General features: G+C 43.1%; 1 protein-coding gene and 1 pseudogene across 3 annotated transcripts; both read right to left on the reverse strand.

Annotated features, from left to right (window-relative positions):
- Positions 1-2,794: 2,794 nt before the first annotated feature.
- Positions 2,795-31,690, reverse strand: LOC147903858 (Tetratricopeptide repeat (TPR)-like superfamily protein). 3 transcript variants are annotated; one of them, XM_087401679.1, is made up of 7 exons: positions 31,312-31,690; positions 30,723-30,816; positions 25,569-25,630; positions 25,243-25,431; positions 25,053-25,139; positions 24,871-24,942; positions 2,795-5,073 (listed from the first exon to the last, which is right to left on the reverse strand). In XM_087401679.1, exons 1-7 carry the CDS (start codon positions 31,642-31,644, stop codon positions 3,031-3,033), a joined length of 2,880 nt encoding a protein of 959 aa, XP_087257805.1. In that variant the 5' UTR covers positions 31,645-31,690; the 3' UTR covers positions 2,795-3,030. The 3 variants fall into 3 exon arrangements, with proteins under 3 accessions (XP_087257805.1, XP_087257813.1, XP_087257820.1); XM_087401687.1 differs by lacking the exon at positions 30,723-30,816 and having other exon boundaries at positions 25,569-25,655; XM_087401694.1 differs by lacking the exon at positions 30,723-30,816 and having other exon boundaries at positions 25,243-25,450; positions 25,569-25,655; positions 31,312-31,581.
- A 6,214-nt stretch (positions 31,691-37,904) lies between these two features.
- On the reverse strand, positions 37,905-38,486 carry LOC147903859 (large ribosomal subunit protein uL11z pseudogene; annotated as a pseudogene).
- Between the last annotated feature and the right edge of the window lie 33,603 nt (positions 38,487-72,089).

Here is a 72,089-nt window from a genome sequence, read left to right on the forward strand (position 1 = left end):
TGCCCCCCCCCTCCATCCCAACCTCCCCCCCATAGCAGCCTCCCCCCCTCCCACCCCCCTATCAACCTTGCCTCGGCTCCCTTGCCAGTAGGCAAGGGCACAACCACATCCCCCCCTGCCTCCTCATCTCAACGGCATGTCCCCCTCCCTTCTCAGCCACCCTATTCCGAGGGGATTTAGAGGGAAGGGGCCGGCCCTCCTGATCAGCAGCTCCCAAACTTCAACGTGGGCGCCCTCGAGAGAGAGACTTTTGGAGATTGGGACCCTGGAACTACCTAGAGATTCCGGACTCCTACCCGAGGTGATGCTCATGATCTTGCAGGCCTAAAAAGGGAGCTCCCAGACTCATCCAGTTTGGCGATTCGAGTTCGCCTCCACAGGGTTGGAGAAGTGGACCCTAGGGGTATTTGATGCTATGATGGGGGATCAGATCTCACGCATGATGGACAAATGGATGGGTCCACTGGGACTTGATCTTGGGCACGCTCATGGTGCTAAAGTGAACTTCCAGTTGAGCTTCACATGGGAGAAGCCGATCTATGGTTTTGACCATAGGGGTTATCAGATTGCCTGAGACAAGGATTGATCTGGCACATTACTGGCCACTCCATAAGTGTGCCAAGATATTCGAAGTGGACATCTCCTTCATGTTGCAATGGGCATGGAAGATTGGCATAGAGCCGATATCCACCCTAGTACGCCGTCGCGCGGACATGAACTCCTTGCCCTCCAAACCCCTCTCAAACTCACAAAAGGCAATTTTTCTAGAACAGGCACCCACTCATGGGCATCCTCATGAGTTGGACCATAGTGAGTTGGAACACGCACGGGCGAGCTATTTTAGATCCCTCTAATAACTTGACTTTGTGCATGAGGAAATGTATAAGATTGCACATCCAAATATGATATGATGGGAGCCATGAACTTGTTATTCTGTATCTCCACCATTTGGAATATATATGAGCTAAATGGCCAATTTCCTTAAGAGTTGAACTTTCCCAACAAACGATGACACCAACCTGCTCTTGGATATTTCCATTACGATGTGGACAATGTACAACATTTCATTTCCAATATGAAATGATGGGACCCATCTAGCTTGTTGGGAACGTCTCCAATATTCACCAATATTCAAACTATATGGGGCCACTTAACTCTTAGTAACATATTGGTGTAAACCTCTAGCAACATAATGACAAGTCCACCTTTAATAGCATATTGATTAGTACGCAAGTCATGAAGTAGCTACAACATTGCATGCACAATATCACAAGATAAAGCCATTTAGCTTGCTCATATGCTTACCCTAAGCATGAGCTAAGTTGTCAATATACTCGAGCATTACCTAACCAAGCTTTTCGACCTTCATATACCATATAACCTCTTTTTCATTCTCTTACACCCCTTGGAATTTGCCAAACAATTTCTTATTTGCTTGGCTAAAAGTCCAAGCTAAAGGAACTACGGACACATTTGAATAAGGCGCGAACAATAGCACAATAGAAGAGCCTAAGCATGCCAAAAGATGAGCTTGAAGGTGAGGCAAAATGAGAGCTACGCAAGGGGCAAGAGATAGGACCACGTGAAGAGATAGAAGCTAAATTGCCAAACATTTATAAAACCGAGACAAGTACTTGAGCACACAAGGTTTTAAATTGGAGGAAAAGTAAGGAAGACATGCCCCACACGCCGTCGTCTTGGCACCTAAAGTGGAGTACAAATGTCTGAATATCGTTGAACGATAAAGAAGCCAAAAGGACATGCTAGCGGCTTTGAAGATGTGAATTAACGATTCCCAACCCCTCGGACATGTGTATGGTCCCTACTCAATAATAAAAACTAGAATTTATTAAATTCCAAATTTATTTTGATCATGAGTATAGATCAGCATGAAGAGAATCCTCTATTTGGCACATCAGAAATTGCATTTGGTGCATGCATGTTAGGCCTTAGCCTAGAACAGCATAACTCCACGCCCATGCATATACATAAACAACTATACATAGTGCCACGTGTGCATGCATGCACACACATTGGCACTCCTTTACAAGTTAAATTGAAGAGCACAGTAAGCCCAAGTACACAGATTAGAAATTTACAGGACAAAATGGCATTCACCAATCAAGTGTGCCTTAGTCTTCGCAAATCCTGCATCCACTTTGTTCGTTTGATCTTATTTAAACCTCCAATGTGCTCCACCACGTTTATTCCATATGATTCTTTTCCAAGATACACAGTAAGCATTCTGCAAGTCTGTTTTGAAATGCACATTTTAGGTCAATGTTAAAGATTGAGCATCCAGAATTTATGTTCCGCTCGTAGCCATACCAGGCTTTCAACATATTCTCCAGCCCAACTACATATCGCTTTCCCATGGCAAGAAAAAGATCTGTAGTCATATGCGCGAGTCAAAATATATATAGTGGCAATCAGGTATAACTAACCTCATTGAATTCCTGAGACCCATTAGGCTCAACTATACAGTGATTCAGAAAGATTCATTGTTCAGCAAGGTGGCCATCTATGCCCGTTCTATGTCAAAAACAAGGGAGACCAATGAGGGATCCAACGAGTTCACAGCCAATAACCACAATTGAACAGTCATCATAGATAAAAGAACCCTTAACAAGGAAACTAAGTCTCCCTCATCATTACTACAGCTCTGGATGCAAATCAGCTGGAGACAGACATATCAACTTAACATTTAATTCACTTAAGGTATGAGGCGTATATGAAGAAATGTAAGATAAGCACACAGACATTCAAAGATGATACAGAACACAAATCACGCTGTTGTCACCTCCCATTTTTATTCAAAACATTCACCTTCTTTCAGTTCATGCTCTAACATTTGTAATTGATAACTCGATCATACTAATGTGGTCAGTAATTTCACCAATTATGTTACAAGACGTAAGGCCCCTGTACCACTAAGAAATACAAGCACACAGGGCTTCATGCTCCATGCCCTAATTTCCAGCAGGGCAGGAGTCATTTCCACCAATACAACAATGCAAGGTCAAAAAGCTATCAACCAAGTTTTGAGCTCACAATGCAAAGGTGACGACAGTGCTTCAACAAAGCTATAGCCTCTTGTGTTCTTCCTTGTACTAACTCCACATATACCACAGACAAGACAGCCACCGGATTTGCAGGGTTAATGGAAAGTGCCTGCATGGCCAACTGATGTGCTTGAGAAGGATCGCCTTGCATGACATACACCATGGCAAGATTGACGTAAAGTGAAGCCCGAGCTCGAGTACCTGTCAAACTAGATATGCTTAAAGCCTCAGGTAGTGTACCACCAAGCAAGGAATTGCCTGCAATATTACTACCCGCATCATCACCATCCCCGCTTGCCTCACTATTCTCACCACTTTTCCATTTTTGTCCATCTTCATCAACCCCATTTACAGGTGTTTCCAGACTGCTGCTTTCCGTCATACATATTGAAAGGTGATCGACAGCTTCTCTCGGTCTATTCAACAGGCATAAGGCTTCAGCTGCATACATATGGCCTAGGAACTTGAAAGCCTTAGTGCACTCAGACTGCTGTAGCAGCTTCTCAGCAGTTTTCAAAGCTTTCACTGCATTTTCCAGACAAAGCTCTACAAAAGCTAAATCAGCCAGCACATAATTCAAGATTGATGAATTCTCCTTCTTTTTCTCCTCTTCATATGCAGAAAGTGAAGTTACAATAGCATTAGTACCACCGCTGCCCTTGCTCTCTTTGTTATTACCATTTGAACTACTTTGCAGTCCTGCCAACACTGGTGTCGCACCCCCTTTAGAGTTCCCAGTCATGCTACCTTTCTGAATGGAAAGGTTCTTCACATCTTGAGGACTCTCCTCCTCATTGTCTGCAGTATCTGCTTCAGCTGCAGCCTTAGCAGATCTAACATCTAGTCGTTTTAATAGATGAGCAGCATTATGGAGACACTGCCGAGCAAACACTAAACTGAGCTTGTGAGGCTTACCAGGGACAAAAAAATCAGTACCATTAGTCAATGGAGAGCTACTGATAGTCAGTATGTCACCATCAGTATCGTCGACCTTCAAACTAGAATCAATATTTGCCACTGTGGGATTCAAACTGCCAGCAGGAAGAATAACCTTGCGCCACTTACCCTCTCCGATGGAACGAACTCTCAATTCATCTTTTTTTATTGAGGTATCATAACAGCTAGCTTCAAGTAGACCCTTTTCAAGTGCTGAAATGCAACATTCTGCAAGGCGGAGCCACAGCAATGGTTGATTATAGTATGAAGGACTAGCTTCTTGAAAACAGCGAGCAGCCAAAATTGGATTGCCGCTCCTCAACTGCTGTAAACCACAGTTGTAAAGGATGGAAAGAGACTTGTCCTGTGAAAAAGTAGACAATTTAAGGGGCTTTTCCTTGGCCATAGATTCACAACTATGGAGAGCCTTTAAAAAATACATATAAGCAGAATGATCCTTCCTAAGCTGGTGATGAATACAACCCAGATTATTCAAAAATATGCATCTCATTCCTGGCTCTCTGCTGCTGCCTGTCATTAAAAGTTTCACAGCCTTGCGGTGATTACCCCGGGAATATTCCAGCTGGGCCTTCAGTATTAAAGCTGTCAAATAATCGCGTCCCCGAGCCAAGTTCATTGCCAGTTTGACTTCCCTCTTGGCTGCTTTTATGTTCCGAGTGCATAATAGAAGACGGACCTTGTATAAATGCAGTAATATCTTGATATTTGAATCCCTTGGAGGAGCAGAGGGTGGTCTCTCTGCTGAAACGCGAGTTGCATTCGATAGTATTGATAGTGGAGCACATGACTTCCCTGAGTTTGACCCTTCTATATCCAAACCTAGACTCAAAACTTCTTCGTCCAGAACTTCTTCTGAGGATGACCTTGTAAGGCTGGCCTCAGGAATAGTGCTGCTAAGAGGAGAGCTCACCGAAATACCTGGGTTTCCAATACTTGAAGCCAAGTCTGATGTATTCGAGAGCAAAAGAGACTGAGAAGTCACACTACTCCCCGTTTCTGAAGGTGAGACTAAAAAGCCTAAACCAAATGCCTTCTCCATGTACTGAAATGCATCCTGCAAAAGGAGGCGTCCCGTATATCAGTAACTAGTCTGCTCGCAAGAACACACACATGCAGCACCAGTAACAAAGAAAGGGGAGAAAAGAGCCAGAAGGGAGGAGAATCCAATGTTGTGGAGGAGTATTTTTTATTCTTGTAGATGGAGCCTTACAAAAAGGCATTTTCACAGCAAATGACAATTTACCCATGTACTTGACAGCAGTATATATTCTAAGACAGCCTCACAAAATGATTTGTTAGTAGAACAGTAGAACTCCGCAATTCAGGCTACCTACTTCAGATTAAAACCACCTAATGTTGAGAAGTATCTGCACATGTCACCTACAGATAGATCCAAAGCCACATAAAACCTTAACTGTAGTTGAATCGCACTTCAGAAATCCCCACAACAGGTGGCCGGAATCCAAATCGCACCATCAAATAGCAGCACTGTAGAACAAATCACAATCTGAAATCCTCTTTGTCTGGTAGCTGGAATCTGCATGACAGCTTGGGAAAACTTCAACAAAGCACTGGGCTGAAATCGCAATAGAGAGAGAGGAGGAAGATGGAGGGGGAGAGAGAAAATACAGCACTAGGGGCCAGAAATAAGATCTGGCCCCCCGAATAGAATATTAACAGCCTCATCGAGAGTTTCTCAGAAGAAGTGTATGTGAACGCCCCCCACCATGTAACCGATTCGACAATAAAGCATATACAGTTAATTTAATCTGCAGCGTCTCCCAGCCCTTTTGCTTTGCATTGCATTGGTTAAAGAACATTGTGGCGACTCTAATGGATTGTGTAGGACTTTGGAGAGTGCTTAATTCCCCCTTTAAGGGACAAAGCACAAGACTGTTAGAAATGAGAGAGTGAGAGAGCAGGAAGCAAGACAGCTGAACGTAGTGCTTGCAATAGAAGAAGTGACTAATACAAGGAGTGGGATGGGTTTTGTCTAAGTGACAAAACCTTATCCTTCACTAACCGTAGTTAGTGAACTAACTGTGGTTAAGGGGAAAAACCTCTAAATGAGGGAAAAGTGCCCCTAACCTACTTATTACATTACATTGGTCACTGTTGAATTGAATTATAATAATAATTCTAACACCCCCCTACACTGCCAATGTCATGTACAAGGAAATGATCAATCACCAAAAGGATATAAGTTCAGGGCACTTCGAAATGCCTCAAACTTTTCACGTGGAAGTGGTTTGGTGAAGATGTTTGCAACATTGTCATGTGTTGACACATAGATCATGCTGATCTCTCCTGCATGCAACTTCTCTCTGACATAGTGATAGTGAACCTCAATGTGCTTCGTGCGAGCATGAAACACAGGATTCTTTGCCACTGCTATAGCACTCTGGCTATCAGTGAGAATCGGAGAAGGACCCTCCAATGAAAGATGAAGATCAGTAAATAAACGACGCAGCCAAACACATTCAACTGTCACTGTGAAAGCTGCCCTGTACTCAGCTTCACATGAGAAGGTAGCCACTGTAGACTGTTTCTTCCTCAACCAAGAAATGCAAGCATGTCCTAGAAAGAAACAATTCCCACTGGACTGCCTAGTATCATAGTCTCCAGCCCAATCTAAGTCACTGTAAGCATGTATCTGCAAGTCACCCCCCCGGGAAACATCAAGCCAAAAGACTTTGTACCTTGCAAGTAACGGAAGATGCGTTTTACAGCCTGCCAATGCATAATCTTTGGGCTGTGCATATACCTGCTCACCTGAGAAACTGAAAACTGAATATCAGATCGTGTATTGCAGAGATAAATGAGGCATCCAACAGCCTGACTATAGAGTGTGACATCAATTGATTCACCCGCATCATGCATTGTAAGCTTCAGCCCCGGCTCCATGGGAGTGGACATAGGCTTACAATCATGCATGTTGAATCTGTCCAAGAGCTTTTGAACATACTTGGACTGAGACATAACAATGCCACGTTTCTCTTGAATAAACTGGATCCCCAAAAAGAAATGTAACAAGCCCAAGTCTAACATATCAAATATAGCTTTCAATTGGGCCTTGAAATCTGCAATTACTTCCTCATTTGATCCGGTGAGCAGCATGTCATCTACATAAAGAATGATGACCAAAATATCCCCCCCATCCTTCTTGATGTAGAGGGTGCTCTCAGTTGGACTATTGTGCAGCCCCTTGCTGGTCAGAAAGGCATCAATTTTGGCATACCATGCACGTGGGGCTTGTTTAAGCCCATACAAAGCTTTATTCAGCTTGCATACCTGAAGTGCATTTCCTGAAATTTCAAAGCCCGGAGATTGTTTGACATAAACCTCTTCCAACAAGTCTCCGGAAAGCTGTTTTAATGTCCAACTGATGAAAATTCCATTCAAAATTTGCAGCCATGGCTATAACTGACCTGATGGTTGTCATCCTGGATGTAGAAGCAAAAGTCTCCTCATAATCTATGCCCTTTTTCTGAGCATATCCTTTTGCAATCAGCCTTGCCTTGTACCGATCAACGGACCCATCTGGCTTTCTTTTGACTTTGAAAACCCACCGTGTACCTATGGCATTTTTACCTGGTAGCAAATCCACAACATCCCAAGTCTGATTTTTATGAATGGACTGCAATTCATCGTGCATGGCATTCATCCAATGCACATTATCTTTTGCTTCTTCAAATGTCTCAAGCTCCTCATCAAGAAGAGTACCTGCATAAGCTGATTCAACTGAATGAGCTCCCTCCATGTGCATTATTGCACTACGAGTTCTGCCAGGCCATGGAGCTTCAAGCCTACTCTCCCTGAGGGTCTGAAGCAACCAATGCGGGACTGCTTTGGCTGCGTGTATCTCTTGAATTTCTTGCCTGACAACTTCATCCACACCCTGAGGTTGTACCAATTCAGCTGGGAGCTGAATCTATACTTGTGGAGCTGGGGGAGGTTGCTCTAAATTCTGATTTTCAGCGGGGGAACCAAATGCTATAGGAAGCATCCCCTCAAACACATCATCTGAAGAGGCCGGAATCTGAAATTCAGCATTTGTATATGCAGAATTCTCAGAGAATATGACATCTCTACTAACAAAAATCTTACGTGTAGCAAGATTGTAGAGACGATAGCCTTTGCTTTGTGAGCTATATCCCACAAAAATGCATTTTAGTGCCTTATCTGACAACTTGTGTCTGAACTCTACAGGCACGTGGGCATATGCAACACAACCAAAAACTCTGAAGTGGTCCATTGAAGGCTTTCTCCCATGCCATGCCTCATAGGGAGTGATTGTCTTCAAAGCCTTTGTAGGAGCCCGGTTTAAAATATAGTTGGCACACATTAGGCCTTCCAACCAAAACCTAATATATTTCCAACTCAATCGCCAAAGGGCTTACCTCCCGAAAGGGCAATAGATCGTCACATTGACTTAGTCCCTGGCACTAAACCTATCAGTAACCATATAGGATGAACCAGTTTGATGAGGATAAATTAGCTTGTTAACTTTAGAATTACCTAAAAAATGGGTATATACGCCTGAGTAAGTCCCTTAGGACTATGCACCTCTCCTTTTGAGAAACAAAACAAAAAAGATAGTTCATGGACAATGTGTGTTGATTACGAATGTTTGGACAATTAAGAACAAACATCCTCTTCCCCACTCAGATGATATGGCCATTACGAGTTTCTCGTACTTACCTTTAGGTTTGGCCAATGCTCCCGTAACTTTCTAGCAAATGATGAACGACTTGTTTCGAGACTATTTGGGTTAAGTTTGTTATTGTGTTCTTAGATGACATCTTGATATATAGCAAGACGTTAGAGGACCATATAGGCCACCTCCGGATTGTCTTGACTCTGTTGAGACAACATAAGCTATATGCCAAGATGAGTAAATGTGACTTCCTTATGAAGGAGAAAATTTACTTAAACACAAGATTTCTAGGAACGGTGTTAGCATTGATCTCAATTAGATCGTATTCAAAAGGTTTTGGATTAGCTAATACCTCTGACTGTGAAACAACTTCATTCTTTCCAAGGGTTTATTGTCTTTCTCAAGAAGTCCATATGAGATTACTCCAAAATCACAGTTTCTCTGACCAACGGATTGAAAGGTGTTGGATGTAAGTCCTATCAGCCTATCATCCGAACGACAATTTAAACAAGGCTTTAGACAAATTGAAACTCTCTATCAAGGAAGCACCCATTCTTGCACTACATGATCCAACCCGACCTTATGTTTAGAGGCTGATGCTAGTGATTATGCAATTGAGGCAGCATTGTTCCAAGATGGTAGACCTGTAGCTTTTGAGAGTAAAAACCTGGATGACACTCAATACTGTTGGCCAACAATGGAAACATAACTTTATGCTGTAGTGCATGCTCTCAAGGTTAGAAGACACTACCTCTATGGCTCTAAGTTTGTAATATTGGCTGATCATCAGTCAATTAAGTAAGTGTGTGACGGTTCGGAGGAAAGAAAGGCTAGATGGGTTGAGATAAAGCAAGACCTTGATTTTGAAATACGTTATCATAAGTGTGGCTGATGCTTTAAGTCGGATCGAGTTTGAAAATGCTATGTCATTTACTGAGATATCCTCTAACCTATTTCAATCTCTGAGAGGGCTTTGCGTGACAAATAGACGTTTTAGTCAATAGGATGGGAGCTCAATGATTGACTAAGACTCAGGGATTATGCCACATACTGTACAGGCGGCAAGAGGTCAGTGGATGATTTGGAATGGGTTGCTGCTTCGAAATGACAAAAGACCGAATGTATCGGATCTTTGATCCAAGATTCTCAAGGAGTGTCATGATGCACCTAGTGCGGGACATCCTAGAGTACACATGACACTGTCTCTTGTGAAGCATACTTTCTATTGGCCTAAGATGAGAGAATTCATTCAGAATTATGTAGTAGGTTGCCGAACTTGTCAAGTGACCAAGGCTGAATGCCTTCGAAGAGCGGTTTTATTACAGTCATTGGAAATCCTTGGTAATAAATGGGAACGTATTATGTGGACTTTATCATGGCTTTGCCACCAACACGAAAGGGTCATGATTCCATATGGGTTATAGTGGATCGACCGACAAAAACGGGTAGATTTTTACCTACTAGATCAACCGTTACAACAAGTCAATTGGCTCAACAATTTATTGACCAATTATTTCGGCTATATGGATTGCCAGCTGACATTGTCAGTGATAGGGATTCTAAGTTTGAGTGAATTCTAGATGCTTGTCTTTGACAAGTTAGATACCATTCTCAAACTTTCCCAGTCTGATGACCAAACAGAAGTAGTAAAACAACTTCTTGAGAATATGCTTCGTGCGTATGTTTCCAATCTTCATTGGAAGCACATTTACCCATGATTGAATGTGCAAAGCATTCAAGTACATGTTTCAGTCCTTTTTATGCTTATGTACCTAAATCACCAGTCATGGTTGGATTCAGGGGATGCTGCTAGGACATTCTTTGCAAGACATGCAAGAGATGTTGTAGTTTGCCAAGGAGTCTATTAGAAGGGCACAAGGTAACACATTTTATTCTAATAGACATCGTTCACCTAGGGAATTTTCTACCGGAAGGATGGTATATTTACGGATTGACAGGGCAGGTTACGAAATTATCCCCCACATTCTGTGGTCCATTCAAGATTATAGGATCAATTGGTTACTCCTCAAGAACTTATAGAGGTTGAAGACTTACCCTTGGTACCGCATGAGATTCTTGGATTTTGTGAATGTCCAATCAGCAATAGGACAATCACGGAATACAAGATAAAGGAGAACGGGAGACATTGTGTAATGAAGGGAAAAGGGCCAAGTTAGAGGCCCTTTAGGTGGAAAATGTGGAGGGACTATATAAGTCCCCATCCACCCCCTACTATGTACCTTTTGATGTGACATCTAATCCAATCTCTCTCTACACTTGCTATAGAGAAGGGAGCTTGGATGCATCAGCCCAAACACGCCAAAGTTTGTACTCTCTGCGACTTGCAGTCAGTTGAGACGGAGGCACATGTAGCTTTACAGTGCCCCCGATATGCACATATCAAGAAGGACTACTAGCAGATATTGGAGGACTCCGCTCAGTTGACATCACTTCTCTCTACTGCCTCTCCGGCAGCATTGGGATCTTTTGTCAACCGTCTTTTTACATGTCGTCAGATTCCTAACCCCTCTTTTTTAGGAGACTTTCTTTACATTGTATTGAGATGGTCCCAAGGGTCATTTTTGGGCCCCCGTGGACGTTAATAAATTCTACTTATACCTCTCTCTCTCTCTCTCTCTCTCTCTCTCTCTCTCTCTCTCTCTCTCTCTCTCTCTCTCCTCCCCTCTCCTCTTCCCCCTCTCCTAGTCCTTTCACTAGTCCTTTCACCTTTGAAGACATTGAAGTTGGACTAAAGAAGATGGCTAATGGCAAAGCATCAAATCACATGAAGATACAGGCGGAATTTGTGAAATGGACAGGAGACCGAGCAAGAACATGGCTCTCACACATCCTAACACATGCTCTACACCATGGTTTCCCTCAAGAATGGCAAGAAAATTGGGTCCAGCCTTTACACAAAGGTGGAGACAAAAATTCAGTCACAAATTACAGAACTATAATGGTCAGCTCTACATTGGCCAAGCTCTTCAGTACAGTGCTAGAAATGAAAATCAGCTCATGGGCAGAAGAGGCACAAAAAAGAGCCACCGGACAGGCAGGCTTTCGCAAGGAGCACAGGACAGCCGACCACTTATTACCTTAAGGGTCCTCATGGATGAATGCACACTGAGAGGACGCACTCTATTTTGTTGTTTTGTGGATTTCAAGAAAGCATTTGACACAATTCCAAGAGGAGGATTATGGAAGAGAATGCAAGAAATAGGAGTCCCTTTGGCCTTAAGGGTAGGCATCTCTCGCATCTATGAAAAGGTATTATGCCGACTCAAACAAACACAAGGTATGTCTGATAAATTTGAGAGCAATATGGGAGTGAAGCAAGGCTGCCCTCTATCGCCTACCTTGTTCGGAATATGCATTAACCAACTGGAGGAACTCATCAATGAATTTGCAGTAGAGAAAGGGTTGCAAGGACCGCAATTGGGGCTTTGGACATTGCTATTGTTGTTATACGCAGATGATGTCGTTCTTTTTGCATACGATCCGGAATCTATGCACAAACTTTCACAAGTGCTTAAGACTTTTTATAGGGAAAGCGGGCTGCAAGTAAATGTCGGAAAAACAAAGATGATGGCAGTCTGTACCAATCAGCCAAAACATCCCCCTGAGATCACCTTTGATGGACAGATCATTGAGTATTGTCAGCACCTTCAAATACTTAGGGGTTGATATCCCGGCAGATCACAAATGGTGGCAATGTATACATAGAAGGATGGACACTGGTTGGGGGAAGTACTACCATCTTGAGAATGATTGCACGCACGCCGACACTAGGAACTGGAAAATTCGAAATGTATTGTTTGATGCATATGTAGTGCAGACAGTATTATATGGAGTGGAAGTATGGGGAGGTAGCATTTCAGCCTCTACATGGAATGATATTGAGAAAATGCAAAAGGCTTTCTTAAGGAGACACCTTGGTGTCAAACCCACTACTCCATACTCAATACTTCTGTTGGAAACGGGAAGGAGACCGATTGAATTTCATGCATTGATCAGAGTTATGCAATACCTAATAGAGGTGCAGCAAATGCAACCTGATAGGCTGCCTCATAAAGCATGGAATGCCAGCACAAAAGAACTACAAAAGTAAGGTCATCTGCACAGGATGGGCAACCGACATAAGAAAATGGTTCAACAGATGGAAAGTGGAAGCATATTTGACCATGCCGCCTGAAAAGGTCAACATGCAAGAGTTTCAACTGTCTTTACAGAGCACTTTGCGGAATCACTGGTTGACAAGTGAAAAGAGGGTAAAGCTGGAATATTAGCAAGACAACATAAATCCCACATGTTGGTCTACATACATGTCCATAGAGACTCATGCTCAGTCTTATATTAGCACACCTATCCCCCTTCTATATCGCAGAAACATCGCCAGGTTCCGTACCAGATCTCATACATTTGCCATTGAGCAAGGAGCTTGGATACACCAACCTAGACATGCTAGAGTCTGTACCCTTTGTGACATGCAGACAGTTGAGACGGAGGCACATGTAGCTCTACAGTGCCCCCAATATGCACATATTAGGGAGGACTACCAGCAAATACAGGGGGACTCCGCTCAATTGACATCAGTTCTCTTCACTGCCTCTCCGGCAACATTGGGATCTTTTGTCACTCGTCTTTTTACCCGTCGTCAAGAACTCATAGACTCCTGACCCCTCTCCTTGAGGGGACTCTTTTTACATTGTATCGAGACGGGCCCCATAGGTCATTTTTGGCCCCCCGAGGACGCTAATAAATTCTACTTCTACTTCTACTTCCTACCATCTTTGGCCTTCACCAATTCAGCCCCTATCCCCTTCATTGCATTGGTATCAGAGCTCCTTCCAAGGACCCTGTGCTTCTCATTCTCAATGCTGTCTGCCGAACAAACTCCATGCAAGCAAAAGCATTTCAGCATCAAGCAAGTATAACGAAGACCAACTACAAGATGAAGCAATACAATGTCGACGACTAGCTTCGAAATCAACTGCAAATCCCATGAGGATTGCGGGCTACAACGCATTGCTGCCCAGCGCCAACTCCTACGAATCCATCAACAGCTCAATTGCTCCATCAATGGAAGCAGCTCTTACAGTCACTCGACTGGCAAACTGCGCTCTTATCCCTGCGGCTTGCAAAGCAACAAGCAACCAACACAAACAGCCGCTCCCATACGTCCCACGACTCACAACAAACACCAAGCTTTGCAAGCCCACACGGACAGAGCCGCCTAAAACAACCAAGAGCCCGTCAGAGCCTATCAACGCCCATCGTCAGCGTGCCCTGTTGATTTCCACCACCACCCTAATGATCGCCTGTCCCGCTAATTCCACCGCCGCCTTGTCACTTGAGGGCTGCTGCCCACTGATTTCCGCCAGCCATCCTCCATCACCTTGATGCCACCTTCTGTCCCTTTTCCAAACCTTAGTTATCCTAGTTCTAAGGTTGGCCTGATTAGGTTAGTCGTCTAGTTAGTTAAGTTAGGTTTAGTTAGTTGGGTCTAGTTTGGGACTAGGTTAAGTTAGTGCTAACTAGGATTAAGCAATCTAGTTGGGTTAGCCTAAGACAATGCCCTAACTGTTCTAGAGGTCTTTAGGTCAGTGGACTAACTGGTCTTAGGTGACTTAGCCCCCCCCCCTAATTTGAGAAAAAGTCAACTTTTCCAACCTCTTTTCAAGGCCTCTCACAGCCCCATTTGCAGTCATTTTGACCCTATTTCGAAGCCTCCTCAACGACTTCCTTCCTGAGCTTTTCCATCGGCTTTCTTTTGTGGTTCTACACACTATATCAAGTTCTCATTACAACAAGGTTTTGTTGTCTCCTTCTCTAAGTACACTTCATCTCCTTGCCTGCATTTGGGCTTCTCCGTCCCGAACAACCACCATGCCACCCAAGCGTGCCCCATGGGATACATTGCATGATAGTGATGAGGTTGCTCAACATGAGCAATTGCCCTCCACAATGGGTACATCCACTAGTTGTACAGGATTCCTACAACTCAGCCTCTCTCTCCTGCATCTCGCGAAGCACTAGCAGCGCAGTCTCAGTTTTTGGATACCCTTGCTTCTAAGCTCCAGGGTGCCATCTGCCAGGAGTTCAGCAAGCAGCTTACCACGGCCATGGCTATGCAAGATATGACTCTTGCCCAAATGGGACAGCAGCTCGAGCAACAAATTGGCCATGCTATGCAGGACCCCAGCAAGGGGACCACTCAGAGAGTCGGGATGTTTTGTCTGCTCCACGCAGGGGTTTTATGGCAGATGCCCACAGTCCCTATGAGCATCAATCTTCTAGAACGTTGCATGTACCCCAACATGGGGATTATCTAGACTTACATGATGCATTTTCTATGCCACGGAGCACCTTCTTGTAGGATATTAGGCCATCTTTTGGCTCACAGCTTTCTGCATCTATGCAGCCTCATCTGTCTCTCTTGGGCCGACCCGTTGATGTGCATCCGATTAGTGCTCCTTTCATCGCACCACCGAGAGTATGCCTAGAGCTGGCTTTGGTTTATATCGCAGCCCACACCCGTGGGAGAGAGGTCAGTCCTCTTCTCAGTCCTTTGGTATGCCATCATTTCAGAGAGATGCATTTGGCAAAGAGACCCAGCCAGGGGGTGAGCACATATAGCCAAACGCAGCCAATGCATCAGATGGCAACAGCTACTACACTGCAGGGGGTCAGTGGTGGGCAATAAGCCACTTTTGATGACATGCTAGAAGATTCTTTGCGTTTATATAAGGCCCTACCTGAGGCCATAAAACTTGAGATGTCCTTCTCTGATTATGTGAACCTCAAGCATGATGATGCCCACAGTTCCGGAGGTTACACACACAAGAATTATGCAGCCAAGGATATCAAAGACAAACTCACATCGCATAAGTTCAAAGGGACACTCGCACACCTAATGAGCTGGAGGAGTGGCTTACAAAGTTGGAAGATTATTTCCGCTTCTACCCAAAGCAAGATGAGGATCGCATAATCTTTGCGGGTATGCACATGCAAGACTATGCACATACTTGGTAGCGTTATATGAGGGACTCGCCTCAGAGGCCAGCCACATGGAAAGTGTTCTCAAGAAGTTGATGATCACCACATTTGTATCCCCGCTCATACTGGAGCAATATCTGGCTGAATTCTATGCATTGTTGCAAACTGGTACTGTCCAAGAGTACTTGCAGCGTTTTTGGAGACTTCCTTGTTTGTACAGGACGTATCTGAGAGAGAGAAGTTGATGCTTTTCATCCAGAGAATGAGCCCTTCTCTCACTGCAGATGTGAAGGCACATAACCCTCAAACAATTGAGCGTACAGCCCAATTGGCAGAGGTATTTGAGCCCAAGTATGCCAGCAAGTATAAGATGACAGCAGGCAGCACATATGGGATGCAAATGAGGCTAAGAAGAAGCCTAAGGTGACTGATTGGCATGAAAGAAAAAGCGTTGGAAATGAAAAATCAGAATTTAAACAACACACCAGGATTATTATGGACAGCAAAAGCAGGCAAACTTATGCTTTAAGTGTAGTAAGAAGTGGACTCCTGAGCATCAGGAAGTTTGCACAGTGGTACTGCAAAACTCAGCATGATTATTGAGATATCAGACGATGAGGATTTAATGGATGCTTCTAAGGCCTTGGATGCCACTCATGATGATTCAGAGAGTGCACAACTCGGAGCCATGAAGGGGGCTGATTTTCCCTTTGATCCCAGTGGTGCTAATGAACATAATATGCATGGTATACAATCCGATGACACTCAGCCCACATGTAGCATGCAAGGCCCTTGGCCTAAAGTCTTTCATGTGGAGCATTAGGTTGCTATGCCTTTTCTTGCACGAGAGAATGCAAATGAAAGTGCTCCTGTGGACGAGGAGATCTATTGGGATGCACAGCAAGCAATTTATGCTATCTCTTTTCATCCCTTGATGGGTGCCAAAGGTGCTGAAACTATCAGATTGAAAGGATAAATTAATGGCAGGACTGTTCACATGCTTGTGGACAACCGTAGCACTCATAGTTTCATCAATTCTAAGACCTTACAAAAGGTGGACTAATTGCTACTGCGATTAATCATGGGCTGAGAGTAGAGGTGGCAAATGGACAGCATTTTGTCAGTAAATTTTGTTGCCAAGACGCAAGGATCAAGCTCTCTGAGGATTATGAATTTGCTGGGGATCTCTTGGCACTGGATAGCCCAATAGATGCTGTCCTGGGCTGCGATTGGCTAAAATCTTTGGGTAAATCAGCATGGATTTAAATGCCCTATCACTCAGCTTTTTCCACAAGGGTAGAATAGTAGCATTGCACGGCATTGCCACTCCTAAATTGCAGGTCATTTCAGCAAGGCAGTTGGCCAGGGAGCTCAAGAAGGAGCTCAAGAAGGTGGCCGGTGCTTGGAAGGTGGCCGGTGCCACCTTCCAAGCACTGATGAAGATTCATACACATAACACACAAGGGAAAGAGGATGCTCATGAGCAATACTTCTTCATTACGAGAGACGGATACATTACTACCTTCACTCTAGATTACTCGTTCATCACAATCTACAAGAAAGGACTTTAAGTCCATTTACATACATGCTTTCAAGAAGCCATGTCATCCAAGTATGTACCCCTCTATATCCATGTCCTAGATGCATATACATCAACAAGTCTCCCCCTCAAGCTCAGCATGATCTTGTACATCATATAAACCCAAAGCATCTCTAAAAAGATAAACTTATCTTACCCAAAGACTTGGTAAACATATATGCACTCCCCAGAGAGAATGCATACCCACTAGTTGATCTTCTATCATTAATGCTGCCAATCCAATCTGCATCGGTATAACCATCCAACTAATCACACTACTATGGCAGCCCCCCTATACTTCACTTTTGAACTAGACAAAGCAACAGTGTGTTGTTTCTTGCTGCTCCAACTAATCACACTACTCCCAAGAGAGAATGCATACTGCAATCCTCAATGACAGATCTACTGCAAACATTCTCTCCTTTGCACTCTCTCTCTCTCTCTCTCTCTCCAAAACACACTAGGGTCCAGGACAATCATCGGGCTGGACCCCCCCCAAAGGCTTTATTCATGAAGAGAGAATCTCAGTACAATAGTTCAGCGTAGAGCTGCTGCTACAAAATCCAAACGTGAAATCCTTTTTACAAAGAGCTCATGGCTCCATAATTTGGCAACATGCCAAGTGTCAAAATAACTAGCTAAAAATTAGTACATGCCACAAAGGGCAATCTCTAGGGTCTTCGATGTTCATTGGTCACACGAACATCTTCTGGTCACTTGCTAAGCTCATTAGCGCTTGGGAAATCAACCTTTCTCAGTACCTACCACAATTAATTAAAGCGTACCACCATGGCACCCATTAATTGTTAGCGCTTTGCATGCAAATAATAAACTGTGGACTAATCCTAGTCACGGTCAGCGTCCCCATTGAACACATAAGCGCACAACATAAAACATTTCTCTAGTTGACCGATCTCAACCCTCTTGACCATGATTAAGGGGCTTTGACCAAGGGTCGAGATGCCTTAATTATAATCAAGCCTCTCCAACCGAAGTTGGCACAACTCTCCAACCAAAGTTGGCACATCTTGGTTAACTGTAGTTAACCCTCTTGGCGTGAGCCAAGTCTCGTTGACCAAAGTCAACATTCTATGACCGTAATCAGCTCTGTGGTTCTCTGGTTAACCGCAGTTAACCCTCTTGGTAATAAACCAAGTCTCTCGGTCCGAAATCAGGCTTACTTAACCAGAGTCAAGTATCATTGACTGTAGTCAATTCTTTGACCATTAAAAGAACTCTTTTGACCATAATTAACCTAAATGAAAAACTCTTTAATTATGATCAAATAAATGGTCAATTGTACTTTGACTTAGGATATTTACATTGTGGTGACACATACCCACTAGTTGATCTTCTATCATTAATGCTGCCAATCCAATCTGCATCGGTATAACCATGCAAGCATATTCCTCCTTCCTTAGCTTCACATATCTAAGTATTCTTCTCACTACGTCAAGATGACTCTTGCAAGGCTTTACTCACCACACCCAAAGCATAACTCAAGTCCATTCTAGTGATGATAAGATATATGAGACTTCCAACCATTTTCCGGAACATAGTCACATCCTGCAAGTAGTACCCATCATCAATCATCTTAGCATTTTGCTCAAGTGGTGTTTCGATCGGTTTGCATGCTGTCATACCATATTTTTCCAAGATGTCCAAAGCACATTGCCTTTGTAGCATCCAAATACCATGTGGTGAATCAATTATCTCAATCCCAAGGCAATCTCTTAGCTGTCCAACATTCTTCATGTCAAATTCACATGACAATATACTTTTGTAAGACTAGAATAAGTCCAATCATACAAATTTAGATTTTTTGTTGTTCTAAAGACCAAAAACCTACACAAAAAATAAAAGAGAAAATGAAAGAGAAGAAAAAACAGGTAAACAAAAACTTTTATGAAAAACAAAAGGAAGACATACTTAGCAAGTAAAGGAACACTTATGTCGTTCATCAGTGCCCAAGCATAAGCAATCTCTTCTTAGTTGCTGTAATTTCTGCATCAAGACTCCCCGTGATGATTAAATCATCCACATATATGATCACAATCACCATTTTTGCTCCTTCTTGCTTCACATATAGTAAGCTATTAGCTTTAGATTGCTTGATGCATATTTAGCAAGGCTTTACTCATTCTCTCTCACCAAGCTCTTGGAGCTTGCTTCAGCCCATACAAGGCTTTCCTTAACTTGCACACATGCATAGGATATTTGTAATGTGTGTACCTCTTGGACTGATGCGTATAAACTTCCTCATAAAGTGTACCATCTAAAAAAACATTTTTGACATCCATTTGATATAGCTTCCACCCATGCATGGTTGCCAAAGCAATCACGATCCGTATGGTAGTCATCTTTGACACCGGGCAGAATGTTTCATCATCGTCCAACCCATATGTTTGGGCATACCCCTTTGCTACTAACCTTGCCTTGTATCTCTCCACACTTCCATATGATTTACACTTCATTTTATAAACCCATTTGCAGCCAAACCACAGCCAAACACCTTCAAATAAGCCAAGGTTGGCAGTGTACCCATAAAGCTTTCCAAAAGGTGTCAACCCATGTATGGCATCCGTGTATACACCGCCATATACACCGCTTCAGCCCAAAAACTCAATGGCATACTCGTTTCATGCATCATGGCTCTAGCCATATCACCAAGGAGCGTCGTACTGATTTACCAACACAAGTAGAAGCTCGAGCGAATGGGCCTATGCTTGAATTGCGGCAAGCCTGGTCGCTTGTCAAGCCCTTGCACTTTAAACTATGGTAAGGGTAAAGCCGCAATCAACTTGGTTGAGTCTAGGAAGACTCGAGGTAATCATCTTCACATTTCTAGTCTTGATGTCTTCTCTTATGATTCAAGTTGTGAGCATTGCTAGTTCAATATGCATCTGGTTAATGTCTTATTTGATGACTACAATACTCATAACTTTATTAATGGCTCTCTTGTGCAAAGGCTTTGCAACGCAGCAATGGAGTGGTTGAATAGCCAAGAGTCTATTAGAAATGAATCCCTGTAGAGGGTATCCCATAGTAGAAGATGGATAGAGCGTCTCCAAGAATTACACACGGAACTGTTTAACTACGGAATCAAAAACTTCTTTACTTATATGTACTTCACAACCACTGGTATGTATGCAAGCCAATAAATAGACTGTGCTCCAAAAAAGATATAGAATCCACAATGGTATATTTCTGTCCAAAACCACACACAATACAAAAGAGATGCAAAGTCCCAACAAACAGCAGTCCTCTGATCTTACCAAAAGCTCTCCTACTATCTGCTTGGCACGTCTAGATCCCTGAGCCCACATGCTCCTCCTGAGCTTATGATCTCTCCACATTACCGCCCAAGTAGTCAGCCTAGGTGGGCAGCACCTTCTCAGCTAAGTCTGCAGCTTCTCTGTCCCTCCTTCACCTCCTGGATGTAGGCCCAAGGAATGTCCTCTGCTGCTGCTCTCTGCTCCCCAAAAGGCTGCTCCAGATGATGCCAATGGAGGCCTTAAAGGCCCCCTTTTATAGGGCTGTTTGCTCATTGTTTTGGCCGACTTGGGAAAAACCCACAGACCCCTCTAGCCGACCTGATCACTCCCATAAACCCCTTGTGGGGGCACACAAACCGAGGGCTGGCTGGCACAGCCAGGCCACATGGCAGGCTGCCACTGGCCCAGGCCTGTCCACCAGCCCTAGCCTGACTTCCAAACAGGCCCATATGGACCCAAATCCTGCTGCGACTGAGACGCCTTCCTGCTGCTACAAATCTGCACCTGTCTGGACCTCTACCAGGCCCTGGAGCTCCTTCAAACAGGCCCGTAAAGGCTGCTGACATCAGCACCACCTCATCGCTGCCTTTTCCTGCTGGAATCCCCACACAGCCGTGCCTCTCCACCCGTGGACAGCCACATGGCACGTCTCTGTCAGTTCCCCTCCATCCATCTGCCAGGTACTGTGTACATCCTTTCTTGTGCTGCCTGATTGCTGTCCATGTGGCAGCCCCAAATCTTTTCCTTTTGTCCTACGGTCCACCCCCCCCCCCCCCCCATGTACTCCTCATTTGGGGGCTCACAGATGGGGAGGTGACCTCTACTTTTCCAATGTTGATTATTTGAACCATGAAATTCACTTTCAATATCTTCAAGGGCCAATGGTAAAAATGGCATAGAAAATTGATTTAAATTCATGTGTTCAAGCAGAGGAACATTTTCAATTATTGCAAACAATTGAATGTGATGTTTTCTTATGTATGTTGAAACCCGAATTGTTTTTTAATAATGATTTGTTGCAATATTCTGTAACATGCAACGGTAATCTGATCGTGGAATTCACAGCAAGACCATCTTTAAACCTTTAGCGAGGAATTAGGGTTGTACACCATAGAGAGAGAAGGGAGATGAGGGTAGAGAGAGAGTAGAGTCGACAACCGAACAGATCCCTATACCCACTGGGGGGCCCCTCCCCCAATCAGGGAAGAATTTGCTTTATACTTGGAGAACTGAGAAATACAAAGAACACTCTTTGAGAGAGCACGGAATGCACTTCTGAAGAGCTCACTGTGCACACATAGAGCAAACCCAAAGACCTGAGAGGCAACACCGACCAATACCGAGACCTTGATGCTGTCCACACTGACGATGTATGACGCTTCTGCAAGGCAAGGGAGAGGCTTGTGCTGTCCACCAGAATGCAGGGTTACTACGTGAGTGAGAGAGTGAAAGCTAGGAGTGATAGATCCTATAAGAGAGCTGAGAGATGACTGAAATAAAGAGCTGAGAATGAGCTATGTAAAACTGTAAAAGATAACTGAAAAGAGTGCTGAAACAGACCCCAAACCTTACTCCGTTCGCTGCCCCGACTCCCCGTCTGATGTGCTGCGTAACACCGTCCCCAGAGGGCTAAACTGATGCCAAGGGCTGAGGCTGTTCAGAGGGCCACTGGGGGTGAGTGTCAGGCTGTTCAGAGGGGGCTGAGGAGGAGCTGTAGGAGGCTGAAGTGCTGGGAGAACTGAACGAGGAAAGAGAGCCTGGAGGCCCCCTTTTTATAGAGCTTTTGGGGCTGGTTGGCTGGTCCCTTGGCCCCATAAAGGCAGCCTAGGGAGGGGTGCAAGGTACCCTATAAAGGCAGCCCTTCCCTTGCCATTCTCTTTCTTTTCTTGTTCCAGCCCTGAGGGGGCCCAAAAGGGCTCCTATCCTAGGCTGGACCTAAAACACTACCCTACGGTTCTCTAGTGGGTACTAGTGAACAAGGACTGATATTCTAACTTGACCTATGGCTGAGAGATTGACTTACGTAGCTTGTGCCTGACTGTCCCAGGACAAGGGCTCACAAAGGGGTCACAGCATACGACAAAATCTCCTGGTAATGAACTATTACGCACTTGTCGACGTAGCCAGTGTGTCACCTTGCACCCAAGTGCAGGGGTGCATGTGACATATTCGGACAAACACACATTAATGAATTCTCTCACGCACTAATAAAATTCAACTATAAGGATTTTATCAAACTCACAATCAAGAACAAGAGTCCTTTGCCAAGGACGTATCTCATCAATCAACTCTAATCAAACAGTGTGAATTTCTTATAGACTTTATGTTTCGCTTGTAGGTGTATTGCAACTTTCAAGAGTGTAAGGTTTCTCAAGAGGGAATGACACTCTTTCGCCAAAGCTAATGGTCAATGTCGAACTGCATGCATGTTCGAAATTATTCACAACGCCAACTTTAGACGAGCATCCCTATTGCATCCTGTGGAGATACCGGAAGATTACCTAAAAGAGAGAACATTTCAGCCACTACGTTCGCCCACCTATTTGTGGAAAACTTGTTTAGCCGTATGCCTTACCGACTGAAATAGGCATTTCTCACAAAATCAGACACTCGACTCAGCATTGAGTTCAGCTCATCATCCTGGATCAGACGAATGGACTCAGAGGGTCAATCACACTCTAGAAGATATGTTGAGAGCAACTGTCTCTCGGAGTCAGTCTAATGGGAAAGTATATCTTCCTTCATTAAGGTTTGCCTACAATAGTGCTAAGCATTCTACGACACAAATCAGTCCATTCATGCTAATGTATGGATACTAGCCTAGAGTCCCATGGGTAGTTCAAGATATCTTGCAATCATAAAAGAGATTCTCAAGTAATGCGTGAATGTCGGGTCTATAAAATATATTCATGCTTTGTGGTCCTTTCTTGGATCCTTTTGAAGTGGCTTACAACTTGCATTACCTAATGGTGTTCGAGTACACCCACTAGGCTGGAAGAGAAGTTGAGTACCTAAGATAATTTAGTCTCTAAGGATGAGATTGTACAAGTCGAGGATCTAACCACTTATATGCCCCCATGGACCGGAATGTCTTCTAGACTATAGGGAGCACCAACTTAGAACAAGGTTGTCTAGAGCTGAATGTTAAGTGGAAGGATCGCTCTGAAGAGGGGGAGGGGAATAGTACTTGGGAAAGTATTGATTCTCTTCGGCACCAATTCCCAAAGTTGTCACAATCCTTCTCTAAATAAGGGAGAGAGAATGTTATGTCCACATCTAAACTAGTGTTATGGAGGTCCGATCAACCTAGGGTCATGTAACTTGCACCCTTGGCATAGTTAGGGTAGTCCTAGGGTTGAGACACCTAGACACCCTATGCCTATATAAGTGAGAGCCTCAGCTCATTCATAAGAGTGGGGCCTCATGAGAATACCCAACTAGGAAGGAGCCCATCTAGGCCTATGATTCTCTGGGCCGCGTGGTATTGGGACATTTTGTCTTACCTGGGAGATCACTGGTCTGTGGTTTCCTTGACCTCTAGCTCAGGAGTGATCCTTTCGTGACGCACTAGCCTACACTATGTGTGTCCCTATCTCTATGTGATAACCTCTGGTGGAGTTGCAGGTAGCTCATGGATAGCAGATTGCATAGGAACCTCTAGGTTAGCTATGGCTAATGTATAAGGGGTGTTTCAATACTCTAAACTAGATGTCAAGGAATAAGAAAAGCCTATGGGCATTGCCACATATACGCCTAGTATCTAGATGTCCATCAAAAATAGTCTAGTCACCTAGAACAAATAATGCACACCAAAATGTGAAACTTTGTCAGCTCATTGTGTAGACTTGCATATCCTTTAAGAAATAAAAGCCATGTATCAAAGGTGAAATCTGGATTTTCCATGTAGAATTATCAAGGATTTAAAGTTGTAGGGTTTTGCCATAACCAGGTCCTCAAAGCACCATCATCATAAGTTGGTGTACTGGTTGCCCTGTTACCTTCCTTGTGCTTATAAGCACTTCTTGTAATTAGTCTTAAATTTTAATATTACTGGATATGTAGCCACCCCCACCCATAAATTTCCATCCTGTCCACAACTTGCAGACTTAAAAAAGGCTAATCAAGTCATAAATGTCTCACGGGACTCACGACTAGAAAGATTTAACAAAACAAGTGCTTTTCCAAATGCACATAGCATGTTTTGTACTCAAGCATATCTTTGTCTTTGTCATTAAATATAGCAAAGTCATAAATGAGCTGCAATGACAGATGAATCACAAGCAGAACTTTTTAAATATAGAATTCAATAAACCAGAAACACAGCTAACTGAGCGCACGTACAGCAGCTTTTCTGAGCTGACAAGAGGCCAAAGTGATATCCAACATCAGCAGACAAATGTGCAATGCTGCTGGCTGCATACAAGTTATGTATATCAGAGTCTAAATATTTTATTTCTGTACGTTCTTTAGACTAAAAATGCATGCTTGTGGTGGGCTTAACAATTGACATCGTTCACAGATACCTCATCAATGGGTTCAATATTTTGATAAAGCGGCTCTAGTACGGAAAGTGCTGCTGTAAACTGCTGAAGATGATAAAGAATGACAGCCTGCACATCAGAAAATAAGAAAAGTATTAGCAACATCGCTCTCTTATCACTATGCTGGACAGTTGTCAAAAGCTGAAGGAGCATACAAAGTAAAGCAACATACTGTATTAAAAGTCGGTATCGATGTATCGTAATCCTCCATACATGCAACAGCATCTGAACTCAACCCTGTCGGAACAGCAGATGTGGAATTGCTCCCTTTTATGCCAGAAGCACTGGTACTTGGAGGACTGTTCAACGTCACATTACCTCCATCCTCACCGGCATTTTTGGAAAGCTCCTCAATTCTCCTCTGGAAAGCCCATGCCCACCTATCCTTCATGAGGGGGACGCAGGGAGAGGGAGCAATTTGAATGGAGAAAGAGGACTTCATTTCAAAATTGGAACTTAGAACAACCCAAAGGACACTCAGAAAACAATCAAAAACACCTTGACTTTTGATAACACATCCAACAGCTTCTGAGGATCTGTGCAGCCATCACGAAAATATTCTGCAACAGCAATGTTATGAAGCACCTGTTACAACCACAATGTATACGATAGGTAAGCTATGAAAAGAAACCACATAAGATCCAGGATAGTCCCTGAATAATATATGAAAGAAGTTGGGACGGAAATGGATATTTAGCAAACTTTTAAAAAATTATGTTTCAAAGCACGAGTTCGAGGTCAAAATCAGTTTGATACTGCCTATTTGCTGACAGATGAAAGTGCATCATACAAAGCCATGAACACCAAGCTATGTAAAAACATGACTAAGCACCCACATTGAAGAATATGCCTTCACAATACTAGAATATATCCAGTCTTACAAGAACAAAAAGAGAGAGGTAAAGAAGAAAGAAAGATGTATTAACATCTTCGAAAGGCCTCATGGGCCTGCGAGACAAGGTATAATCAAAAAAAGTAACTCATAAAGCCACAGGGCTGAGGCAAATGGCTCGCTATGGCCCTTGCTGAGTGCTATACTAAGAAACTCAAATAGTACTCAAAGCACAAAAACTCAGAAATCCTGAGATGACAAGAGATGTGATCGAGTGTCATCTTTGATTTTGGTGCCATCGCAGCTCTCCGGTGGAATGCAAAGATATCGGGTATCTCCCTCTATTGGTCGTCTCTCGCTGCGGTGGGGGGCAAGGTCTCCGTGATCTCTATATCTGGCGAGCCATATCAAGAGTGACACCTCAGGTGGTCCTCTCTGAGTAGAGCTGGGACCAAGAGCCATCATGAGAAGATGTGCAATGGAGATCGATGCAGCCAGCCGGTCTGCCACCACAAACTCTCCATGTAGATCAAGGATTAGAGACACAAAGTGCTGGACCAAATGGGAGAGCTGTGGCTTTCATGTGACCCTAGAGCATATATGTGATCAATTGTAAGCGTTTACCTATACGCAGGCATCTAGCCACCACAACCAATCTTTGAGATGAATGAATGCAAACCCCTCCCATTACACACAAGGGACCAAATCTTGTTGTCCTGAAATGATAGCTGAGGTGCTAGACCTAGCTACACCATCTATGGCTATATACCTAGATGAATCCAAGAATATTCCCAAACTCATCCTCTAAAAACACAATATAGTGCAGTTTCAATCTCACGATAATCACTCGTAAGGTTGAAAACCATAAACTCCATCATGCATAGCACGGACTAGCTACACCATCTACGGCTATAACTATAGGAAGAGAAGGGGTCGCACGTTCGACTTCCACAACTATTCCGAGAAAGAAAGCCAAAAGAACTCCAACTCCAGGTGTAGACCGTTCAAGTGTTGCTTATTTGCAAGCAGGCAAGAAGTAAGATAGTGATGAAGAGGATTCACATGAAGATGTACATACAAATGTTTCTATAAGTGTGGCAAGTCCTACCATTTGATGTCATCCTCACCTCATGATAGAAGATCTCTCTCATTTCAGTGTCTCAAGAAAGTGAGAAGTTGCTAGATCCTTCCTTGAACTCTAAACTGATGATACCCTCATGGAGGGGCATCTAAATTATAATGGTCCTCAAAGTCAAGTGATTAAACCCTTGTTCTGATCTTAGTCATTCAAAGAGACCCGAGCTGGCCTACGGCAATCTTCAGCGCATGCGACCAAATGTATATGGATGTATTCAAATCTTGAGGCCATCGTCCACAGTCCAATGAAAGTAATTTTCATAGAATCGGCCCGTGTTGCATGATCCTTGTGCAGCAACAAAAGATCTAGTTTGATGATCCAGTTCCTCTCCTATCTCAAAATGCAACATACAGGCTGTACTAAAAGAGGGGTAGTACATCCATCCTCCAAAACAAGAGACTCGGACTTTGCCTCAACCTTGAAAGCACATCCTCCCCCTATGAACAAAGCTATTGTCACTCAAGTGAATACGAGAGGTGTGCATTGTAGTCTTGAAGCGATCTTGAGTAACCATCTCTAATTGTCCTTAGCCACTGAGGTCTGAACAAGACCATAAGCAACGTTGGATTGCTCCTAGCAATGCAAGGTATAATCTCTAGCCACGTGCCACTACAAAAGAAGCAAATAGCAGATCTTCTATGACCAATGTCTAGACTAAAAAGTTATCTCTAGAACCTAGAGAAGATCCGTGGGAATTCGTTGTTGGAGGCATGTCTTTGGCCAGTGGAGCCACTAGAGAGAGGCACCTACTCATGCGAGTGCATGTAAAGAAGGGAATCGAGTTAAACTAGATGAATCCGGGAACATGCCCAACCCCATCCTCTAAAAACACAAAAACAACAAACTCCATCACACATAGCAAGGACTAGCTACAATGAAATCCGCACTAACATTATAAGCGCCCCCCAGTGGATGTAGACAATAATATAAACATATGTTCTCACACATACATGTGCCGAGTCTATTCATGGCATAACCACTCTCCAAGATCCCATGATTTGCAGCCCCCATCATACTACTCATTCAAACACAAAAGCCTTAAGTCACAGAATTGTACTCATCCCAAGAAATAAAGTGAAGTATTTTATTTTTACTCCGGTAAAAGAGAGTTGACTTTGGTCAACGAGAGAAAGTTTCCACTTCATTATTTGGTTTTCATTACGTGCATGGTGGGGACACCACAAAGGACTAGGATTAGTCCAGAGTACAAGAAGGCATGCACTGCATAATCAATAAATGGGTGAAATGTGTTGGATTTGTTTTTTTGTGACACAAGATTGGAGATTGCTAAAATCCCCCACGTTATAAGGGGAAAAGCACTTTCAAATGGAACCACCAGCTTTAAAGTGGGCCCAGAGAAAATGTAGAAATAACGATTGGAGCGCCCAATCTGTGGAGAAAGTTCCTGCTGAAAGCATGTGCCAGCTTTTGGGAGAGCTTAGCTTTTTGGCTACCTGTCAAGCTTACAAATTCGAGAGCTACCATGCTCTTTGTACAATTCGAGTTCTACTTGTCTTCTTGCAACCTGCGAGCTAACTTTGTATCAAATAATTTTTTACTGTAATAAAATCCTTCAGGGGTATTTCTGGCCCCTAGTGTGGTGTGAGCTTCTCTCTCCTTTACCCCTCCTGCTTCGAGAGTTCTCCTTGCTCAATCATTGCAGCCCATCTCTCATTTGAGTTTCTAGCACATGGTGCTTGTTTTGAAGCGCTCCTCTCCGGTCTACACTGCACGACGTGTTTGCTGAATACCTACGCAGTCTTGTGGAGTTTTAAGATGGCAGGGTTTAAGCCTTTACAAACAAAGGGAAGGACTGGTATGTACAAGTGTGTATTGCTTGTGTAATAGAGGCAGTGCATATAATTATCCATCATGAATTGGCTAGGTTGAAGGTGCTGCACAAAATCCTTCTCCTTGTGGAAAGCTCTTTTCATAAACCCTCTCGCATTGAAAGACAGCCCACCTTCGTTACCTCATGCAGCTCATGCATCTTCTTGTTTGGCATTTCAACTACAAACTGGTGAGATCTATATCCATAAAGCCTAACTCCCTTGAGAGTTACTCTTTCTTTGACGGGAGCCTATCTAATGACTCTGACCATCAATGTCTAGGGTTTGTCAGTATTCCCCATACTCGGTGCCTTTCAACTTTGTGTTCTTGCACACTTGGCTTAAAGATACGTTGAGTTTCAAGGGACCCCTTTACATTCATGTTCTTCCTCTTGTGCACTCTAGAAATTCCTCATCAATAATGACAATTACTGTCTCTTTTCTACTATAATTTTTCACCACTTCCATCCATGAGAAGGTCTCCTTTGCCTATGCTTCTAGTTTCAAGACACCTCTTTACGTTAATGTTCTTTCTCTTGTACACTCTAGAAATCTCCTCGTCAATAATGGCCACGATTGTCTTTGTTTTGCTATGGTTTTTCACCACCACCATCCATGAGGAGGCCTCCTTTGCCTATGCTTCCAATAAAGCTGTTCGTTAGGAAATGTTAAGTGTCCACGTCAAGCTCTTTTCTAAATTTTCTATCAATTTTGTGGAGTTCCTTTTCTCAACTCCTCAATTTCGGCTTTCAACATGATGAGTTTGACTTTTTCTACAATCCATTATCTTTACTCTTGTAAATTTTTATCACTTCACTAATATGCTTTCAAGGCATCCATGCCTTTGAAGCGTCCCTTTTTTAGCATTCGATTTTACCTCCCATTGCAAACATACACGCTCGTTTTCTTAAGCATCCATCCTCTTGACTATGTAAGTTGATGTCACCTCGTGCCACCCTTCCACCTCCATCCAACCAAGACCTTTGGCTGGGCGATTGAAACAATGGAAAATATAATTCCAAAAATTCATCATCGCCAAACTTGATGGATTCTGAGAGGACTCTACGTATCTATGTTATCATGATACCTAATGCCCTATTGGTATCCTAGATGAATCCGTGTATCATGGCTCTCTGTCGAAGCAACTAATACACACTAGCTGAATCCAATACTCATCCAATAAAAACAAAACGCAATATGTCACTTTGACTTCATGATGGCCAACCAAACTCCAAACATTGTGCATCAGTTAAGCTAAGGTGTCCTACAACAGTAATCTGGCACTCCGCCTACCACTCGACGGTTTGACCTTAATTAGGGTTTAGGATTTCTTATGAAACCTTGTGCTCCACTCTTCAAACACAACTTCCTTTCTCAACCAACGTGCATGGCTTCCTTTAAACTGTACTTGGAACTAGTCGAGTTACCCTCTAGAATCTCACTCTTCCCGTTTCCTATTTACATAAAGGCGTCTTGAAAAGAGACCATCTAATCTTCCAAATCCATAACTTTTCACGAAACATATGAGAGAGAGAGAAAGAGAGAGGAAGAGAATGTTATACCGTGTCAAAGATGTTTCAAAACATCGAACCATCTTAACAAAGAAGATTATCATGTCTTATGCAAGGTAAATACTTTTTGTGTAGTATAAAGGACTTTTGTTGATCAAGTCTTCAAACATATAAATTAGTTGTGGTTGTATGCGTTAAAGGTCTGAAGAAAGTGCCTAAAAATGTGCTTTCAGTGAAGCTATTCTCAGAACGATCTTTGTGGCACTTTTAATCCATAAAGCCAGTCATCCCATTGCTGTCCATATGTCAATCCATCCTTGTTCCTTAGCTAACGGATCTGACCGGTTGAGACATGTTTTTCCGGAACGTCTCTTCGAGTATACAAGCCCCAACGTTGTTCGTTCCGAGGATTGAAATAGATGCACCCAATTTCCACCTGCATTACTTGAGACAATGTATGGGGCAAGTAACGAGCTTCAAAATCAAAACAAGTCCTTCACGGAATCCAGCCAAAGATCATAACAGACATAAACTCTAGTGAGTTAGGGTTTGAGAGAATTGTCCGCTTCCCTTCCGCTAACAGAACCAGAGGCTATTTTCAAGTTCCAATGGCCGAAATTGGAGAAAGAGATCAGAACTTGAACGAGAAATAGAAAGTGGACAATGAATCGACACGAAAGTGTTTAGTTTTACATAGAAATCTCAAAGACAATGGCATAGGCCACGCCGCGAGAAGTTCCGCAACAGCTGGCCCAGCTAAAGCAATCGTTACGGTAAAGGCACAAGACTAGGTATTGATGTCAGGCCCAGATGCGGAAAGCACGAAGCCCAAGAATTCAAAAATGGGTGCACGAATCATGAGACGATAATTCATCCACAGGGCTGAGGGAGCAAAGGAAAAGCTGCCGGAGTAAAGGAAAGCCGAACCAACCTTAGGATTATCGTCCTCCTTGTGCAGAAGCTGGTGGAGGACATCGAGGCAATCCTGGTAGCGAAGCGCCTGGAAGAGGGAGGAAGCGTCACGGGCGAGGGAAGCGGTGGAGGACAAGGCGCGGGGGCCATCGGGGGGGGAAGGAGAGGAGGCTGAAAGAGGGGCAGCAGGAGATGCAGAAGCAGAAGCAGAAGCAGAAGCTACTGAGGAGGAGGATGAAGAAGAAGAAGAAGAAGATGAAGGTGCTGAAGAAGCTGAAGCTGATGCAGAGGAGGGAGGGGGGGGAGGGGGAGGGGGAGGAGAAGAGAGGGCTGCTGCATCCAGAGCTTCCATAGCTGCTGCCCTTTTGCTTTGTTTTCTCTGCTTTGCCTTTGCTTTGCTTCAGTGAAGATGATGAACAAAACATTCACTCATATACCTTGTTTTTATATTACCCTGTTTTTTCTCCCCATCTCATTCATTTGCTCTTTTCCTTTTCACAAGGGGGAAGAAGGAAAAGAAACCAATTTCGCCTCTCCCTTTCCATGACTCTCTCAACCTTTCACCTCTGCCTACGTTTTTTTTTTCCTCTGCTCGCACTGCCTCCTTGCAGAGAGTGCCATCGTCGAGGACTGAAACTCTCTTGTCAACTTCCTGGTGTTATCTCTTTGAAAAACTAACTCAGTTGTGTGCTTCGAACTGAGATCATCCTACAAAAAATGCCTCTTAATAGCCCAACTTTCTTTTTATGCATCCAACAGCACTTGCTTTACCAGTGTACTAGGAGGCAGTGCTTCCTCTTTTGCATCCAAAAGCACTTGCTTTTACCACTATACTAGGAGGCAATGCTACCCACATGCACTTTTGCAATCTTGTTTCTAGTCAAGCTGAAACTTTGACTAATTTGCAACTTAAAGAGATGTTGTGTTTGATGAAGAAAGAATTTTCGACCAGTTTTTCCAATATACAAGAGCATACTCTAGTTCATCTTATGGATGAGATGTCCCTTGCAGGCATTGCTACTTGTCAATAGATGTTCTTTTATGAAAGTCTTTAAGGGATTTGTCCACCAAAGAGCACGTCCGAAAGGGTCTACAACACATGCGAGGGCTTGTTCATAAGTCTCTATTTTATGGCACTAGACCTCTAATAGATGTAGATCCTAAATCTCCAAGAGTATGGAGTGATGAGAATGACAATAAGATAACGGGTGAGGTGTTGCAAGGAAAAGGAAAAGAGAAAGTATGTTATTGTTTACTTTTGCGTGTAACATGCCACTGTGTCTAGTCTAGCTCTGTCTCCCATGTCACCGTTACCTCCTGCTATTTGATCTCTCTCTCTTTATGTCATTACATCTCGATAAAGTAGAGGCTGATGTAGAATGTTCATGAGAATGGATCAACCAATTGGTCCAAACCCATGTCCCTCTTGGAAAGGTAGTGTAATCATCCATCAGTCTCATAGTAGAATAGGCATGTACATAGAAAATGCTCCTTTGTCTCCACCTCCTATAGTGTGCATAGCCTCAAATCCACTACTCTCTAGGTATGCCTCTAGCTCTCCCTGTCTCAATCCTCAATTGGTGAGACAAGACCCATAGTTGTCAAATGGCAATCCTTGGTGCATGTGAGACTTCTCTGTCCTTAGATACTCTCTCAAAGTAATCATTATAGAATTGGAGCTTGGTTGGGGAATTCTTGGCCCCTCCCAAGTCTTTGATGTATTAGGTCCAACCGTATGATACAGTTGATCTCATCTCATATTTAGAAGGTGGGCACCCAAACTGTATTGAAATGACAAAAGTCGATCCTTGTGCTAACCCCTCTGTTTGCTAGTCGCCTAGATGACTCTAATGCCGTCCTTAGGAGTCTCCAGCAAATCTGATGAAGATATGTAATTGTCTAAAAAATAGCATCAATTTGGAGTGTCATCATGGCAAACTCTACCTATACTATCTATGAGGGATTGAGGGCTTGCATATGAGACCCCATAACCACCTATGCCCTCTCAAATCTCCTTTACTTGTTATCACTCCGCCAGAAGGGTGCTACATACATGGCCATCGGCTTCACCAAGTATCAAACAACCATCCCTTCATTGAGGGGGGATACTAGAAATGTGCCTAAAAGCATTGCTGCTCTAGTCAAATTAGAGCTTTGATTGCTTGTAAGACGTCCCCTCATTGTGAATATTGGTCCTATGAACACTGCCCTTGGTAAGTGTAGCACCACATGATCTCCATCGGCACCCCTAGTAAGTGAAACTATGTCGATCCAATATTGCCCGTGAGGTGTTGGTAACTTATCAAAGGTTGACAGTAAAGTCTCTCTCCTTGCAAAACACCTTTAGGGCCTCTAGATGTCTTTTTAAGCCTCCTACCGAGGAGAACATGGGATGATATGATCTGCACATAACAATATATGTATCATCAAGCCAGCAAACAATAATCCCTCAACTCCAAGGCAATCAATAAATATCATGATCTCGTCAATGTAGAGCCTAAAAAGTACTCTCCCTTTGATGGAGTCATAGAGACTCATCACCCCCAAGTCATGACTCTGGGATCTGTATCTTCTAAAGTCTCCGTATCATATGTGATCATGGAATTGTGTCAAAATCCCTCAAAAGTTTGCAAAGCAAGCGTTACCTTTCTAGGATATTGATCTCCCCTCCTTTATGATGCCTCATAGAGTGAAGACGTGGTCTAGAGTACTGTGTTGTCTCTAGAACCTAGCATGTCCCAAAGTCCGCTACATCTATGCCTCTGTGAAGGTGCTAAGACATCTCTCTAGTACAAACCTATATATCTTGGCCAATGTGTGTCCAATCCTAATAGTGTAGTAGTTCCCAGTATCCATGGGGTCCCTTGCTTTATGTATTAGTAATATGGTGGTGGTACTCTAAGCAAGGGAAGTTGTGGCACACAGCATGATTGAACATTTATGCTAGGATTGGGCCAATGCCACCTTCCCATGTGCGAAGTGTTTTGTCCATAGTGTCGTAGGATCTTTTGTTATAGACTCAACATCATGCAACCCATACATTCCATGTGGTAAAGAAGGTGGATATGGTAGGCTTGGGCAAGGAGGACATATTGGGTGGTGCCTAGACGATCATCATAGAGACATGTGGCATATGTGTGCCAGATTGTCGAGTTCGTGATGGGGATGGATGTCTTCCCCTCTAATCGAAGCCCCCATGCAATGGGGTCTCCTCCTCAAAAAAAGAGAAGCACCTCTTCAAGCCTATGTGAGAGGAAAGCCCATTGCTTATGGTGTGTAAGGTGGCATGAGATCTGTTGTGCCTCAGTCAAATGCCCCAAAGTGTTTGCTTGTATATGAGGTGGGGCATGCTGAGTTCTAGGGCATATTTCTAGTTGTGGTGAAGTCATGCATGGGAATGATTTGGAGGCAGCATCTTGAAGCACTGAGATAAGAGTGTTTGAGGCATGGGCAAGGTTTGCATAATCTCCAAGGAGGTCAATAGATCATTAGATAGGTGGCACTCATAGACCGCATCAAGGGCATGGTCAAAGTGTGCATGGACATGGGTGTTGGTAAGGATGTGGGATCTTAGTCTATGCACTTAGAATCAAACCATGAATTCTAAGGCATCTTTCCAACTAGGGGGCTTACTATGGATTGATTCGTGCATGGGAATGATCTAGAGGTAGCATCATTAACCACTAATGCAAGAGTGTGTGAGGCAGGGGCTTCAATGGAGGTCAATATCTCATGAGAAAGGTGGCTCTCATAGATTGCATTAAGGGCATGATTAAAGTGTATGTGGACATGGTGGTGGCAGGAGAATCGGGGCCTAAGGAGTGACTTTAAGTTCTTTTCCCCTTCCCTAACACTATATAAAAAATTGATTGAGTTCATAAACTCTCCCAAACACATAGTAGATTACATCATCATGTTTTACTTTGTTGGCATGCTTTAATCTCTTATATCTTCTCTTTTGGTGTTTACCTTGAACCATTTAAATTGAGTACAAATGCAATATTGGACCTCCATTGATATCATGGACCATTTTGGTCCTTCATCCATATTAATTAATCTTTCATTTGTTTTCCTTCTTTAAAGGTCTCACACATGTAACCCTAAACCTAAAGCTCCACCTTGAACATTTATAATATGCAAATCCCTTGTTTGCACTTAGAAAAGACTAAGAAACACTCATTTTGTAGAACCCTCATTTTTTGTGCCTAAACCTAATGCAAATATTAAACATTTTCATGATGTTGGGAAATATTCAAATCGACTTGAAAATGATGCTAATATGTAGTTAAGTGCTTGAAGTCTAGGTTCAAATCTAGCTCCAATTTCGGCTCAAATTGTTGAAGTTATTATCTCTAACAGATTGGAAATTTCTAACACAAAGAGGGTCTTGGCTTAAGTAATTGCTATGAATGGTCTTCATCTTTAGGTAGCTAGACCCAACTAGATAAGATCTATTAATGAAGTAGGGTGCCATTATTAGCTTAACTAATGCAAGGTAGCTAGGTTAAGTGAAACTATTTGATCTTAACTTAATTAGGATTAGTTATCATCATCTTTATCTTACCAAGTTCAAGGCAGCCAGCGATGATGCAGTAGATAAGAATTAATGATGATGTGGTGGTTCCCATATGTCCTTCAATGAGTCATGCCATGTCTCACTTCATGATGATTGATGATGTAGAAGGCCATATACCAAATGGAAATTTTGATAGAGGTGCCACACGTGGACCAAGAGCCCTAGGATGTCCTAAATAGAGATAAGACTAATCAAAAATACCTTAGTTGTTAGATTGAGGCTTCTTCTCCATTTTTAACAAAAATGTTTTTTCTTTCCTCTTTTGTTATGACTCAACCTTACGAAGAGGGGCATTTGAATAGGATAGCCAAAACTGTTGATCGTGGAGGGAGAGGATTTGAGTTGTGGCATTATAGAACATTTGCCTCTAGGTTAGGCATAGGGTATTGACATCAGGCGTGGGCATCCCATGTAGTTTTATATTTACACAGGTAGCAATTATGGGAACATGGGGTGGAAGCCCCTCTATCATCACTTGGGTACAAATGCATGGGAAGAGGTCCTTGTGTCCTTCGCACAAATGCCTAGAGGTTCCATGTCCTTTTCCCCCATTAATATCTATGTCCCCCTCCCCTTATAGTGCATCCAAATTCTGTACCCTTATTTTCATTATGCAATAGCCCCGCTCTCTTCCATGATCCATCCCTCAATTAATGTTAATGGATTTTATTTTTTGTTTGATTAAGGGCAGATACCTACACATGACATGCTACACATTTATATCTATTAAGATGTAGTATATGGTAAAATTAGGAAACTCTAATAAGTAACATAAAAGAGAATGGTACAAAGGTGTTTAATATTGATACCTTATATGTACCCATTTGGAGGTCTAGATTAATGTATATGAAATCCTCCAATTGCTACCTATATAAAGATTGGTGAGTTTGTAGCACCCCTCAATAGTTAAAAAAAACTTTTAGATAATCACGCTCGTAAATTGTTTCATGCTTCCAAGTGTATGGCATATGGTACCATGGTTCCAACTTTCTAGGTTGCTTTTATAGGGGATGTGGTGTTTGTGAGCAAAAAGACTTAAAACTATTAAAAAATAATATATTAACATAATTGTTGATGCTATATTTTCATTTAATTTATATCTTACATGACCCATTTGGATATAAGATACAAAACCTCAAAGCCTTAAAACAATTTAGCATAAGCTCACATTAGTGAGCTCTACTTTTAGCCTTGCTTTGCAAGCCATATATTTATAGCCACAACATGATATGTCTTCATCTAAGATGTCAAATCATTATCATTAGAGATCCAAGGCTTTTCTTGTGAACATTCTTGAAAATCAAATATGATAACCTTGGCAATTACCCACCCATGCATGTTTCTTCCCAAAGCATAATAAATGCACATTATATTCATTAAGTTAGGGTTTCTCCACCCCTATTACTTTCCTTTGTACCACTAGCCTTACTAAATAACAATCTATAAGAGATTACAAAGATATGGTGTTGTAGGCATAAAGTCAACCTTATGGTTGACCAGTAGTACTTGGGTACTATATATACCAAGTACTTGTATTGTTTCATTTGAACATTTCTATTGGAGCCTTCTTGTGTGTGCACTCTTGCTCACTTGTGTTCACAACCTGTCTCCACTTTGTTCCTACATTTGGTATCAGAGCACTTCCATCTCTAGAGCCCATTCTCGCGCTTGCTTCTAGACACCCGCAAGCTTGGTGCTCCAGTGTGCGTTCCTGGTTCTCACATTCAGCTCTCCAACTTTCATTTGAGGTAGCTCCAACAGTCTAGCGGTTGTTTTTTGACCTTTTGAGGTCTGATTTCAACGTTTTTCAAAATTTCTAAGTTGCCCGCATACAAACAAGCATGTCCCACACCATTTCAAGCGATTTAAAAAAAAAAAAATCCAGGAAAAGAAACAAATGTATTAGATTAAATACGTGTTCCGTCCTGTGATAACAACTCAAAACCTGTATCTGAATAGTACAACCTTAACTCAATGCCCACACAAAATGGCACCTTGCTCAGAGAATGTATTGCGTCGACGATCATGACAACTCACTACTTTCCCCGTTCACTATTAGCTGCTTCTAGAATCTCAACTTCCCCATCGTCGATCTCTTTCTGTAAATCCTTTGGATCCTTCCCGTTGACCGTGCAGCCAACAGAGACACAAGTCCCCAAGATCTCTTTCACGGAGCTTGCAAGGTTCTTGGCCATGGATCACGGCCTCATGATTTTAGCAGCCTCAATCACGTCGTCCAGAGAGATATTCCCACTGTGCTTGATATTCTTTGTCTTCTTACGATCTCTCTCTAGTTCTTTCAGCGCCTTGATGACCAGAGTAACAGCACTGGGCACGACGACAACCTTAGCCTACCGGTGCTGGACAGTGAGCTTGACAATAACACGGAGGCCCTTCCAATCCTTGGCAGTCTCCTTGGTGATGTCTTTGCCGACCTTCTTAGGGGAGAGGCCGAGGGGGCCGATTTTGGGGGCCAAGGAGGAAGCAACACCAACTTCACCACAAGTGACGTGGAGGAAGACCTCAAGGATTTGGGAGGGGTCCAATTTGGGAGGCATGGTGGAGAGGAGAGGGGTAGAAGCAGGGGGGAGCGGCTATGGAGCTCGCAGTAGAACCCCTCCTGAGGCTATGGAGGAAAAAAACCTACAGACAACTGTACGGACAAAACAAGGCAAGAATTGGGTCAAGGCAACCAGAGTGTTGCAGATAGTGCACAATTATGTATGTGGCCCCATGACTATTCCCACGCATAGAGGAGCAAGGTACTTTGTGACCTTTTTAGAAGACTTCTCCAGGTTCACATGGCTTTTTCTCATGAAGGAAAAATCTGAGGTATTCTATTGGTTTTAGGAGTTCAAAGCTATGGCTAAGAACCAAACCAATTCTAGAATTGGAACACTCAACTCAGATAGAGGCGGAGAGTACATGTCACATGCATTCTAGGGATTTTAGAAGCAACATGGGATTAAACATCACTTGACATGCCCTTACACACCACAACAGAATCCACTGCCTGAGAGGAAGAATCGTACTCTCATGGAGATGATGAGATGCATGTTGAAATTCAAGAGAGTCTCAAAAGCTTTTTGGGGGAAAGAAGTTGTGACAGCCACTTATATTTAGAACAGATGCCCTACCAAAGCTTTGGTTAATGTGACTCCATTTGAGGCTTTGTATGGCTTTAAGCCAAAGGTTAGTCATTTCAGAGTTTTTGGCTCAGTGGCATATGCTTTGGTTCTAGATGCACATCGGACAAAGCTTGATGACAAGAGTGTCAAATGCATATAGCACTAAAAGCAAGGGATTTAGGCTTTATAATCCCGCTACCAGGAAGGTAATAATCAGCAAAGATGTTCTCTTTGTTGAGAATGAGTGCATGCAGGCCGCTAGTGCAGACTTGCCACCATACGATGACACCCCTTTGGACATCATCCAGTTTGAGGATGATGAAATGGAGTCTCTTGATGCTTCCCCTTCTACTTCTCATAGTTCAGATGGCTTGCACATGTTGAGGATGGCTCTTCCTCAAATGTTTCAGATTTGCAGCCAATTAATGAGAATAGACTGCCTCATGTTTGGAGGTATTATCAACATCGTGAGGTCACTAAAGATGTTGATGTAGCCTCAAGTGGTATAGCAGAGAAATCTATTCCACGTTGGGCAAGGTTGACCATTCAAGATGCCAAGGATCAGCCTACTTTGGGGAAAACCAGGGCCAGCACTCAGAAAAATCAGAAAAAGGTCAATTTTGCTTTGATGACCTCAGTGATGGAAGCTGAAAATGAGCCTCAGAGCTTCAAGGATGCTTAGCATAATCCGGCATGGCAAAAAGCTATGGAAGCTGAGATTAAATCCATTGAGAAGAATGCCACATGGGACTTGGTTGATGCGCCAATTGGGAAAACTGTGGTTGGCACAAAATGGATTTATAAGGTGAAATACCATTCAGATGGCACAATTGAGAAATACAAAGCCCGTTTGGTTGCCAAGGGGTATGCACAAGAGGAGGGGATAGATTATGAGGAGTCTTTTGCTCCAGTGGCCAAGATGACCACCATTCGTTCTGTCATCTCTCTTGCTACGTTTTATGGTTGGTCAGTGTACCAGATGGATGTCAAGACCGCTTTCCTCACTGGAGATCTTAAAGAGGAGGTCTATGTACATTAGCCCCAAGGTTTTGAGGTGAAGGGACAAGAGCACAAGGTATGCAAGCTCAGGAAGGCTCTATATGGGCTGAAGCAAGCACCTCGTGTGTGGTATCAGAAGATACATCAGTTTTTGCTATCCTAGGGCTTCGTAAACACTCATACACAGCCAAATCTGTATGTTCTGCAGCAAAAATCAGAATTGGTCATGTTGGTACTATATGTGGATGACATCATACTCACTAGCAGTGATTTGCCCAATGTGTGGCTTGTGTCAAATGAATGCTTCATAAGGTGTTATACCATGTATCAGTTTGGTAGGAAGCCAATTAAGCAAGTAGTTTGTAGTGGCTATTGCTTCTGCCCAATACTGATTCAAAAGATGCTTCTCACTAAGCATTGCTCTAGCACTGCCTGCTAAAGTACCATTCTTCCTTTCAGCTCTTGCATTCTACTGAGGAGTATCTGCATAAGTGAATTGTCTTCGAATGCCATGACTTCTGCAAAAGTTCATGAATGCTGAAGACATGTAATCATCTCCTCTCTTTGATTTCATGACTTTGATCTTTGTGGCTGTCTGGTTTTCTACCGTGGCTTTGAATTCTTAAAATCTGGAAAACACTTCAGATTTCTCTTTTAGAAAGTAGACCCAACAACATCTGCTGTAGTCATCGATGAAAGTCAAGTAGTAAAGTGAACCATTGATGCTATGGGTTTGGGCATAACCCCATACATCTGTATGTGTCAAATCAAGAATACCTCTTGCTCGAGAGGTGCTTCTACTGAAGTTGGTTCGCTTTTGTTTGTTGAAGCAGCATGCTTCGCAAACTTTTCCAAGAAAGTATAGCTTAGGAATCCTAATTGCCATATTCTAATTCCTGAGATCTAGCAAGCTCTTGAAATTGACATGACCATATCTCTTGTGCCATTTTGCGGAGAGTGGCATCTGTTGTGGTTGAGCTAACATGGCATGCATATCTGGTATTGTAGCTAGAATTCTATACAAATGTCCTTCCTTTACTTCTTTTCCTACTAGCTGAAATCTTGTGAATTTGTCTCTGATAGTGCATTCATCTCTGTCAAAGATGACTCGGTAGTTGTCTTCCGTCATTTTTCCTACTAATAAGAGGTTCTTAGTGAGCTTCGGAACATAGAGTACATCTTTAACCAATCCTTTCGTACCACTGAAATTCATCATAGGGATAATGCATGCCCCTTGAACTGGATTCGGTGTATCTATCTACTATGTAGATGACATTCTTTTGACCTTCTAATGATTTCATCTCTATGAACCATTCCTGATGATTTGTCATCATATGAGATGATGCACCGCTGCCGATGTACCAAGGATCCCGTCCTGCTTGGTCGACTGGATAACTGAAATCTTCTTTTGAATTGCAATTAGTGTCTAGATACGCGTCTAGATACGCTGTATTAGTCTTCTGCATTTTCTCATTTGCAAGAAACATATTCCCATGTTCATTTGCATAATGACTGTGACTAGAATGTCCACCACTATGATTTCCTCTTCCACAAAAATTCCCTCGATTGCTACTAGATTGACCTCTTCGGTCGTACTGCTTCTTGCGGCAATCTCTTTCATAGTGTCCAAACTTATGACAATAGTTGCACTGGATGTTTGACATGTTGGTGGATGCATTCCCTCGTCCTTGGAATCTTCCTTGATTGGAATGATTTCCTCTTTGCTGATTTTGATGTTGTTGAGGATGATGTTGATGATGCTGATGCTGACTTTGCTGATGACTTTGTTGCTGATGATGACCACATCTTTGGAATGATCTACCTCTACCTCTGCCTCTACTTCTATATGAAGTTGTGAATGCCTGATCATTAGAATGACCCTTGCGTGCATGAAAGGCTTGAGTCCTGAGTTCTTTACCAAGTAAGACTCATTGAAGTTCTTCCGATATCAAAATTTGCTGTTAAATGGCAATACTATGGACTAGATTCTTGTATCCCTCTCTTAATCCATTTAGGATGAACCATTTATGCTAGATTCATGGTCTCTCCTGGTGCTGTGAGTTGATTGTTGTAGTCTTTGATCCTGAGTACGTAAGCATGACTAGTTTCACTACTGCTACAGAAACTCTGGTTGATTTGGTTTCTCAGTGTGAGAATCCTAGAAGTGTTCTTGGACTGGTATAGAGTTGCGAATATATCCCATGCTTCTTTTGATGTCTTGATGGTGTTGATCTATCCTAGCATGACATCTTGCACATTTTTCTTGATCAGATGATATGCATACTTGTCTTTCTAATCCCATTCTGCATGTGCTCAGGTAATGGCAAGTTCTGCTACAGGTGCAAAAACTGCTGGTGTAGCTCGAGATCCTGCTATTGGTGTTGTGATAACATGAAATAGAGCTTTACAATGATGACATGTGTGTATAAATGAAATCATGTGCTATCTACCCAACTGAACAATGTGCCAATACCATTAAAGATTGCTCATGGAACTGATGAACGTCAGGTTTTAGGTAATGTGAAGATGTGAAACTGTATGTGAGCATAGGGACTAGAACTAGTTGGGAATTTCAGGCATGGCTTAGATTGGCAACTTGGAGAAATTCAAAGCGTCTCCTCTATGGCAATCTAGTCTACTCTGATCTAGATTTATGCCAACCGTCGATCGATGAAAGAACCTCAAATAATTTCTTTTCTTTGGTTCTTTTTATATGCTGGGTCAAATGCATTGATGTAGAGGCTGATGTGCATGTAGGAAGTGAATTTGTTGCGAGCAAGGCTCAAAAGTGAGTGATACTTGTGCAAAAATGTGCGTGTGATGTGACAAGCATGTAGAGCATGAAAAATTGAGCGTTTTTCTATTCTGGAGTGCCCTCAAATTCTTCCTGGATCAAGTGATACGACTTGATCTAGGTGGAGGGGCAAAAAGGGTGCAAAGTGCTTAATGATGATGTGGCACTTAGGGTCACATGAAGGGGTGTGCCTGCCAAGGGACTGTGCCTGTGGAGCATCGAGTGAGGTGGTAGGCAAGTGCATTTGCAGTGAGTTCACAGTGTGTGTGTGAAGGGGCAGCAGTGCCTTGCAAGGGGTCAGTGCCATTGATGATGATGTGGCAAGTTGACCAATCAAAGATGATGTGGTAGATGACATGGTTAGAGCTAATGTGGCATGGTGACTTGGTCAAGGTTATGATGTGGAGGATAGTTCCTCAGATGATGTGGCACACAGGTGCCAGCTCTATTGATGTGGCAGAAAGGCATGGGGTGCTAACATGGCAGTTGGGATACGGTGCCACATGGCAATTCTTTCACCACCCCCTCTTGTGTGGTGACCTTGGGATAAGATTTGTGCCATATGTCACCTTGTGGGTCATCGAATCTTTGATGGAATGTTTGAAGATGCTAACGAAATCAATGAGATTTCATCGATGAAATGGCACTTTCCACTCCTCATTGATGGCTCGTAGCTCGTAGTAGAGGTCGTTTAGGATGGCGCTTGTGAATGCATAGGCAGAGATGGTCGCCTGCGTACTACTGCAGTCATAGATGGAGTTGTAGGTGGAAGAGCTTGTGAGCTGTCCAAGAGCGATGAAGAGGTTGGTAAGGCTACTTGTTGGAGAAGCTTCGAGGTCCGTAAGGTGCAGTGGTTGCTAGTAGGTGCAGTTGATTGGCCTAGTGTATGGTTTACTATGGATGAGCTGAGTGTGGAGATCGATGCTCGTTGTGTAGTTCGGGCTCTGGTTTGAATGTGTGGATGGCTTGACTGGAACGTGGACGGCTATGGGGTCACTAGAGAGAAGCTTGGTTCTAGTCGCTTGAGTTCGGCTGTTTGGATGTAGGCACTGGTGCTAGAAGCAATAAAGGTGGCCGGTTGTAGTCGTTGTAGAGTTGCAGCTTGGGTTTGGCACTTGCATGGCAAACCTGACTCTACCAATGAGAAATTCATCCCCCTAGTCTCTCATAGTACCCAACACAGACAGACTTGCATTCGATTAAAAGCTTCACAGGCCACTGCTGCCCTACCAGTCGAGCTTGCCTCTTTGTAAGGTTTCTAGGACTGCGATAGCAAATTCTATGATACTTTCAAGTTGGTGTCATTTACCAAGCAGCTAGACTGCAACTTGGTGGGTATTCCAGCCACTGGAGCTGCAAATTTCCACCATGCACAGTCGCCTCTCCACCAGTCGAGCTGTATGTTGCTGAGTCGGGTATGGAGGCCTTGTGAGCTCAAGTAGAAAGTCCACTACATAGAAGGCGTGATGCTCAAAGACTAAATCCTTGTTCTCTTCAAAGGCCTTGTAGGAACCCATAGTGCATAAGTCGTAGATGGGGCTTTTGCCTTTGTCTTTGTTTGTAGAGTTGTAGGAGGAATAGTTGGTGTAACCAGTAGCAAGGTAGATAGGGTTTCCTTAGAAACTATGGCCCTCTCTCTCTCTCCCTCAAAAGCTCCTAAGTAGCTCTATTCCTCTCAATTGACCTGGAATCTCTCTCACACAAGCTCTTGTAAGAGTTGAGATCTTTTCTCTCTCAATTGGCAAAGAGATGAAAATCTCTCTCTCACAACTACAAAACTCTCAATGATGGAATGAGTAGAATTTGATAGAAATTCTCTCAAAAAACTCTTAATGAACGGATTGATTCTCTCACGGACGAAGGCACTCAAGAACTCTCAATCTCTCAATCTCTTTATATCTCTCACGATGATCTCAATGCCTTAGCAAAAGGCAAGGGAGCTTTGATACCATGACAAAATATGAAGAGGGGAGAGGAGAAGTATAGAGATGAGGAGAGAGGGCACAGCTAGAGAGCACGCCACAAATGACTAACTGTACTCTAGATTTAGTTTGAAAATGTAGAATATATATAAACCCATTTAGGGTTAGGGTTAGGGCATCTAACCCTTTCCTATAGCACTCTATATGTGTTAGTGCTATGCACATGTAATCACATGATGTTGAGCGTGATCTCTCAACACACATTGGCTTCAAGCTTAACTTGGAGCTTTGTTAGTGGAGTTTTAGGAGAGGAAAAAGTGAAGAAGTGAGAGTTTTGGATGGAAAAGTTAGGAAAGCTGTCATTTTCTATAGGAGAGTCTTTTTGATAATTTGAAGCTTGTTTTTTATGTTTCTTAGTATTTTGAGTTGGTAGGAAGATAGTTTGTAAGATTGCTAAGGAGTGTATGATGTCTAAACACACAAAACCAACAAAAAATGATGATTCTTGCTGAATTTTGAAGTTGTTTTGTGTGGTAAAGCTCACCTAGACAAAATATGAAGAGGGGGGAGGAGAAGAGTGGAGATGAGGAGACAGGGCACAGCTAGAGAGCACACCACAAATGACTAACTGTACACTAGATTTAGCTGAAAAAATAGAATATATACAAACCCATTTAGGGTTAGGGTTAGGGGATCTAACCCTTTCCTTTATAGCACTCTATAAGGTTAGTGCTATGCACATATGATCACATGATGGTGCTATGCACACGTGATCGCATGATGTTGAGCATGAACTCTCAACACCTTCCCTCAAGATCAACATCAAATGGGAATGTCCTTCCTCTGCGTCAAACCAAGAGCTAGTTGGTGTTTCTCGAATAGCCCTTTATGGAGTGGTTTGGTAAAGATGTCTGCAACATTATCTTTGCTATAACAATGCTGCAGTGTGATGTTACCAAGTAACACTCTTTCTCTGATGAAGTGCTCTCTGACATCAATGTGCTTTATCCTAGAGTGATATACTGGATTCTTGGCCAATGCTTGAGCCGATTGATTATCACAGTATATTGTTGTTGGCTTTGACTGATCAAAGTAATCTATCTCTCACAATAGTCTTCTGAGCCACATAGCCACACATATGATCACAGGATGTTGAGCATGATCTCTAACACCTTCCCTCAAGATCAACATCATGAAGTAGACCTTCCCTCAAGATGATGATTCGGGGAATGGAAGAAGGACTGAACATTACATTCTATCACACCTCTTTAATAGGAATTTCCTTCCTCTACATCAAACCAAGAGCTATTTGGTGTTTCTCGAAAAGCCCTTTACCGAGTGGTTTGGTAAATATGTTTGCAACATTCTCTTTGCTATCACAATGCTATAGTGTGATGTCACCAAGTAACACTCTTTCTTTGATGAAGTGCTCTCTGACATCAATGTGCTTTGTCTTGGAGTGATATACTAGATTCTTGGCCAATGCTTGAGCCGATTAGTTATTACAGTATATTGTTGTTGGCTTTGACTTATCAAAGTAATCTGTTTCTCACAATAGTCTTCTGAGCCATATAGCCTTACATGCACCTGTAGTGAGTGCTCTATATTTTGCTTCAGTCAAAGACAAAGAAACAGTTGGTTGTTTGTTTGACAACCATGATATAGCACCTTGACCAAGGAAAAATCCATATCCCTGTGTGGATCTCCTGTTCTCATGATCTCCAGCATAGTCACTTGTCACAGTATCCATGCAACCGTGGATGACTTCCTCTGTATTCTATCCCAAACTGTCTTGTACCTCTAATGTATCTCAAGACTCTTTTGGCTACATTCTAGTGAGACTGTTTTGGATTTGCCATAAACTGTGCTAGTGAGCTTATTGCATAACAAATATCTGGCCGTGTGATTGTCAGATATATAAGAGATCCAATGAGTTGCTTGTAGTACTTGTCATTGACTGTAGGCTTTTCTAAATCTTTAGTAAGTTTCAAACTCTGTTCCATGAGAGTGGCTACAATCTTGCAATCTACCATATGAAACTTCTTCTGGAGACTGTCAACATACTTGAGCTGACTCATGAATGTGCTATCTGAATCTCTCCAAAACTCAATTCCAAGACAATAGTGCATAAGCCCAAGATCTTTTGTGTTGAACTCTGCAGTGGATAAGTCTTGTTTCAATTTTCTGATGAAGCTATCCTTGCTTCCTATCACAATCAGATCATCTACGTACAAAAGTGCAATAGTAATGTCTTCCCCTTGAACTTTGTAGTAGAGAGTATGATCTGCATTGGACTTCGTGTATCCCAGATCAGCAAAATACTTGTCAATTCTGCTGTACCAACTTCTGGGTGCTTGCTTTAAGCCGTAGAGACTTTTCTTGAGATGGCAAACCTTATTCTCCTTTCTTGATTCAACATAACTTACTAGTTGTTGCATGTAGACTTCCTCATCTAGATAACCATTGAGAAATACATTCTTGACATCGAGCTGATACACATTCCATCTGCTGAGTGTTGCTACGATATTAAGAACTGTATGGAATCCATCTTTGCTACTGGAGCATAAGTCTCATCATAGTTGTGACCATGTTGTTGTGCAAATCCTTTTGCAACTAATCTGGCTTTATATCTTTGAATATTGCCATCTGGATTGTACTTCACTTTGTATACCCATTTGTTTGCTATGGCCTTCTTTCCAGGTGGAAGGTCGCATAATTCCCAAGTATTATTCTTATACAAAGCATCCACTTCTTCATTCATAGCAGTTTGCCATTCTGGCTTGTCTACTGCATCTTCGAAGTACACTGGCTCTTCTGTAGCCATGATGGTAGTCATAAGAGCATAATTGGTGGTTTCCACCTGAATTGCTTTGCCTTTTTGAGTATATGTCAATCTGGCTAGAGGTCTGCTTTCCCTAGTAGACCATCTGAGCTGCTGTGGCTCTGCTTGGGGTGTTTCTGGCAATTCTTGCTCTTCTTCATCAACCTGTTCTGTAGATGACTATGAAGTCGATGCTTCTATCTCCTGTGTAGGTGAGGTTTTCCATTCTGATTCCTCATCAAAGATTACATCTCTAGAGATAATGACTTTGTGGGGCTGATGGGATCATACAATTTATATGCTTTGCTTTCTTCACTATAGCCAACCATGATGCATTTGCGTGACTTCGCATCTAATTTTCTGCGATGATCATCATGTATGTGGGCATATGGTAATATGCGGAGATGCCCACTGTGTGGCTTATGTCCAGTGAATGCTTCATAAGGAGTCATACCCTGTATTGGTTTGGTAGGAAGCCGATTAAGCAAGTAGTTTACTGTGGCTATTGCTTCTGCCCAATACTAATTCGGAAGATGCTTTTCACTAAGCATTGCTCTAGCACTGTCTGCTAAAGTCCCATTCTTCCTTTCAGCTCTTGCATTCTGCTAAGGAGTATCTGCACATGTGAATTATCTTTGTATGCCGTGATTTCTGCAAAAGTTCATGAATGCTGAAGACATGTATTCACCTCCTCTATTTGATTCCATGACCTTGATCTTTCTACCTGTCTGGTTTTCTACCATGGCTTTGAATTCAGATTTTTCTTTCAGAAAGTAGACCCAACAATATTTGCTGTAGTCGTCGATGAAAGTCAAGTAGTAAAGTGAACCATTGATGCTACGGTGGGCATAACCCCATACATCTATATGTATCAAATCAAGGATACCTCGTGCACGAGAGGTACTTCTGACAAAGTTGGTTCGCTTTTGTTTATCGAAGCAGCATGCTTCGCAATCCTTTCCAAGGAACTGTAGCTTCGGAATCCCAATTGCCATATTCTGATTCCTAAGATCTAACAAGTACTTGAAGTTGACATGACCATATCTCTTGTGCCATTTTGCAGATAGTGGCATTTGTTGTGGTTGAGCTGACATGGCATGCTTATCTGGTGCTATAGCTAGCATTTTGTATAAGCGTCCTTCCTTGACACCTTTTGCTACTAACTGACATCTTTTGGATTTGTCTCTGATGGTGCATTTATCACCATCGAAGATCACTCGATAATTGTGCTCCGTCATTTGACCTACTGAGACAAGAGGTTCTTGCTGAGCTTCGGAACATGGAGCACATCTTTCACCAATCCTTTCGTACCAGTGAAATTGTTCATAGGGATAACATCTATCCCTTGAACTGGATGTGTATTGTCTGCTATGTAGATGACATTTTTCTGACCTTCTAATGGCTTCATATCTGTGAACCATTCCTGATGATTTGTCATGTGAGATGATGCACCACTGTCGATATACCAAGGATCCTATTCCACTTGGTCGACTTGATAGGCTGAAGTCCTCTTTGGGATTGAAATCAGTGTCTGGGTACACTGTCTGGGTACGCTGTATTAGTCTAATGCATTTCCTCGCTTGCAAGAAACATATTTCCATGTTCATTTGCAAAATGACTGTGACTAGAATGTCCACCACGATGATTTCCTCTACCTCAAAAATTTCCTCGATTACTGATTACTGCTAGATTGATCGCCTTGGTCGTACTTCTTCTTGCGACAATCTCTTTCATAGTGTCCAAACTTGTGACAGTAATTGCACTGAATGTTTGACACATTGGTGGATGCATTCCCTCGTCCTTGAAATCTTCCTCGGTTGGAATGATTTCCTCTTTGTTGATTTTGATGTTGCTGAGGATGATGCTGATGCTGATGTTGATGCTCACTTTGATTTTGTTGATGATGATGACCACTTTTCTGATACGATCTACCTTTTCCTGTGCCTCTACCTCTACATCTACTTATGTCTGAAGCTGTGAATGCTTGATCATTAGAATGACCTTTGCGTGCTTGGATGGCCTGAGTCCTGAGTTCTTCACCAAGTAGGACTAATTGAAGTTCTTCCACTGTCGGAATTTGCCATTGGATGGCAATACTCTGGACTAGATTCTCGTATCCCTCTCCTAGTCCATTCAGAATGACTTGAACCATGTCTACGGGGTTCATGGTCTCTCCTGCTGCTGCAAGTTGATTGTTGTAGTCTTTTATGCGGAGTACATAAGCATGACCGGTTTCATTGCTGTTGCGAAAACTCTGGTTGATTTGGTTTCTCAAGGTGAGAATCCTGGATGTGTTCTTGGACTCATAGAGAGCTACGAACATATCCCATGCTTCTTTCGATGTTTTGACTGTTGAGTTGTCCTAGCATAACATCTTGCACATTTTGCTTGATCAGATGATAGGCGTACTTGTCTTTCTTATCCCATTTTGCTTGAGCTTGGGCAATGGCAGGATCTGCTACTGGTGTGAAAACTGTTTGTGTAGTTGAAGATCCCGTTGCTAGTGCTGTGACAACAGGTGGAGTAGAGCTACTGGTGGCTGGATCGTCCAATGGTCTAGGTGCAGACCCATCGACATACTCCCATTTGTCTTGAAGTACAAGAATGGTCTCCATTTGGTATTTCCATGTACCATAATTGGAGTTGTCTAACTTAGCAGATGCCTCCAGATTGAGGTTGCTAGTCGTAGACATGGTGCAAGAAATGTACTCAAAAGGGTCGTGAAAATCTCTGTATGAATCAACTGCAAATACACTGACTGTGTCAAGTAAAATCTTTGAACTGTCGGTGACAATAGAACTGCAATATATAAAATCTAACCTATATTACAAGGCTTGTGGCAATGATGCCGAGAATAGCCAAGAGGCTTTACAAGGTTGAAATGATGTGCACAATGCCGTGAGATAGCCGAATAGGCTTTACAATGGTGGCATGTGTGTGTGAAATCAAGTGCTAACTGCCCACTGAAACAATCTGCAATGTCTCTATATTCTCTAAAGTCTGCTCACTGAACTAATGAATGTAAGGTTTTAGGTAATGTAATGATGTGAAATCGTATGTGAGCGTATGGACAGACTCCGAGTAGGTACTAGTTAGGAATTTCGAGCATGGCTTAGATTGGCAACTTGGGAAAATTCAAAGCGTCCCCTCTATTGTGATCTAGTCTACTCTGATCTAGATCTATACCAACCATCGATCAATGAAAGAACATCAAATAATTCCTTTTCTTTTGTTCTTTTTATGTGCTGGGTCAAATGTGTCAACGTAGAGGCGAATGTGCATGAAGGAAGTGGTTTTGTCGACGAGGCTCAAATGTGAGTGTAACTTGTGCCGAAATGTGTGCATGATGTGATGAGCACGTAGAGCATGAAAAGCGACTTTCCTTTTTGGAGCGCCCTCAAATTCTTCCTGGATCAAGAGATATGACTTGATCTAGGTGGAGGGGCAAAAGGAGTGCAAATGGTGCTCAATGATGATGTGTCACTGTGGGTCACATGCAGTGATGATGTGGCACTGTGCCTAGCAAGAGGTGTGCTAGTGGAGCCCTGTGCTAAGGTGGCAGGAGTGGTCACATAAAGTGACTGTGAAGAGGTAACTGTGTGTGCAGGGGTTAGTGCTGATTGGACAGTGAGGTGGCACAGATGATGATGTCAACAGATGACATGGCAAATGACATGGCACAAGTGATGTGGTAGATGGCGTGGCAATGATGACATGGTAGTGATGATGTGTCACTGATGATGTGGCAACTGAGCTGGCAGGGTGACGTGTCTATGATGACATGGTAGTGATGAGCTGGCAGGGTGATGTGGCCTATTGATGTGGCACTTTGAGCCTACATGGCAGATAAGGTGACATGTGGAAGATAAGCTGATGTGGCAATCGTGGGAGACTACTGATGTGGCACTCATAGGGCTGACATGGCAGATAAGATGTAGATGGCCACGTGTCACTAGTGTGGTGACCCTATCCTGTAGGTGCCACATGTCATAGTTTGTCTTATCAGAATCTAGGATGATTTCGACGAAATCTTCAGGATTCCATCGTCTTCTCCATCGTTGACCTTGCAGATGGAGCTTTGAGGATTGCTAGAAGCATTGCTGTGTACTTGAAGTCATGGATGCGCAGAGCTGTCAGTCGTTTTGGAGAGGTTGCCTGCGACAAGTGAGGCTGAGGAGCCTGCGCTATTGCATTGCAGGAGTCGTTGGATTCATAGGCGGTTGGCTATAGAGCTACGTTGCTACATAGCTCATTGAATTCTCTAGGCACAGAATGGAGGACGTCGTGTACTGTAGGTGCTGGTCAGCCATTTGGAGCCTTTGCTACAACCCGTGTGTTTTGATGTTGGAGATCATGAGCGTAGCACCAAGTCACCCATAGAAGTCGGCTGTTAGCATGTAGCCCTGGGACGTTGGTGGTGTATCTGCAGGTTGTTTTGGAGTGATGGCTATCCGTCGGTGGTTGGCAGGTCGAAGCGACTCGTTGTAGCCATCTATTGAGGTGATTGGAGCAAGGAGCTACAGAAGACCTCCATTGGTGGCGGTTGGAGACACCAACAGAGCCACTATCTCATTGAGAAGTAGCTAGAGTTTGTGTATTCCGGTGCTAAGAGAGTCGGGTATTCTAGCAGGGGAGTCGAGAGCCAGAGGCAGAGGAGTTGATGTTGTGCTACTTTGAGGTCGCATGCAGTCGCAGTTGCTTGCTTGAGGCGTAGAGGGATGCTTTGAGTCCCGTTGATGGTGGTAGCTGAGTTTGAAACTCGTAGAGGTCAATGGAATCTTGGTTAGTGGAGGTGAGCCTTAGAGCATAGGTTGCTGGATTAGCGAGTTCATTCAAAGCACATAGCTTATTGCCAGAACTCTGAGTGCAGAACCATGGAGGCAAGCTCAATGAGCTCGTTCACTAGCTTATGGAGAACCATCTTCTACTCTACAATTACGTCAGTTAACTGCCATAGCTAGTGATCATTGAAAACTTATATCGTGGATCAAATGAAAGCAACAAGGATGCTGGAAAAGATTGAAGCAAGCTCATGGAGCCATAGCCAAGACTATGCCAATGGAGAGCTATCTCCGTCAGCTACTTGCACTATGGACTCTCTTTCTCTCATAAAACTTTCTCTGTCGACTATAGCAGGAAGAGATTTAAGTTCTCCCTCTCTCAATGAAGACTTCAATCCCTCATAAACTCTCTCTCTCTCTCACATAATCTCTCAAAGAACTCTCGAAGGAGATGAACGAAAATCTTCTTCCAATGGATGGAATTATATGACAGAAATTTCTATCAAAGAAATGGAAGGTGGTCTCTTACCGGAAGTGGACTTTCATGGAGAACACTCAAGAGAACTCTCAATCTCACAATCTCTCTTGCACTCTCAAGGATCACAATGCCTCAGCGGAAGGCAAGGGAGCTCTGATACCATGACAAAATATGAAGAGGGGAGAGGAGAAGAGTGGAGATGAGGAGAGAGGGCACAACTAGAGAGCACACCACAAATGACTAACTATACACTAGATTTGGTTGGAAAAATAGAATATATACAAACCCATTTAGGGTTAGGGTTAGGGGATCTAATCCTTTCCTTTATAGCACTCTATAAGGTTAGTGCTATGCACATATGATCACATGATGGTGCTATGCACATGATGTTGAGCGTAACTCTCAACACACCCCTCAAGAGATCTTGCATTTTGGCTTGCAAAAGTTGTTTTCCTTTCAAGTTTTTTTCATTGAGTAGGTAGACTAGGTAGTGTAGCATCCCCCTAGCATAGAAAAACCTAATCAGAAACTCAAAATTTCCCAAAAATCACCAAAAACTTGTCAGCAACGTAGTGTTTCTCTATCCCCATGGGTCGGCATGCTAGCACTATCCCGTCAACCATTGCCATTGCCATAGCCATAGCCATATCCTACCGGTCAAACCTCATTGACTCGATGCCATAGCCATATCCTGCCGACCTAACTTCTAACCATGGCCTGACCCACTGCCCTGATTAAATGTGTGTCAAAGTTAATTATTCGGCCGGCCCCATTTTCCCTCTGACTGTTGTCTTAAACTCATCCCTATGTCCGTGGGGATACCACCTGCGTCCTATCCTCGAACATGTGGCACTATCTATCCCGCCGATCGGTGCATTACTTCCTATCCTAACACTCGCTGCTTTAGTGTTATCTCATCGATCGGTGCAATAACTTATCCCTACGACCGTTGCCATAGAGCTATCCCTATGACCGTTGCCATTGAGCTATCCCTACAACCGTCGCCATAGAGCTACCCCTATGATCGTCGCCATAGAGCTATCCCTCCGACCGTGAGGATACCTCTGGGGTAGTCTAGAATAAAATTCCATAACTATAGTTCAGCCTGATTGTGCCTGGTTAGAGGTCTCATCCATGCACTTGCGGTCTGGGAGAATTTCATCCAAGGATCCCACGCTAGAAGATAGTGCTTCGAGCTACGCTCGCCCTAGTTGGGGATTAGCCCAATCCGAAAGCTCGATTCCTATCTCCCACTTAGAAATAGGACCCCAACAAAAGGATCTATCTAGCTCTGATTAGACGGAGAGCTTGAATGAGGTAATGCAAGAACCCTCGGGTCCAAGGGCTTCCGAAGCCCCATTCACTAGTGTGGCCTCTCCCAACTCCCTTGCACGTTCGGTAGCATCCAAGCTAAGAGGTACGTTTTCCAACATGTTCGAACGTTTAGGCTGAACAGAGTTGGCAAACATGGAGAACCCCTTCACCAACATGTCTGCAGGGGGGGAAGGTCAGCAACATCCAGCTCCCAAAACATAGACTGGGACGGAAACAACTTTTGTGGACCCAGGACCCTCCTCCTTCGCAAGGCACCCCCAATGGGAACACATGGATGATGAAGATCCATGGATGAGGGACTTTTGAGGTCAAGAACCCAGCCGAGGGGATGCGAGAGGCTTCCAAGGAGGGGCACCTTATGAACCCCCAAGAGCCCATGTGCCACCAACTTTCGTCAACTATGGGGCTTCATAGGTTCCACTCTATTGCCCATTGCTTGGAACCACCATGCCCATGCACCCCCACTTGGAGTATGGCTGTTTCCATTCACACCTGTTGCTTCGATGAATGCAAGCCTTGGCGCATCTGTTCCAATGCCGGTACCAACAACTACATGGATACCACCACCAGGGCCAGGCTTAAGGCCACCCTTGCATCCAATTAGGCCCACCGCGGCACCGCCCCCACCAGCTGCTACCCAAACAATGTTAATTGATGAGGCAATGCACATCTTGGTGAATGCCCTAGGAAGGGGGGCCACACCACCTCCACCCACCCCAGTGTTTTCCCCGCAGGGATTGCAAATCCCTCAAGGAGCCAACCCATAGCCATCTCCAAGTTAATGACCAAATTCCTTGGGGAAGGAGACCTCATCTCCCATGGGAGCGATTCGAGCAAATATGTGAAGCATTTGGAGCTCTCAGGGACCTAGAAATGGCTAATGCATTTGGTCTCAACTTGGATGACAAAGGAGGCCAATGGTATAGGGCCCTCACCCCAAAAGAGAAAGTCAACTGGGAGACGTCGAGAAAGGCCTTCATTGTGGGGTTCGCCCCTAATGGACATAAATGGAGCCCAATTAACTAGTTGTATGAGGTAAAGCAGAACGACATGTTGAGATATCAAGCTCCACTCGAGAAAGGCCTTCATTGTGGGGTTCGTCCCCAATGGACATAAATGGAGCCCAATCAACTAGTTGTATGAGGTAAAGCAGAACGACATGTTGAGATATCAAGCTCCACTTGTGATATGCCAGGGTGACCGTTGTGCATTTATGTCACCGACTTGTTATCTGCAGATGCGGTCGGTACACCGCCCATGAATAATAACTGGATAACAGCTATCTTTATGTACTCTAGCTAGTGGCTCAGTTAGTATGCCACGTTAGTTAGCTGAGTTTGGTTTGAGACCCACATATAGGGTTTACCTATTCTTTTGTACTTAGAGTTCTTTTGGCTTTCACAACTAAGAAGAGGAAAACTATTTTCAACCTCCACCTTTGTGTATATTCCCCCATTGTGTATGTGAGAAAGCTGCAAGTGAGACTCTTTCCTTCTCTCCCACTCTCTTCACATGGTATCAGAGCTCGGTTCGTGGTAAAGAGCTCAAGAAAGCAAACCAATTTCACAGGCCTAGTAAGAGGATCAGTGTTGCTTTCCTTTTTTTTTTCGAGTTTGGGAGCAAATCTCTATAGGTAGCACAGTCGGAAAGTGCAAGAGTGCATTGTGTCAGATTGGGACGCCCTTTGCGGTGTGGCGAGAGGGCAGTATATGCTACGGGAGATGGGCAAAGCCCTTGGTGAAATTATTATTTTTGATTTGAGGCCATTTTGGGGCCCGCGTTTTGGTGGCGGAAGTTTTTTGCAGGCACTCAAGAAAGTGCCCTGTTTTAGCTGTGCGACCACTATTCTATAGGTCGGTGAAAAGTTATCGCAAAAATTACATCGTATGCCTATGCGGAGAGATATTAGGAGTGACAGAATCATTTTTATTGCCTATTGATGCATAATCATCACTAGAAAGTGACTGTGTGGTCAAATACCACTCTCGTCAATTTTGCAGATTTTCCCTTGTGAGGCAGAAGTTGTGTTTTTTGCAGTGACAGAATATTTTGCACTTTCTATAATGCGTCTGATGCTCTTTCACAGATTGTCATTGAAAAGCTTGACAAGAACAACTTCCAAGCATGGAAGTTTAGAATGATGAATTTCCTTAAGGGAAAAGGTTGTTGGGAGTTCATTACTGGAGCTGAACAAGAACCAGTTACTCCTAATGTTCCCAATCAACAGGAGTTGCAGGCATTTAAAGGCTGGCATGAGAGAGCCAGAAAAGTTATGTACTGGCTGTCTATCAGTATTTCAGATTCTATGATTATGCATATTCAGGATGCAAGCACGCTGAAGGAGGCGTGGGATACATTGACAAAAATGTAGCACAAATACGCAAGCCAGGAAAATGCAGCTCAGCAGGAGTTGCATAATGTGCAGAGAGAAAATATAAGCATTAATGACTACCACATGAAGGTGAAGAAGATTGTAGATGCACTTGCTTCTATTGGGTCGCCAGTGGAAGATGATGAATTAGTTTCTGTGACCTTGAATGGTTTAGGAAATGATTATGCACAATGCCGTCCATGAGAATTTTCCTGATTTTGAGGAGTTGATTGCTCTTCTAATTTCTGAAGAGCAGAGAAATGGTGGTGCATCTTCTTCAGGAGGAACTTCAAAAGAAGCTATCTTCTACTCAAATGCTAGAAGAGGTAGAGGCAGAGGTAGAGCAGGCCAATTTGGAGGCTGTGGTAGAAATCAGAATATGCAGCAAATTCAAGAAAACCAGTCCTATGGAGGAGGACGTGGTAACTTTAGAGGTAGGGGGAGCCAAAGAGGTCATGGTGGATGGCAGAGAGGCCAAAATGCAAACAACAATGTTGAATGCTACTACTATGGTAAAATGGGTCATGTGGTTAAAGATTGCTATAAAAAGTAGGATGACATCATGACTGGAAAGTTGCTACAAGGCAATTATGCATCCTCTAGTAGACAGGCTGATGATAGAAATGAGCATCTGTTTATGGTGCAGCACATGACCAATTCTATGACAAGTGTAGAAGAAAGCAATGATGTGTGGTATATTGACTCAGGTGCGTCAAACCACATGATAGGTCATGCAGAATGGATGCAAGTTGCAAGGAAAATGGAAAGACCATGATTTGTGGAGACTGGTGATGATACTGCACATCCTATTGTGCAGATTGGTAAAATTCCTTTGTCTATGCAGGATGGAAAAAAGAAATACCTGTCTGATGTATTTCATGTCCCAAATATCACCAAGAACCTGGTTTCTATTGGTCAAATGGTTGAGCAGGGCTTGCAGGTTAGATTTAATCCTCATGGATGCTTTGTTGAGGATATGAAAAATAAAGGTCGCTTGATAGCAAAAGGGAAGAAGAAGGGCTGGATGTTTACGTTGGATGGAGACATGCCTGAATTGAGTGCAGCAATGTTTGCACATGGGACAGGTGTAGTTGCAGATATTGATATTTGGCATAAACGCATTGATCATGTTCATGTATAGCGACTTAAATTAATGTAGGCCCAAAATATTGTTGCAGGATTGCCTAAGTTCAAGGTTGCAGAAATGCATAAGTTATGTGAAGCTTGTCAATTTGGAAAACAGGCAAGGAAACCATTTCCTAGACATGTTCACGAGAGTAAGAGGCCATTGGAATTAATCCACTCTGATGTGTGGACTACTAAACCTACATCTATTGGAGGTTGTCATTATTTTGTCACTTTTATTGACGACTATAGCAGAAAAGTTTGGGTGTATTTTATGAAAAAGAAAAGTGAAGTGTTTGGGCATTTCAAAGCTTTTAAAGCTATGGTTGTAGAAGAAATAGGCCTGCAAATAAAATGCCTAAGGTTAGATGGAGGGGGAGAGTACCTCTCAAATGAGTTTGCAAGTTTCCTGCAGGAGCATGGCATAAAGCAGCAATATTCATGCAGTCATACCCCACAACAAAATGGATTTGCAGAAAGGAAAAATAGGCATATTGGAGAGGTATCTCATGCCATGCTTAACGAAAAAGACCTGCCAGATTATTATTGGGCTGAAGCAGTTGCTATAGCAATCTACAAAATGAACAGGACTCCCACTGCAGCAATACATGGCATGATGCCAGAGGAGAGGTATACTGGTAGGAAACCAGATATTTCTCATTTGAAAGTTTTTGGTTGCATTGCCTATGTTCATGTGCTAGATGAGTTGAGATCCAAGTTGGATCCAAAAGCTGAGAAGTGCATCTTTATTGGTTATTCTCTGCAGCAGAAAGGGTATAGATGCTATAACCCTTCTACTCGTAAGTTTACAGTGAGCAGAGATGTTGTTTTTGATGAGATGAGCAACTGGTATAAACCAGTAAATGTGATTGATGGTGTAGATGCACAAAATGGTAATGCTGCACAGAATTCACAGCAGCAATCACAAAATATTAGTGGACCCGTAGTGTCCTCTACTAGTGGTTCACATACTTCACCATGGATAGGTAGATTGAGATCAAGAGGATCTCCTCAAAGCAATGCAGATAGTGGTATGCAAGTATCACGAAAAGGAAAAGAGAAAGTAGATCAGCCCATGGTTGATGTGAATGCAGATCACTCTTATGTAGATAGTGAATCCAATGGCTCAGAATAGAGCCTTGATGATGAGTTGGGTATTCCTTCTATTGTTACACCTGGAGTAAGGAAGACAAGGGATGTTTTGAGAGCACCTGGTAGTGAGCCTATTTTGCACAGGTCTACTAGAGCTAGGTATCCTATGGATAGGTTGAAATATGATGGATTTACAGCCATTCACTATGCCTATATGGTCAAAGTGATACATGAACCAGAACTGACTTCTTTTGAGCAAGCCATGGGAAAAGAAAAATGGGAGCAAGCCATGGATGAAGAAATGGATGCCTTGGAAGCAAATGCTACATGGGAATTGGTGTCTTTGCCTAAAGACAAGAATGCAATTGGCTACAAGTGGGTTTATAAGGTGAAGCACAATGCAGATGGTTATGTGAATGGATAGAAGGCAAGATTAGTTGTCAATGGGTATGCACAGACATATGGCATTGATTATGAAGAAACATTCAGTCTGGTTGCAAGGATGGCAACCATAAGAGCAGTCATTGCTATGGCTGCATCAAAGGGATGGTCTTTACATCAGATGGATGTAAAGAATGCTTTCTTGCATGGTGATTTGCAAGAAGAGGTCTATATGGAGCAGCCACCAGGTTATGTTCATGCTGTTCATCCTGAGTTTGTTTGCAGGTTGAAGAAAGCCTTGTATGGCTTGAAGCAAGCACCCAGAGCATGGTCTGACAAGATAGGACAGTATTTTGTCACTATTGGCTTTCAGATTTCCAAGGCAGATTTCTCACTTTATGTGAGAAAAACAGAGAAAGGCATTATGTTGCTTGTCATTTATGTTGATGATTTGATCATCACAGGTGATAGTGATGAAGATATCCTTCATGTGAAAATGCTATTGAAGCAGAAGTTTGAGATGAAGGATTTGGGAGAGCCGCGTTACTTCTTGGGCATTGAGGTGATTAGATCCACAAGTGGGATATGGCTTTTGCAGAGGCAGTATAAATTGGACATGCTGTCCAAATATGGGATGATAGGCTATAAGCCTATTTCAGTTCCTTTGGAGCAGAATGTGAATTTGAGCGCAGATGCAGGTGAGCTTCTGGAAGACCCTACTATGTACAGACGCATAGTAGGAAGTTTGATTTATATGACTATTACCAGGCCAGATTTGAGCTATGCTATTGGGTTGGTAAGTCAGTTTATGCAGGCTCCAAGGAAACTGCATTTGGATGCGGTTAGATGCATATTGAGGTATGTGAAGTCCACATTATAGTATGGACTATTTAATGAGACTGGGGTTCAGATACAGTTGCATGGATACACTGATGCTGATTGGGCTGGTAGTATTTTAGATAGATGATCTACAAGTGGATATATGTTCTCTTTTGGGAGTGCTGCAGTCACTTGGAGCAGCAAGAAAAAGCCTACAGTTGCCTTGTCGAGCACAGAGGTTGAGTATAGGGGTGTAACAATGGCTGAATGTGAGGTAGCTTGGTCGCATAAGCTACTTTATGATATGCATCAGCTACAGATGGGCCAGTTGTCATTTATTGTGACAACATGAGCAGTATACACTTGGCAAATAACCCAGTCTATCATGCTAGAACAAAGCACATTGAGGTGCATTATCACTATGCGCGGGAGAAGGTTCTAGTAGGTTTTATTGATCTAGTTTATGTCAGCACAGAGGATCAGGTAGCTGACATATTCACGAAGGCATTGGGTGCAGAGAAGCTACGCAAGTTCAGAGACTTGCTTGGTGTGCAAGAATTGCGATTGAGCTTGAGGGAGAGTGTTGAGATATTGAGCTCCACTCGTGATATGCCAAGTTGACCGTTGTGCATTTATGTCACCGACTTATTAGCTGCAGATGTGGTTGGTACACTGCCCATGACTAATAGTTAGATAACAGCTATCTTTATGTACTCGAGTTAGTGGCTTACTTAGTATGCCACCTTAGTTAGATGAGTTTGGTTTGAGACCCACATATAGGGTTCACCTATTCTTTTGTACTTAGAGTTCTTTTGGCTTTCACAACTAAGAAGAGGAAAACTATTTTCAGCCTCCACCTTTGTGTATATTCCCCCATTGTGTATGTGAGAAAGCTACAAGTGAGACTCCTTCCTTCTCTCCCACTCTCCACACGACATCATACGAGCGGATGAGTGACGAATGATTGTTGCCCCGCTTCCTCATCAGATTGGTAGACCCAAAGCTGCACGACCACCTAATGGTGGTGAATCCTACCTCCTTTGACCTATGCAGCAAGGTGGCCATCCACATAAGTGACAATATGATGGACAAGGCTAATGCGGATAGAACCCCGAATCCCTTAGAAATAGCTCCATCAGTTAGGTCTTCTAGTGTGTAAATGATCAACAAGGAGACCAACGAGCCCAAGGGCTTGGATATGAGTAAGTTGGCCTCCAAATTGCTAAATCAGCTAGGCCAACAGTGGAGATCAGGAACCTTCAAGGAGGCACCAAGCAACCCCCACTTGTTTCCACGGAGAGACAACGTGTGGTGTGGGGTATGCAACAGCAATCATCCCTCCAATGAGTGTTTGTGCCTGAGGGCAAGGCCGACACTCTACTGTGCACATTGTCATAGGTAGGGAAACCACGATACCTCCCAATGCCAATTTTCGAGGTCTTTGCCCCAACCCATGTATCAAATGAGACCCCCATTAGCCCTAATGGATCCGCCTAATCCTCTGAATACACAAGGTGGCCCTTTGGCTAGTTCAAGCCAGTACAGGGCTCGACTCCACTACTACCACCCATACTAGGCCCTCAACCTACACTACCTCACATAGCTCCGGTCAATTAAGTATTGGTAGAGGAAGTGCCCAATGATTGGGAGGAGATGGATCCAAATCATGGACCCCTTGACTACTTCCCCTATGAGGAAGGAAGTGGCACCCTAAGTCATTACCTCCTGCAAGAGGATTAGCAAGTCCCTATGTTCCAGACCACTCCTGTGAACTCAAGGGCTAGAGACCTAAACTATGTCATATGAAGGCCCCCGATTCAGGCCCCCGATTCAATGCTATATGTGCTAGGGCCCCCACAGGGCAAGTGAATGCCCCTACAGAGGTACTTCAAACCCTCTGGTGTCATGCTTCAAGTGTTAGGGGTTGCATTTCTTGAGGGACTGCCCCTATAAAGATCTTACCCCCACCATGCCACCCATGACCAACCCCACACCATTGTGTGTGGGGTGTGGAATCAAGCATCTGTTCAAGGACTGCTGTCCCTTGAGAAGACCGAAAACTCTAGTCACCCCACCTAAGAGCACCAGCCTTAACTTGCTTAGTATCGAACAAGGCCAGGTGGTTGCCGCAGTACCCTTAAAGGTCATCACAAGGATGCAAGCCAAAGCAATAGGTAAGGCAATGAGGAAACTAGTAAAAGGAAAGATAAAGGGCCCCTACCACAAGGCCCTAAGATCCCTCAACATCCGCAAACCCGGTCCAAGAAGGCCATAAGGGTAGGTGATGGGTGTGACTAGGTGCTCATCTAGGATGGTTTCGATGAGCAAACAGCCACCCTCGCCACCTCCTCTGCCTTCGAACATGCTTCCACCCAGGGTGACCCTGAGGTACCTCCGAGCTTAGAGGCAAACAAGCCAATGCAGGCCCAAGGCCTAGCACCCCCACCCTCCTATAAGGAAACCTATCCTGACCCTGGTCCTAGAGAAGCAATATGTAATAGAGGCACAGAACTTGATACGAGAGTACTAGGAAAAATTCAAGCATAGACTCAAGGCAAGTAGAGGGTCGGATACTATCCATCCAGCCCACCTAATGGGCCACCAAGGGGCAAAAGCTCTCAAGATGCCAAAAAAGGTGGATGAAGAGAAACGTTTCAGCTTTGATCAGCCAGAGGCTCCAGATCTGATGCATAATATGTTCCAAGAGGACCCAGTATTACAAAACCTACAAGAAGAACAAGGCCTTTATGGCTTCAAGGACCTGTTATCCATGGAAGGAGAGTCTTCACAAGAACCTTGCGATAGTGGCAGGTTGGCTGCCTTCCTTCCGACAGAGGTAAAAATGCCAATCGCCTCCCTGCTATGAGGGAACCCCATCCTTTGGCGCGACCTATCCAATTGGATGAACAAATAAGGTAGGCCATATACTTCGAGGGTGATGACACGAACGCTGCTATCCCCATAATCTATCAACACCAAAAGGCTGATGCCATCCTAGATGGGGGAGTGTCTGTACCAAGGAATGCTGTCTAAAGTGGGTAAAACCTGCACTCGAGCAAACCCATCTGGTAGTGAAGTTGGCCGATGGCGGAACTGTAGAACCCTTGGGAGTCCTTATGGGGATTAATATTAAAGTATTCAAATTCACATACCCCATCAAGTTCGTAGTCATGGACTTCACCCAATAGCTAGGATATGAGGCTATCCTAGGCACACCCTTCTTACGAATGTCTAGGCTTGTACACGACTGGCATACTGATAATATCTATTTGCAGCACGAGGAAAAAATCATGCAAGTGGACTTGCACACCTATAAGGCCCACCCATTGTCAGGACACCTTTTCGCTGCAGAATCTAACACACCGCCTGGACCACATCACTAAAGCTATTCCAACCCTATGAAAAGGAAGAGGATGAAAAGGAGTTTGATGAATTTTGGTATGCACCTCTTCTCAAGCCAAAATTCTCTCAGAACTGGATGCACATCTTAGCCAACATTGATGTCCCAGAGAGAATAGGGTTCCAGATCACTACCCCCGAGCTCGAGGGTCTGACCTCGGTGGTCCCCCTTAGAATGTTCAACATACTCAAACCCCGAGAGGTGAACAAAGGAATAGTAAGGGTCAAATCAGATCTCCACTGGCTATCATACGTAGGTGCCATGATCGCTCACCATGAGTTCTCTTCCAATTGGGGAGCCAGGGTGAGTAAGATAACCTCCCCCGTTGGCTCTATAAGTGCAATGAATGAGCCCCCTTCAGGTCTGAAACTCCTTTTGTCTAAAAGATTGGGGGCTAAGGCCAAAAGGACCACTTCTCCTATAGAAATAGAGGAGGTTGAAGAAAAGGAAGACGTATGACAGGTACCAGTCCACTACAAGGCATGCACGAGTAAGATCTTATGCCAACAGGCCAAGAGATCTCAGGAAGACGGGTGCTCCCAAGGATACGACGAGCTAGCCCTGATCAAGGAGGTAAACCTAGATCAGAAAGGGCAGGACCCCCAACTTGTATTCGTTACCGAGACAATCTCACCCCCAACGAGGAGAACGCCTTGATAGCTCTCCTACATGAATACAAGGATTGCATGGCTTGGAAATACACCGATATGAAAGGTGTGCTTGCTAAAGTAGTGCAACACATGATCCCCCATGCTAGACGATACTAGGCAGTGCCCCTACCCTATGAATCCCAAGTATGCACTCATAGTGAGGGAGGCCAGAAACTCATAAATGCAAGATTCATCTATGAGATTGAGCATATGGACTGGGTGTCACCCATTGTGATAAACCTGAAGAAAAATGGAAAAATTAGAGTATGTGTGGATTTGAAAAAAGTTAACGCTACCACTAGGTGTGACCATTACCCCTTGCCATTCATGGAACATGTCCTGGAAAGGGTAGTCGGAAAGGAAGCCTTTAGCTTCCTAGATGAATTTTCTGGTTACAACCAAGCATCTATCGCCCCACAGGATCAACATAAAACATCCTTCACAACAAAGTGGGGTGTGTATGCAGCTAGAGTAATGATATTCGGGTTGACCGATGCACCTGCCACCTTCCAACAGATGATGATCACGGTATTCAAAGAGTACCTGAGAGACTTTGTGGAAGTCTTCTTAGATGACATATGTGTGAGGATGATCACCTGAAATACCTCAGACTCATCTTGGAGAAGTGCCACTTATACCGTATATCCTTGAACCCTCTTAAATGCCAATTTTGGGTCAAATATGGTGTAATTCTTGGCCACATAGTGTCCCGAAATGGAATCTCTATGGATCACAACAAAATCAAACTCATCTTGGAATTACCACCCCCCACCAACGCTAAGGGAGTCCAACGATTTACTGGCCACACGGGCTACTACAAAAGGTTCATCTTGTTCTACGCAAACATAGCCCGCCCATCATACAAACTGCTAGTATCCTTTAGGTGGACCAAGGAATGCTAGAAATCCTTCAAGACCCTCAAACTAGTGCTAGCCACTGCACCGGTGTTGAGAGCACCTGACTGGAATCTAATATTCCACGTCCATATCGATGCTTCCAACTTTGCTATTGGGTGTGTGCTAGCCCAACTAGGGGAGCATAACTTGGACTACCCGGTGTACTTTGCGAGCCGCCAACTAAATGAGGCTGAGGAACTCCTATTAAAGGCACATAGTCTTGGTTGTGGGGAATGGAGATCCGTTGGCACGGGTCTAATGGGAGTCGAAGATGATCTCCCTGACGCTTCCCTCTTCTTCATCGACATCATACCTAAATGGGCTGCTCAGATCGGTTACTACCTGGCCAATGGTCTGCCCCTTGGCCAAGCTGTTAAGAAAGATAGAGGCCACAAACTCACTAAAGACGCAGCGCCATAACAGCTAATTGCAGGACAACTATACCGCATGGGCAAGGATGGCATCTTACAAAGATGTGTGTGTGAGCATGAATACATCGATGTGCTCGAGGAAGCCACTCATGAATTGTAGGAGGTCATTTTGTTGATGATGTTATAGCACGTAAGGTGCTCCCCTTCGATGGCTGACTCTCTTTGAAGACACAACTAAATTCATCAAGCAGTGCGACCCTTGCTAGCATGTCCAAATCCCATACAAGGTGGACATGATGCCATTAACCACGATCTTAACTAATTAGCCCTTTGAGAAATGGGGCATCAATTTTATTGGACCCGTAAATCCAGCAGCTAAAGGAATTGGGGCCAAATACATCATCTTGGCCACAGATTACTTCACTAAGTGGGTAGAAGGGAGAGCCACCGTGAAGTCAGATGCAAGATCCACCACCAAATTCTTATATGAACAAGTTATCACACGGTTTAGATGTCCCTTAGAGCTAGTCAGTGATTGAGGAACTCATTTCCTCAACAAAACGATAGCAATCCTAACTAGTGAATTTATGATCATACATAGGAAGTCAATGCCATACTATCCTAGGGCGAATGGCTTGGCTGAGAGCTCCAATAAAACTTGATGTAAGATCATAATTTGTACAGTAGAGGCCAGTCATACTGACTAGGAGCATAAGCTCATAGTAGTGTTATGGGCCTACTGAACATCCTACAAGGTGGCCACGCACTGTACCCCCTTCAGCCTACTAGCCTTTGGGGTGGAGGCGGTGATGCTGATGGAGTATGTAGAGCCTCCATCTTACCATCAAGGAAAGGCCTACAAAGAACGCATTGGCAGAATAGTTAGTCAACCTTGAAAGGTTAGAAGAGACAAGGTTGTGTGCAGCCTACTCTCTCTGGGTGGAGAAGGCCCGACGCAAAAAGTGGTTCGACTGCAACCTCAAGAACAAAGTCCTAGTAAAGGGAGATTTGGCACTCCTCTATAGTGTTTGCAATACCAAGCGTAAGCTCAAGTATCGAGGTATGGGTCCCTACCACGTAGTGGAGATCACTCCACAAGGGGCGTGCTGAATAGCCACCCTTGATGGAATAAAAATGGATGGCTACCTTAACGGGAGCAAATTAAAAAGATACTACGGACCACTCACAATGTCTACCCTTCATGTCATCCATCGAGGAAAAGAACTCAAGGCCGAGGTAGTCAAGATGAAACGCCAAGCCATCGGAGAAGCCAAAGTATGTAACGCTAAGCTAGACAGTGTAGGCAAATGACACTACTTAAGGCAACGCTTGAATAACAGGAACTAATGGATGAGCTAACAGTAGAACCAGCTAGGTTGCTTGTTCAATTGCAGGGCCTGCGCATGTGCATTAGAGCACTCGTAGATCCGAGAGCAAGCCACAACTTCATCTTCCACGAGGTATGGCAAAAGCTACAGGTACCCCTAAACCTCACCATCGCTTTAGTAAGGGTTATCAATGGCCAACTCATAAGCACCTTGGGTTTTGTGAATTAACGGTTGTTCGCGAGGTAGTAGAAATATGCTTTTATGTTCTCCCTAGAGAAGCCACTGACGAACAGATCATATTGGGAAGGACTTGGTGTTACGTCGTGAACTATCAAATTGATTGGCATGCTCGGAGAGCTTCTCTCACAAATGGTGGTAGAACTGCGGTAGTCTCGTTGTGTGGATTAAATCTGGCTCCTTCACTTCCACCCTCACTGACCCACGACAAAGAAGTTCTATGGGAGGGCGGACTGAAAGCCCCATGCACCTCCAACCCCCTGAAAAGAGTCCAACTTGATGCTGTCACCCATTTCGCTGCCATTGCTGTCCTCCATGTAGGAAATTCGTGAATAGCAAGTACAAGAGGCTATTCTCTGTGCTCAATGCTACTTCAACCGCAATCGATGACCAGAGGGGGTCCAAGCGGCACATAAGTCCCTAATCACTCTAGAGACATCTCTTTCAAAAGCATCCATGCCAAGAAGAAGGACACACCACCATCCGTGCTTTGAACTCCAGGCTCCAATCCACCTCCTCAACCATAGCATCCCCCAAAATCTGGGTCCCTACCAAGCCCTTGGAAGATCGAGGCAAGCAGGTCGTCTGGGTGTTGCCGAAGGTTAAGTTATAGATCGCGAAGGTTCTGAAGGTAGCCACATGGTAGAAAACCAGATAGGCAGAAAGATCAAAGTCATGAGATCAAATAGAGGAGGTGAATACATGTATTCAGCATTCATGAACTTTTGCTAAAGTCACGGCATTCAAAGACAATTCGCTTATGCAGATACTCCTTAGTAGAATTCAAGAGCTGAAAGGAAGAATGGTACTTTAGCAGATAGTGCTAGAGCAATGCTTAGTGAGAAGCATCTTTCGAATCAATATTGGGCAGAAGCAATAGCCACTGTAAACTATTTGCTTAATCGGTTTCCTACCAAACCGATACATGGTATGACACCTTATGAAGCATTCGCTGGACACAAGCCACACATTGGGCATCTCCGCATATTTGGTTGCATAGCATATGCCCACATACATGATGATCATCACAGGAAATTGGATGCGAAGTCATGCAAATGCATCATGGTTGGCTACAGTGAAGAAAGAAAAGCATACAAGTTGTATGATCCCATCAACCGCAAGGTCATTATCTCCACAGATGTAATCTTTGATGAAGAATCAAAATGGAAAACCTCAAATACATAGGAGACAGATGAATCGATTTCACAGTCATCTACAGAAAAAGGTTGATGAAGATGAGCAAGAATTTTAAAAAACACCCCAAGTAGAGCCACAGCAGCTCAAATAGTCTACTAGGGAAAGTAGACCTCTAGCTAGATTGAAATATGCTCAGAAAGGCAAAGCAATTCAGGTTGAAACCACCAACTATGCTCTTATGACTACGATCATGGCTACAAAAAATCCAGTGTCCTTCGAAGATGCAATAGACAAGCCAGAATGAAAAACTGCTATGAAGAATGAAGAAATGGATGCTTTGTATAAGAATAATACTTGGGAATTATGCAACCTTCCACCAGGAAAGAAGGCCATAGCAAACAAATGGGTATACAAAGTGAAGTACAATCCAGATGGCAAAATTCAAAGATACAAATCCAGACTAGTTGCAAAAGGATTTGCATAGCAATAGGGTCAAGATTATGATGAGACTTATGCTCCAGTAGCAAAGATGGATTCCATACAGTTCTTGATATCATTAGCGACACTCATCAAATGGAATGTGTACCACCTCGATGTTAAGAACGCATTTCTCAATGGTTATCTAGACGAGGAAGTCTACATGCAACAACCTGTAGGTTATGTTGAACCAGGAAAGGAGAATAAGGTTTGCCATCTCAAGAAAAGTCTCTATGGCTTAAAGCAAGCACCCAGAAGTTGGTATAGCAAAATTGACAAGTATTTTGTTGATCTGGGATACATGAAGTACAATGCAGATAGCTTCATCAGAAAGTTAAAACAAGATTTATCTACAGAGTTCGACATGAAAGATCTTGGACTTATGCACTATTGTCTTGGAATTGAGTTCTGGAGAGATTCAGATAGCACATTCATGAGTCAGCTCAAGTATGTTGACAGTCTCCTGAAGAAGTTTCATATGGCAGATTGCAAGATTGCAGCCACTCCCATGGAACAGAGTTTGAAACTTACTAAAGATTCAGAAAATCCTACAGTCAATGATAGGTACTACAGGCAACTCATCGGATCTCTTATATATCTGACAATCACACGGCCAGATATTTGTTATGCACTCAGCTCACTAGCACAAATTATGGCAAATCCAAAACAGTCTCACTAGAATGCAGCCAAAAGAGTCTTGAGATACATCAGAGGTACAAGACAGTTTGGGATAGAATACAGAGGAAGTCATCCACGGTTGCATGGATACTATGACTTGTGACTATGCTGGAGATCATGAGACCAGGAGATCCACATAGGGATATGGATTTTTCCTTGGTCAAGGTGCTATATCTTGGTTGTCAAACAAACAGCCAACTGTTTCTTTGTCTTTGACTGAAGCAAAATATAGGGCACTCACTACAGGTGCATGTGAGGCTATATGGCTCAGAGGACTATTGTGAGAAACAGATTACTTTGATGAGTCAAAGCCAACAACAATATACTGTGATAACTAATCGGCTCAAGCATTGGCCAAGAATCCAGTATCTCACTCTAAGACAAAGCACATTGATGTTAGAGAGCACTTCATCAAAGAAAGAGTGTTACTTGGTGACATCACACTGTAGCATTGTGATAGCAAAGACAATGTTGCAAACATCTTTACCAAACCACTCGATAAAGGGCTTTTCGAGAAACACCGAATAGCTCTTGGTTTGACGTAGAGGAAGGAAATTCCTATTAAAGAGGTGTGATAGAATGTAATGTTCAGTCCTTCTTCGATTCCCCAAAATCATCATCTTGAGGGAAGGCCTACTTCATGATGTTGATCTTGAGGGAAGGTGTTAGAGAACACGCTCAACATCCTGTGATCATATGTGCATAGCACTAACCCAATAGAGTGCTATAAAGGAAAGCGTTAGATATCCTAACCCTAACCCTAAATGGGTTTGTATATATTCTACATTTTGAACTAAATCTAGTGTACAGTTAGTCATTTGTGGTGTGCTCTTTAGCTGTGCCCGCTCTCCTCATCTCCACTCTTCTCCTCTCCCCTCTTTATATTTTGTCAGGTTAAAGATACCTTATTCTATCCTAATCAATGTCCATTACTTGACTCAAGGTTGGATTAATTAACATGAGGTAAATTAATATAAGGCCACCTTTTAGGTCAACATAACCTACTCTGGTTAGGCCTAGCCCAAGCTGCCATAATCTCCAATAGACGTAATCTTGTTAGGTTAGTCCATTTATGGCACCTCTACACATAAGAGCCACCCCATTGGCCAATCTTCTCCTTATTTTCAACCTCTCATACCTTGTTGAAATCAAGTCCAATCTGGACCCAATTTCAATAAATACACATCGGTGCAACTTGAATCACATACCACCATTTTGCCTTTTGTGCCCAAGCAATTCAGTTCAAAAACAGCTTCATCAACAATCTAAAAATCCATATCCCTTAGTAATATCTCGTTCCCTAGACTTACAATCTCTTCCTCTGGAAAGCCTTTGTAATTACATCTTGGAACCTGGTAGTCTCACATTTGCTTGGAAATAGATATAAATTATGAATACCTGACCACTTTGATGTCAATTTCAATGCTAATTTTTTATGCTTCTTACTTAGAAAATGTAAATTTCAAAATAATTTTTGAGTTTAATGAATATCAAAATAATTGTCAATAATTTTGGCAAAATAAGCATCAATGTAAACATTAAAAATTTCTTAAAGATTCTTTGGAATAAACCTTTCTTAGCATCAAAAGAGCCATTGATAAAAGCATTAATACAAGGGGTAGAATTCACAAACAAAATTTGTTGTGGAAGATATAATATGGCTCATGTTTATAATATGGGTCATTTGAAAATCTTTGAATGTAATTCACCATTTAGTCCAAGGAAGCATTCGATGATTCTCTATAATTTGTAGCTAAGTCCCGTGCATTTTGTGAATTCAAATGCAAATCTCCCAAGTCATAGTCGTCCAAGAAATCCTCCGATGAGATCAAAGTATCCTCATTTTGAGAAACACATGTAGGAGCTTATTGCATGGAGTGCTCCGCTTCTACATCTTTGAATACATGGCATTTTTGAGGTGCAACTTGAATCACATATCACCACTTATCATCAATGCAATTGAGTTGAAAAACAACCTAAGAGTTAAAAAGAACAATCTGTGATAAGTTCATGGCTCACAAATGCATCCATATGATAGAAATTGCTTACTTGCTCACAATGCATGGGTAGAATGAATGTGTTTGTAAGATTAAATGCAATTGGATATTCATAACACTCATTAATTATGCCTTCTCAATCGAACATATAGCTTTAATGGCTTGGATCCTCATCGACTTTATTTCTTTTATGGATGGCCACTCGTGTTCAAAAGAAATGGATTAGTTAATGCAGGTGGAGAGGGTCCTTTACATGGATAATATTATACTCTCACATAACTTTGAAAATTGACACAATACCTCACAAAAGAAATTATTTTATTGATGGCATTTCTAACATATTCAGTTACACAACCTCATAAAGCAATTGGGGATGAACGCTATAGTCAATATCAACAATTATGAGCCCAACATAAATTCAAATGCAAACAAAAGCTTGAAATAAAATATTGAAGCCTCCAATAGCTTGTGCCAATCATGTGACATGAGACCACTAATGTAGTAAATGAACCTTCAAGGAATGCATGTACCTGTTGGGGTGGTGCTAACACTTTTCACATATTCTCCTATAATTTGGTAAGCACTTATAGTGCCTTTGATAACATCACCTTACCATTTGTTATTGTTGGCCATGAGCTCCTCTTCATTCCCATTTTCTTTAAGTCTTCAATGTCTCTATCCCAATCATATGCTTCCATAAACTTTTAGCCACATTCTTAAACATTTGTAGTGTGTTGTCTCTGCTTCAACGTTTTTCTGCCAATGTGTTGGAACTCGTGTTTGAAGCAACCATTCGCAGATCTATCAGTTCTGATGGACTCAAGAGGCCCTAAAACTTCTGTGTTGCTCATCATTTGCACTTTCGGTGGTGTTTACAAATAGGTCTATTTACAAAAAAGGATTTCGGTCCATGTGTTGGACCCGGTGATTGGGACCACAATTTTCAAAATCATCTGTTCCATTGCACTCTAGAGGCCCAAAAACCCCTACCTACTAGCTCTTGC

Source organism: Dipteris shenzhenensis, chromosome 3 (genome assembly GCF_047967505.1).
Source record: "Dipteris shenzhenensis isolate YYH24624 ecotype China chromosome 3, Dip_SZ_1.0, whole genome shotgun sequence".
In the NCBI taxonomy this organism is placed as follows: Eukaryota; Viridiplantae; Streptophyta; class Polypodiopsida; order Gleicheniales; family Dipteridaceae; genus Dipteris; species Dipteris shenzhenensis.

Bases quoted from the DNA above. Each gene is read 5' to 3' on its own strand.
- LOC147903858 (XM_087401679.1), bottom strand. From the start codon at position 31,644: ATGGAAGCTCTGGATGCAGCAGCCCTCTCTTCTCCTCCCCCTCCCCCT. The intron at 30,817-31,311 runs GTTGGTTCGGCT...CAAGTAATGCAG, and splicing joins AGGAGGACGATAATCCTAAG to GTGGAAATTGGGTGCATCTA. The intron at 25,432-25,568 runs GTGTTTTTGATT...TGGGCTTTCCAG, and splicing joins ATGTGTTATCAAAAGTCAAG to AGGAGAATTGAGGAGCTTTC.